This window comes from Cupressus sempervirens, chromosome 7 (assembly GCF_028749045.1).
Source record: "Cupressus sempervirens isolate cs-2001-9-10 chromosome 7, ASM2874904v1, whole genome shotgun sequence".
Taxonomy (NCBI): domain Eukaryota; kingdom Viridiplantae; phylum Streptophyta; class Pinopsida; order Cupressales; family Cupressaceae; genus Cupressus; species Cupressus sempervirens.
The window spans coordinates 329,740,891-329,812,979 of NC_143124.1; the positions used below are offsets into that span (position 1 = coordinate 329,740,891).

Here is a 72,089-nt window from a genome sequence, read left to right on the forward strand (position 1 = left end):
ATCAAGTTCTTGAGCCATATGTTTCTTCTCCTCCTACTAATATTCCATCTACTATTGTTCCTAATGATACTTGTATTCACATAGCTATGGATTCAAGTGATTTAGTGCAGCAGGATATTTATTGTCTTCCAAACTCAGTTCCATGGGATGACTACTTGACAGACATTTCTAGTTTGTTTGTGGAGTCCTACATTATAGATTTGGGAGACACTATTGATGACATATATCTTCTCTTTGGTGAAGATGATCCTTCTTTAGTTTTTGCGAGGGAACATTCTCATCTTCATTCTCTACTTGATCAATCTTTCAAGGTTGACATGATGGTAGATCCTTTGATACAATAGTTGGAGGAGGTCACTTTCTCTTTAGAGGAGATATTTGAGTCTTTGATACATGTTTTAAATTCATCCTCAGTTGATCCTAATTTGTCTTCTTTACCAGAGTGGTATAGTACACATGATTTGGAGGAGGCACCTTTTAGTATTGACATGGGGACACTTGAGAGTAGCTTTCAGAGATTCCATACTTTTTGAGGTTTCTTCCTTCACATGGGGGAGGCTTCATTGATACACCTTTGGTTCTTTTTCTTCCTAAAGGGAGGAATGTTGTTCTACACTAACAGAGAAGTTTCTACATTGAGCTCAGAGCATCTACCATTGGTGTATGTTCTACATTGAGGGGATGCTACTTGTTCTCTCTTATGGGAGGGATCTTTTCCTCACATGAGGTCTTCTTCTCTCTCATTTTCTCTTATTTTACTTATCTCTCTTTTTGGAGGGGGGTTTTTCCCATGTTGTTTTCCCTCTTTCTCCACTTTATGAGAGATTGCATTGTATTTTTTTTCACTTGCAGTTTGTACATGGGTTCCTAACATGGCCTAGTAGCTAGGACCCATCTTGCATTATTATTTAGCTTTTTTGAGCTTAAGTAAATTCTCCTAAGTTGCACTTAAGGTAGGGTGTTGGTGTAAATAATTATTTACTATTTAAACTTTACTTAACTTTACTTATGATAATGCATATTCATATTAGTTATCATGTAGACACCTAGGAGTATTTCATATTCATATGAGTTGTCATGTAGACAACACAGTAGTTTGCAATCCAATTTAGCACATGTTGTCTACTACATCTCTTTATGAGATGCACCTTTGCATTCTTATCCTCTCATTGTTGCACATACATTCATGCACAATGGAGGATAATCCACTCTTGGTGGACATGTGCTTAGTTGTTATGCTTATCTCTTGTATGACTCCTAGAAATATCAGTTGCCTTTATATACAAGGTACTTCTATGATGTATTCATCCAATCATCTGATATCCATTCTCATTTGATCATCACTTGTCTCTCTTGTTCTATCTACTAAGCTTCTTGATGTTGCTGTTGAATTATTGGCTTAGGAAAATTCTTACAAAATTATTTTTGAATCAAAGGTGGTACCTAAATGTAAAATAGTGAGGTTCACTAAAACTTTAATAGCTTTTTTATTTTATGATTTTTCTTAAACCAAATTATATGTCATCAATCTACATACAATTCTTTTGATGTTAAGAATTTTTTTTTGAAAAAGTGAAATTTTGATCAAATTATGGTGTCCATACACAATAGATTTTAAAAATTGCCTTTACAGCCAGTTAAAAATTAATTAAAAAAATTATTCAATGAAAAATTAAGGAAAAATATTATAATCAATCTTTAGTGTGTTAGGTAACTTTTTTTAAAAGGATTTACAAAAAATGATTTATTTGTGTCTAATTATGGTGTTTGTACACGAGTGTGGTATGGTCCTGAAATAGGCATTTTGTAAAAGTGATTTTTAGAGATCCATACTAAAAAATAAAAATCTATCATGTGGGTACACAAATATATTACATATTCAAAAAGTAGATTCTGAACACTACAATTTTTATTTCTGAAGTTTTTTTATATTCAATCTCTAAATGCATCAAATTTTGACATCAATTGACAAGAAATTTTTAAAAAGGGAAAAATTCTTCCACTTTTTACCCAAAAGTGAGACCCAACTTCTTGCACTTACCCTAAAATGTAGCTTACACAATTCAGAGAGTTGAAGAGAAAAAATGCAAAATAATGATAAAATGACAACCGAATGATAGTGAAGGTTGTGTATTTAAAAGTGTGCTAGTGTAGTGCAAAATAATGATCAAATGAATGTTGAATGACAACAATAAACACTGTCATGAAGGTAGGGATTAACTAGGAGGTCAAAAAAAAACTAATTTTCAAAGGTCAAAAACATTGATTTTAGGAAAGATGAAGTTAAGTCATAAGCTATGATCTAAAAACATTGAAAAGATTGTTGTTAGTTCCATCAAAGAAAAACATTACCATTACACAGAACAAAAGTCCTAAGATAGTACCAATGAAGTAATAAAAATGGTGATTAGAGATCAATTTGAAGAATACATCAATTACATGAAAGAAGGTTTTTATGCCAAACAAATCATTCCTATTTTGATGCTTATGAGAGTATATATTGAGTTGAAAAGATATAGTAAAAATTTGTTGCCACAATACATAGTGAAAGTATAAAGATAGTGGTAGAGAGGCATGAAGAAAACAATCAATAGAGGCTTGATAATGTTAATCAACCAACAGGAAACAATGAGTTTGAAGAGGAATATATCAGTTCAAGAATAACTCTGCCTTAAAAAATGGAATTTTTAAAGCCAGACCTCAGTTCAAGGACCTACATGAGATAAGCATAAGTCAGGGTAGTTTTGGGGCTACAAAAAGAATATTTACTTCAATTTGGAGATTTTTATGTGTGCCTTATCCAAAGAGACATCTCTAATTACAAACTCAAAATTTTGATTACATGTTCATTATAGGAATCACTATCTAGTACCATCTCTCACTATGAGACTCTACCTTATAGCCTACCGTAGGATGTGGTTAAGAACTTAAATTCTTTACAGAATTGCTTAAACTAAAAGAAGATCAAGATATCTTTTAATAATATTGGCATAATTCCAAGATTATAGATTCCCAATATTCCATTAGATATATAATATGCAGGCTTGAGTCTAAAAAATAAGCCTACTACACTTTGGGCTTTTGGGCTTCCAATAATTGGTAAATGGTAGAATTCCTAAACCATTGTGATAATGAGGGTTTCCTTGTTGAATATGGTGGATTCCTTGCAAACTTCAATATCTTAGCCAATCCACTATTTGTAAATTTTTCTTAACACTCCAAGTATGTATGCCACAAAGAATAACCACCTCTATCACGGTTTCTAGACTATTGTCTCATGGTTCTTACATGCAATAGAAAATTAGACTTCTGATTCATCGTCAACTCTGTGGTAAGGAGTAGGGTCTGTTGGGGACCAATATAATGGTACTATAAAATGTCATAGGAAGCCCTCTCACCCTTCCTAATTCCATACAATGGAATATGCAACCAAAAAGATAATATTGCTCTTTGACAACAGTTCAAAATCTGTTGTCTAAATAATGAACTAAGAAGATCTTGGTGATAACCCTAGGATACTAGACAAAAAATTCAATATCAACCTTCATTTCCATGTATATATGAATTTAAATGAATACCACAACCAAGAGATATGAAGAAGAAACAATGACTATCATTCGAACATTACTGCCTAACCGTGAGTAGTGAGCTTTTCTTTTCAATCACCAAATGATGCTATATCCATTTATAAAATCAACAATAGTTCTAGATATTCTTTTCTCTATATAAGAAACTTATTAACCACAATAACCATGAATTAAAGGAGAAGATAGAAGGACTATAATATAAATACCAGTATATCAACAATATTACACAAAAAATTGATTTCTACTTCAAAAACCATACACAAAATATTTCATTTAACTTATTCATATCTCCCTCTATATCAATAACATGAGATTACATTGTTTTATAGCATAACATGAATTTTGACCTCCCTAATGGCTCGAACAAGATGAATGATTGTTCACCTTCTACACTTTGCCAATTTTTGCAAAGAATTACTAATAACATTTCTTGGCAATTTTTACCCTTTTTTTCCACATTTTGCATTTTAAGTTATAATATACTTTCTTAGGCACCCTAAATAGGTTCAACATCACATTATGACATATTAACTCTATAATATATTCTAGTTATGCCCTTGCATGATATTTTCCTACTTTTGACACACTTTGACCGATAACATTTAAAACAAGAAATTGGTAAACATGACCTTAATTTGAACACCTAATAACCTGATATGAAACAACTAATATCCTAATATAACATGACTCAAAACATGATAATTATAACTTAAATTTCATTGGAGATGGTTAGGGTGCCCTGCACCACTACCTCAAATGGTGTGATATTAGAATGGAGTCCAACACCCCTACACCAAATATAACCATTGTCCTACTTGCATTGCTAAGATTCCTTGCCAGAGAATCATGTAAGGTGACCTAGAATATAGCAGTAGTCTCTATCTTGATCATGTACTTGAGGGTCAAATGTGTGATAAAATATGTGAGGCCCTTCCATAGGGATCTATTTCCCTCCATTTTAGTAATAGTTGTGCCACAATGAGAAACCCATTTGTATTATCCTACCCTATTAAGTTGAGCCCTTTTTTGTTGCAATAATAAATTAATATTTTGAAGAACAAAGTCCTCAACTAGTTTGAAACACAATTGAATTACTCACACTGGTCGTAGCAACTAGACAAGAGGATCCACAAAGCATAGAAACAACTCAATTTTTTTTTATTAATAGAGAGGATGCAAAGTCTTATGATATATTTTGATAACTATGTTTCTTGTATAGCTTCTAAACAAGGGATATCTCTATAACCTTACCTTATAAATATTGATTTATTTCAAGTGTTCCAAGTCTACCATATGCTCCCTCTACACCTATACCTACTTTGACAAGAACAAGATTCACTTGTTCTTCCCCATCACCTTCAAGAAGATCTTCACTTGCAAGTGAGTTTTCCTCAACACATGAACCTTCTTCTAAGAAATTACTTTCGAGTATAGAGCTTCCTAAAGAATCGGGGTCAAACAATATTAAGTCATGTACAGTGGAGGATGAATTTATAAATTGCAATACTATACAATCTTTTGACATCGTTGGATGACTATCGTTGGAACTCATATGTCATGCATATAAACTAATTTTCATTATGATTTTTAGATCACATATGTGGAGCACATGGTTGATTTAATCTATGGCATCATTTTCCCCCAACTATATTATGTATTATGGAAGCATATTCATATTCTTTTTTCTTTATCCAAGTATTTATCATTTGGTATGTAGTCCATTTCAAGATCACTATCATTTATGCTCTATATACAATTGATCTAATTTAGGGTCTCTTTCCCATAGTATTTATGCTTTAGAATAGAAAAATATATATGCCTTTTAATTTGCATCAACCTACTTCTAGTCATTTATGAACTTAAATACTCTCTTTCTTGGGCACTCCTTTGTTCATTTATAGAAATTAATTCTCTCTTTCTTACTTTCTTTATAGTGTGGCAATACATGTTATTTTAGTTCATAGCATATTAATCTGTATTTGATCCTAGCTTGGTCCCATTTTTGGCAAGGTTAGCATATTAGCTATATTTTGATTGCTTATTAGATATCTTTACTAGATATTTTAGGGGAAATGTCATTGTAAAATAATTGGTTTTTTTTTTCAAGTTTCATTTAACTCTAGTTATTATGTTACATTTTATCTTTTGTGTTTATATTAAACTTTGATGATGTAGGTTGAGGTCAATGGTAGTAATGCATCCCCTATTTACAAGTTCTTGAAATTAATCAAAGGTGGTTTTTTTGTTGATAGCATAAAATCAAACTTCACTAAGTTTTTGGTTGATAATGATGGAAATTTAGTTGATAGATATGCACCCACAACATCTCTATTGAAGATCAAGGTACTTGAAAATCATATTTTGTTATTTTGTCAATTTGTTCTATGGAAATTGCACTTACAATCTTTTCAAACTGGTTTTATTTTTTTGATGACACATCTTATAGGAATAATGGCTAATATATGTAACATTATGTTTGTAGGAAGTTGGACAAGGTGGGGGTGTACTAACTCTAGACTTATTTTTTGATAACTTCTTCATCAGCTTGTAGTCACTATACTCCAACTTCTCAATTCTTTTCCTTGTTCTGAAAATGAAATATTTTTATTTAAGATTCCAATTGTAGCAGTCTCGTATAATTATGTAGTATGATTAGTAATAGGAATCGCTATCCCTTCCTAGAACCTACTCAAGACTAGGGTAGAGGTGAAATGGTCTTTTGCACACAACCAACTTCACCCTCTCAAACTCACCCTATCATCCAAGTAGTTTAAAACCTTCCACAAAGCACAAATCCACACACACACCTCACTTCACCTACATCCTCCAAGATCTTAAGCTTTAGTACACCCTAATACATCATTCTCCACTATTCCACCAAGATTATTGGCCATTGATAGATCTAGGGCTTCTCACTACACCAAATCACAAGTTACACTAGGAAGCCTAAAAGGGGCTCAATCCTAGTAGCCTTGTTTTACCCAAAATAACTCTAAACTCCAAAAAGTTACAAAAAACCTTCCAAAAAAATTGTAGAATCTATTATTGCAAAGGTTTTTATATAACTTAGAACAACAACAGAAAACACTAGGTTCATCCTATAGATTTCTTAATTGAATATTCATTTGTCTTGCACTTTCTTGTTTCACCATATGACTATTTTTGGAGGTTTACTACAAGAGTTGTTGTAACTCAAAAATATAGGACTATTAGTGAATTATGACAAAAAATTACTCTATATGCTTTCATGGTGATGGTCTAGTTTCTGGTCTATTTAAAAGTATTACAATAGAAGATGCAAAAGGAGCATCCTTTATAAGCATCCCATATTTTGAAGTTTTTATGTTTGTACTATAGAAAATAAATTAAGATTAAATTCATGGAACTTCCCTCTTTTGAGTTTTTTAGACTAATTAGAGAAGTAAATTGTGTGGGGTTAGGAGTAGTCCAGTTGCCCTGAAGTATAATTTACATTTAATACAATGTTTACTTCATTTCCACTACCAAAAATATAAATAAAAATTCAATTTTGAATGTGTTTTTGTCTCTATGAGTATAAGAATATCTTTTCTTCTGAGTAGAACATGTCAGAATTCCCTTATGTGATTAGAACAACTTACCTTTCATAGTGATGAAGGATTGCTCCCACCCATTCAAGCTTAAAAAGACATAATTATGATCAATGACCACAACACTTTTCAATGTCAAGAGACCTAAAAATCTAAAATATCATACAAGAAGTGAATCCTCTATTAGTTTGGAGAAACTGGAAAAGATAGTCATAGGGATGCATTGGGTGAATCTTTTGTGTTGGAAGTAAAATGTAAATAGAATCATTTATTGTCATTTCCTTACATCATAGTAAAAAAAGCCTATTGATTCTTAATATGAACTATAATATTCCTATTAAATGATTTATGTTGCAGGACAAAAAGTCATAGCACAATAAAATCATAGTGTTTCTATAGAGTTGAGTTATGAACAAGAACCCTGCAATCTCAAATTGCTAATTTTCATGAAAGTATTATCATAAAACTAATTTATTGCATTTTTTTTAATGATGAGGAGGAATAAATATGTGAACCTCTATTGACTTTTTTATATATAGAAGGCATAGCTAATTTAAAATCAATAATTGCTTTCCATACCACATTCTTATATAGAAGGTGTATATTATCTATAAGTTCAATAAGTGTCCAATATTTTTGCAGATATACAAATTAGTTACACCAAATTTTTTTTTCAAAACCATGTGCAGATATAAACATTAAGTACAAAATGTCTAATAATTTTGTAGATACATTGTCCTATGAAGAAAGACCATGCCTAACAATATGAACACATAATAAAATAATGAGACAATGTCTACATTGTGGTCTCAGTTCCAAATTTTTTTTAATAAATATAATTGTCCTTGAAAAAAGTGTAAGGGATTAAAGAATTGAATAATTCTAATCACAACAAGCCAGAGTGATTGTAGGAAACATGGTCATGTTGAAGGGGGCCATGATTTTTGTCAATTGTTGGATGTGGATTTCCTACTAGAGGAACATGGAGGTGTGAATATCCAAGCTGAAGATAACACTCCCATGGAAGAAAATGATAATGTGCTAGATGACATGATTGAAGAAGATGGTATTGGTGCAGTTGATGAAGATGCTCATGATGATGGTACTAGCACATTTGATAATGATGATGAAGATTGTCTTGATATAACTATACTTGAGAAGGAACACAAGACCTTATACAAAGGCTCCCAAACAACTCTTCTCTCTCCTATAGTGTTGTTGGTGAACTTGAAGGTTATGAATGGTTTATCCAAAGTAGCAATGTCATGTATGCTAAGGTATGCCATTTTTGTCATCTTTGATGTTAGCATACCATTAATATTCATTATATTAACAATTCATATTTGTTGTTGTAGGTTGATAGGTGAGTTTTTGTTACCACCATCAAACATTCTGCTTTGTTCATACCAAGAATTATCTATCATTATGAATCAAATTGGAATGAAGTATCAGAAAATACATGTATGTTCCAATGATCACACTCTATATCATAAATAATATTAATTTGCAAAAGAATGCCCTGATTGTCATATTAGTATAACAAAAAAGGTGCCTCACAAGGTTCTTTGGTATATTCTCATTATTACACATCTTCAATGATTATTTAGGTGCACTAGCTTGGCACAATTTATGGATTACCATACACATAATAGAAGTCAAGATGAAATTTATGCAAATACTTGTAGATGGTTATGCATTTAAAGAGATAGAAGAAACATGGTTGCACTTCAAAGAAGAACCTCATAATCTCAATCTTTCATTGGCAATGGATGGTGTCAATCCATTTGGAGATATGAGATCTATTTACTCAGTGTGGCCTATTTTTGTTATTAACAATAACATTCCTCCTTGGATGTCCATAAAGAGGGAGCACATGATGTTGTAAATGATTGTACTAGGTTTTTTTAAAATTTAATAGTTATCTAAATTAATTTATAAATAGTGCATGAAAATGGTCATTATAATTGTATAATGTTTTTGTTCATTCAATTATTAGATAAGTACCAAGTTAGAGATATGAACATGTATATTGAGCCCCTTATTCATGAGTTTTTGAAGTTATGGAATGGGGTCACTATGTATGACATCTCTAGACCAATAGGACAAAGACAATTTTAATTCCATGTAAATCTTGTATGGACAATACATGATGCCCCTGGGCTAACTCATTTTTGCGGTATGTTATATTGTTAAGGTCACATATTTTTGGTCTATTATAATGCTTACACATTATTGTTGTATAGTTAAGTTGCACATGATTATTGTACATGATCTTTTTGTTCTTTAGATAAAGGAAAAAATTGCATGTCTAGTTTGTGGTCTGAAGATGAAATTTCGTCATTCAAGAAGTTTAGGAAAGAAGGCGTTTGATGAGTTTAGGCATTCCTCCACATTAATCATAACTATCAAATTATTGAAAAACATCTTTTAAATGGGAAGTAAGAGACAACACCAAGGCCATGAAGAATGACACCTCATCTATGGAAGTTGGAATACGATCAACTAAATTGCTGAGGTAATGTCCATTTTGTGGCTTGAAGTTTTAAATCTATATTTTGATATTGTATTTTATTTTGATGATGTAATTGATGCTCATGAAGGTCATGAAGGCATCAATGAACAACTTCCTAAAGGAATAAAAAATTATCCTACTCAATTTAGTAGGTTAACATACTACAATGATCTTCCAATTGTGCATTTCTTTGATGCTATGCATATTAGAAAGAATGTAATAGAGACACTATGGAAAATATTAGATGGAAGGCATGATAGAGAAAAAATTGCCAAAATTTATATTGAATTTGATGAATCCAATCATACACTGAAAGATTTCATTGAATCAAATATAAATGGAGACCACATAAATATGAGTGCACTACCTTGGTTATTAACAAAGAAACAAAGTGATGCATTAAAAGAAGTCATAAAAAAAAATATTTCTCATTGGATTTACTAAAAATATAAGCACTCTTGTATCAAAGAAAGGTGATTTGGGGCTAGGGTTGAAAACAAATGATTGACATATCTTTGTCAAAGTAATTCATGTTCTCTATTTATAATATATTTGTAAAATTGCATGTACTACCTATTGTATTATTTCATAATATATTGAAATGATAATTTTTTAATGATTGTAGTACACCCTACCTCTATCCCTCCACACCAGTTCGAAAACACTATTAAACAAGTTATATATGATCTTGGAAAATACATGAGATTAGAAGTGTTATTTCTTAGATTTGTTGCACATATATTATATTATATTTATGAAATCTTGTTTATCTATTGTTGTGTGTTGAATCTTTTTTTAGGTTGTTATCATCTAAAGAAATTGATAAAAAAGATATAAAATATTGGAAGATAAAAATTCTACATCTTATGTATGGAATGCAAGCGGGTCTACCTTTAACTTTTTTTAATTCTTAAGAACACTACCTCATACATCAAGATGAGGAGATTGAATTACGTGGACCTATACAAACTAGGTCAATGTGGATGGTTGAGAGGCGTTTGAAATTTATGAAGGGCTTGGTTCAACAAAGAGCACATCCTAAGAGTTCTATGGTAGAGGGATATATGGTATACGAAACCATGGTGTACATCAGTGAATATCTTCCAAAGTTTGTAGCAAATATCCATGTAGATCGCATTTGGGTTTCAACTCTATTAAAACATTTGAATGGGAGTACCTAATGGGAAAAGGTAGGTTGAGGAGAGTGAGATGTAATAATAAGTTGTTTTTTGTAGTTAATTAATTCTTATCCATCATTAGTATAAGCTGTTTCTAATTGGTCTAGTTGTTTTCTTTATAGTTGGTCATGAGTGGGATGTACTACATTCATATATTGCAAACAATCTTGATTGCATGATGGTAAAGGTTCAACAGTCTCAAGAAAATGGTCGCCCATTAACATGAGATGGTGTTGCATTGTTGGTTAAAGAAGTTCACTGCAATGGAGATCCCAATGTCATGCCAACGGTACTTGATCTAGTATATGGCTTAAGAGATATAAAGGTACATAGAAGATTAGTAATCATGACCCATAAGTTTAATATCAACTCATAGATCAATGAAAATAATTTTGACATGTTTGAATAATTGCAGATCAAACACCACTAAACTATGTCCTACCATGGCCATAGATTTTGCATAAAAACATCAGATGAAATGAAGAAAACATGCGATTATGAGATAAGTGCAATCTTTAAGGTCACCAATATTTCATCTAGAAATGACATACATCCTCAATAATTTGAAAATTGATACTATAGCTATTGGAATTGATTTAGAATAAGTGAGAGGGGAGAGTGAATCAATTATTCAAGGTCCAAATGTCCTATTCAAAATTTTTATTAAGTGTAGTGAACCCATTCAACCGTTCATTCATCCAAGCTTTAACTTATCTAATCAACAAGTTAGTGTAAACTAACATGCAAGCATAACACATAAGAAATCAACACATGATACAATGATTTACGTGAAAACCCAATTTGGAAAAAACCACCAGTAACATGCTACTCAATTTTCACCCTTTTGAAGTGATGCCCTATTAAAGGCTTACAACACACTGTTAAATGTGACCTTGTTAGAGGATTTAACCACCCTATTAGAAGTTGGCCTAGTTAGAGGACTTTAGAACATTCACTTGGAATGCCACCCTATTAAAGGATTTACAAATTACTGTTAGGCCAACCTAAGTCCATAGGATTTTTAGATCTAATACAATTGCTAGAGAGTATTAAAAAATCTTGACCTGACTACAACATACAACTTATCTTGTAGATCTTAGATCACTTCTTAGCTCATACCCTTGCCTAGCCTTCAATCTCTACAACTCTTGATAGCTTGCCCTTCTTTCAAGCTTTGTCTCCTTGAGTCTTCACACTCAATGTACCAGTGCAATCATCTCTTGATGACCACTCATAGAAGTAGAGCCTCTGTGCTCTTGTTTCTCCTAGATGTCTCCTCCTTGACACCCTTCTAACCACTTTGTAGATTTTGGCACTTTAGCAGCAATAGTATCAATAGCTCTTTGCTTCTTGGTCTATAACTTCTTAAATAGAAGTCTTGGAGTACCTTTTCTTGCTCGATTCTTCCATTTTTCAATTTCAATTTGCATGGATTAGGTAGGATTCATTGCATCTAACCCACATTCTATTTCCTCTAGAAACTTCTTGAATAATCCTTTAGAATTTTCCCAAAAATGGTTTACATAGGATTCTGTGCCACCAACTTGTCATCCTTATCTTCTAACTCATTCAAAAAATTCAATGTAATCACTATGTCAGCTTAGATTTGGCGAAATAATATAGCAACTTGACACTATTGAATTATTGGTGTTGGACACATATTGTGTTACTCGGCATCAACTGTATTTTTCTTGATGCTCGGTACTTGAAGATCACTCAGCACCAATTGAAATTTTTCTAATGCTCGGCACCTGATGTTCACTTGACACACACTAGAATTGTTTGTTACTTGGCTTCAACTAACTTGCTCGACACCCACTTATGATCTTAGTTTAAGCTTTGTAGTCAACCTTGTTACAACTTCTTCCTCCAATAATTCTAAGTGTGACCAACCTCTGTGTCCTTGAGTATGTCATCAATACATTACTTAACCATTGTCTTAACTAATCCTTGCACTTCATTACAACATCATAACTCAACCTTTCCCTTACGTGCTCTTGTTATATCTTGTTGATCAAATCCTCTTCATCAATCAACTAAGTGATAGTACTTGGATCTTATAAGAAAATATCATCCCTATAAATAGCAGGTTTGACATCAATGACAAAATAATTATTGAAAAAATTCTTTTACAAAAATCTCCCTCTTTGATCTTCAACAACAATGAGCTTTTCAATCAGATTTCCAACAATAGCATTTTTAATGATATACTTGAGTGTGACTTTAATTCATTAAAATTAGTTCTATTTGTCGTCAAATGGTATAGGCTATGACTAAATCAAGATAATCTTGATAGGACTGTTATTGAACATGATAGTGGATTTACAATGATTAATACAAGGTCATTTAAGGTAGTTGGAGATGAGCCCTATGTTCTTGCAAGCCAATTCAAGCAAGTGTTTTACTTTATCATTCCACACAAAGTGGGTTGGTCATTTTTTTGTTAGACATGATCCAAGAGGAAGGATGGTAAAGTATAATGTTATGGAAGAAGAAGATATTGAAGAATCAGAAGGCAAAGCAAATGATGATCAGGAATGACCATTACACAATGAAGAATAATATGATGATGACGATGATTCTACTAATGCTAACAATGATGGTGGTGATGATGATGATGACAATGATCATCATCATGTTGATGAAGATCGTGATGATCAAGGCGATGATGGTCATGACGATGATGGTCATGATAATGGTGATGAAGACGATGATGATGGCAATGAAGATGGTGGTGGTGGTGATGATGATGATGACATGGATGAAGATGATGATTAGTAACATGATCAATGAAATGTCTGTCAAGGTGCGATCAATGTCAAGTATGATGGGGTCATGATTTATTTATAGAAATTTGTTTGACTTGTATTTTTTTATAATTAAGTTATTATGTGTTGAACTCTATTGGCATGGAGTGGGTAAGAGCACAAAGTTGGGTTGCAATTCTATGGAAGTCCATAGATTGTGATTGTGCTCTTCTAGAAACAGGTACCTATTTTCGGTTCAGGTGCCCAATCTGAAATTTAAAAAATGGGTACCTATTTTTGAAAACATAAAACATTTGTATTTTTTAGAAATAGATACCTATTTTTTACTTCTAAAAAATGGGTACCCATTACTAAAAATTCAATTTTTTTTTTTGGGTGGGAATTTTATGTGTCGATTTGACATTTTCAAAATGGGTACCCATTTTTTGAATTTAAATAATAGGTGCCTATTTCTTAAAACATTGGGTGGTATTTTTTTTCTCCTACCTCAGATTTTGGTTTGGGATAGGCTTGGTGAGACCAAGCCTATGCCTTGACCTCTCAAGATTTGGCTAAGGCATTAAACTGACAAATTCATGCCTTGCCATAATTTTTAGAGGATCTTCCTAATCAATTTTTTTTATGAAATAAAAATCCATTAGGATCTCTCACCATCCTGATTTTATAAATATAATTTTTATAGTGCTATGATTTTATTTACTATTTTTGCATTATTTTTTAATGAAAGGTGGTACCTAAATGTAAAATAGTGAAGTTCACTAAAACTTTAATAACTTTTTTATTTTATAAATTTTCTTAAATTAATTTATATTTCATCAATTTACATACAATTCTTTTGAGTTAAAAAAAAAGAATTTTTGAAAAAAATGAAATTTTGATCAAATTATGGTGTCTATACAGGAGAGGTTTTAAAATTTACCTTTATAGCCAATTAGTAATTAATAAAAAAAAATCATTCAACAAAATATTAAAAAACAATATTGTCATCAATCTTAGGTGTATTAGGTAACTTACTTTAAAAGGATTTATAAAAATTCATTTATTTGTGTGAAATTACGGTGTTCGTACATGAGTGTGGTATGGTCCTGAAATAGGCATTTTGAAAAAGTGGTTTTTAAATATCCATACCAAAAAAAAAATCTATCATATGGGTACACAAATAAATTATATATTCAAAAAGTAGATTTGAAACACTAAAATTTTTATTTCTGAAGTTTTTTTATATTCAATATCTAAATGCATCAAATTTTGACATTAATTGACAAGAAATTTCAAAAATAGGAAAAACACTTCCACTTTTTGACCAAAAGTGAGACCTAACTTCTTGCACTGACCTGAGTATATACAATGATATTACATAGCTACCACACATAAAGTAGAGGTAAGGAATTATAAAATATACAATGATTTCAATGAATGCATTGTGTAACTTTTGTCTTCTACATAATTTTTAGTATATAGAGCATTATAAGCAGTCAAATTTTCATTAATTATACTATGGGTGAATTAATTTTTTTAAAGAGGGGTAAACACTTTAACCTAGAGCTATGAACCAGTGAGGCCACAAATGAGGGACCTCATCCCCATTAGATTTGAACCTTGATGGCAAGGATAACAATTCAACAACTTAACCATCACAACATGCCACTATTGGCAATATGGGTGAATTTGATGAGCAAGGTGACCAACTATTTCTTTCAAAACTATATGTGCAGATATAAACATTAAGTACAATATTTTTGTAGATATACAGATTAGTTAGACCAATCTTTTGGCTAACTTAAGATAAATGATTTACATATGTAGGCTATTTAATGCCTTTGGCCAGGATCTTTCACAATCACATGGATCGATAGATATAAGTCAATAGATCCAATAGATATAATTTTTTATTTTCATATCTTCTCTTTACCACCAACATCAACTTTAGTCGTAGTATGTCTCTCATTTTATGGATTGTAGGTTTCACCAAATAGGTATTTCTCTGATCTCGCTTCCTCGAGTGAGGAAAATACAAGAATATAAGACAAAAGTAAGACATCTAGTAGGTCTAAAATAGAGAGATCAATTAGAGGTAAAAAGACTAGAAGAAAATTCCATAAATGAATTCAATTTTTTCTTGCTGAGGGGGGTCATTTCTTATGATAATGAGAGCAAAGGTGATAGGAAGGTTCCCTTAAGGTACACACATTTTTAAAAAGAATGGGTACCCGAGGAAGTACCTCTAATTACCACTGATTTTTCTATTAATGAACGGATATATCACATAGCTCCATCTTTAGGCCTATTTTCCACAGATGGCATAAATGTCTATTACAATAAAGCTATTGAATTCATGAGTATGTAGGATCTTGTTACAATTACAAAAAATGGATACGGATTGTGCAATATAAAAAAAGTATGTGGTCACCAAATTATATACAATGCAAAGAAAATGATCAAAGAAAAATGTTCACTATGTATATTGATGGAAGGCCAAAAACAATAGAAAATATTGCACGATTTATAAATAGTTCTCAATAGGTATTAACTAGTAAGTTGTGAAATTGTATATTCGTGGAATGCGAGAGAAATCATATTTTTTTTATGTGTGATAAAATCAATAACTACAGGGGAAGAGATTCTGATAGATTACAATTTGAATCGTATAGATACAAATTTTTTTCCCTATCATGGGACTGGCAAATATAACATTTAAACCAATTGCCTCCGAGTAATATTGACTCCAATATACAAGCTACTATTTTATTAATATTTTTTTTGGTAAGTCTATTACTTTCATTTCACTACTAATTGCTAAGAATTACTATTTTTTTTTCATAGGGAAACATGGATAGACCACCACCCATAGGCAAGGATGCACCATCTCACACACCTTCTTTAACGAAGTAATGTTAATTATTGTAATTGTTCAAATTTTATAGAAATAAATGTAGTCTAATTATGTTCTTTCTTTATGGATTTGGAGTTATTTTGATGGAATTTTATTGATATTGATGTCACACATTGGTACTTATTGATAGGGAAAAGCTAAATGACAACAGATTAAATGTGATCTAAAATATGAACATCATTTCTAGATGAAATCACCCTTAGTGCTGACCCTATGTTCATGGCCCTAAAACTCATACAAAGATACGATGATGAAATTGTTAAGATTATCATCGAGGGTGACACAAGTGAGGAGATAGAGGAAATGAAAGAAGAAATGGTCTGTAGAGTCAAATATTTGAATTTAAGCAGTAATTAATCTCAAGCAATAATAAAAGTTCAATAGATGTTTATATTGTACAGTATCTTAGGGATCATGATCTAGAATATTATGTGTTCTTCTACAACAATTTGTGACATCTCTAACACTGCGTGGTGAACATGATGACGGTTGTAGTGCACAACCTTTGTGTAATTAACACTTTCTCTTTACAACTAATGGATGGATTGATGGTGATAACTATTGTTTCATCTTACCAACTCTACAACTAAGGCTTCTTCCAACCCACTAGCATATCATATGCTATCCCTTAGAATTCTCCAAGGTTAGAGACCCAGTGATTGGCCTATTCCTTGTGCCACTCTCACCTATTCCAAATGTCTCTAGCTAACCTTTCACAATACCCAAACAACCTCACAACACCTCCATCACCTTACACCTGTAGGATCTTTATCAAAACCATAGTTCAAATTACTTCCACAAGGCTTGATTCATTACCACTAAAGAGATTTTAACAAACAAATGTTCTACACATCTTAGTGGACTTCAAAACACCAATACAAACTACTCTATGTTATAGCTTACCTTGGAATGTAGGTTAAGAACTCAAATTCTTTAAAACATATCTCAAACTAAAAGAAAATTGAGATATCTCTTATTGATATTAACATAATTCCAAGATTATAGATTCTCACTATTTAATCAGATATATAATCTACAGGCCCAAGTCTAAACAAATAAGTCTACAACAAATAAATTCACTCAAAACTCACCTACTCTCCAAATAAAAATAACCAATAAACTTCCATACAACATTACCTTGTCAAAGCCAATATCATACTTCTAACTTTCAGGCTTCCAATCATTGGTAAATGGCAGAATCTCCAAACCCTTGTGATAATGCAAGTTTCTTTGTTGAATATGGTGGCTGCCTCCCAACCTTCAATATCTTAGTCACTTCATTCTTTGGAAATATTTCTTAACACCCCAAGCATGTATGCCAACCTTTAAAAATCTATGCAACATTATTCGCATTTGCTACAGGATTATAGGCTGTCGATTCACTATCTTTTTGTTTGTAAACAACAGTCAATATGTTGATTCTTGGTCCATGCTGATATGGGAGGATAGAGTTCTAATATAGATCAAGAGGGGAAAATATTAATAATAAAAAATCTTATAAACCACCTTCCCTATCTCCACGAATGAAAACGTGCATTTTTTATCACCCCATATTCTAAAAATATACCTAATTTACTGTCCAAACAACAAGTAATGTATTCTTGGTAATAATATAATGCTAACATACAAATGTTTAGTCAATGGTAGAAGTACTATTCCTTTCACCATAAATAAGAAACTTTAAAGATCATCATAACCATGAATTCAAAGAGAAGATAGAAGGACTGTAATCTAAATGCCAGTATAACAAAAATATTACACCAAAATACTGATTTTCGTTTCACAACTATATACAAAACACTTCGTTTCTCTTCTCCACACATTCTCCCCTATCTCTTAACATGAGGTTGCAATATTTTATACGCAAACCTGATTTTTCACCTCCCTAAGAGGTTCAAACAATATGAATGACTGTTCACCTTCTACACTTTGTCAAATTTTGCAAAGAAATTGCTGACAACATTCTTTTGGTATTTTTTACACTTTTTTGCATATTTTGCATTTTATGATTTCTCATGCTTCCTAGACACCCTAAATAGGTTTAAAAACTTATTGAGGACTTTTAATATGATATTACACTTCATTCATGCCCTTGCATAGAATTTTTCAACTTTTTTAATCACTTTGACCCATATTGCTTAAAATAAAAAATGGTCAACATGACCTTAATTTTAACACCTAATAATATGAGATGAAACAACTAACTCCCTAATCTATCAAGACTCAAAACATACTAAATGAGACTCAAGATTCCATGGGATATGATCAAGCTACTCCTACACCAACAAGATTACTGAAAATTACAGTATTATTACACTGTTGAGTTTATTTAAGGCAATTACTCAGTGTTGAAATAAGACATGTAATGTTGAAAGTGAAACTGGTGCAGCATTGGTTGTTTTCATCAACATTATAACACTTAACTTTTATTTTTAGATGCTTTTAGCTAACAATATTGTATTCTTTAGCTCATGATGAAGTGCAGACACCTCTTTTGCTCATCACTCTAATATTGTTGAGTGCATTGTTGACAACAAGGAGCATGCAAACATCCTCAATTATGCCAAGTACAACTGGTAAAACCTTGTTTTTCTATATTTTTTAATGTGCTAATCATTCATTTTTTTGTGTGCATTTTATACTCATGGACCTATTTTGTACACTAATAAATATACCTTCAATTGATAGAGCGACAATAGAGACTAGTACTACTGAAGTTGAACCATTTCCTGGAGTAGTCTGTGTGACTAGTACTGGTTCATTTTTTAGAACATTGTTGCTGAACAAGAAAAATATGTTTCCATTAAAATGATGAAAGCTTTCGAGTGCTTTAAAATTGTTATTATTTCTAGTGTAATTGTAGTTTACTTATACATAACTCATTATGGACTAATAATCCCATGATGTTTTTGTATGAAATAATGTTTTCTTTGATCATCTTTTTGACATGACATTGAGGCTATTTGGACCCACCATACATAAAAGGTACGTAGTTTCATATCATTGCTATAATATTTTTCTTTTCTTCTATTTATTTTACTATATTAAAGTTATTGATCTAACAATTTTAATTTTTTTTTAAAGGTGGAATGACAAGGTCCTGAATTAAAATTAAATCATCTTATTACATCTTTTGAGGATATTTTTGGAGAAAATATTTTTGACACTACCCTAATTCTCTAAAGAACATCAAAACATATAAAGACTATGAGGGACCAATATAGAAGGGGTCTAAAGGAGAACCCAAAGTATGACCATCCTCCTTTTATTTCACCAATGGAGTGGAATAAAATAATAGAAGATGCAAAAGAGAAAAGGCTATGTGATAATAAAGGAAATGAACTAGAAGAAGGAAAAAGAAGGTATGTCATGATAATATTAAGTAGAATGTAATCATGCACTAATTAGTGATCTTTGTAAATATATAATCTAACATGTATCAAATTGTTCATAAACTATATGGTACATCAGTGGCTACAAAAGTGAGACTAGAAAAGGTTGACCCACATAAACTTGGCTCTAGTGGCTAGTTGAATCTTTAGTCTTGACTTGTAAGCAGAAGCAACGAAATTTCATATAATTTTTTTATATAATGTTGCAAACATTTTTTTTTAATCAAATCATACATGCAAAAATATTGATATTAAGCACAAAATAAAAGGCAAAGAGTTCAATGTAGAGCTCACAAATGAAGATAAAAAAATTGCCTTAAAGGAAGGCTATAAAGTCATGGTTGTACCATAGACCAAGAATCTAGAAGCCATACCCAAGAATCTAGTGTACCAAATGACACAACTAAATTGGTCAAATAAAAATAAAATCAAATTGAATAGTTGAGAAATTACTTTTTTGGTATTATCTTTTAATATAAATTGAGTGCATAACATTTCACTGTAGGCTTCATATCCTATCACCAAATTTGTGTGTGATGAAGGCCATGATGTACATTATAGTGGTGGAGGTATTAATTTTCTATTGGAAATAATTTAGACAATTATGAATACAATGTAACATCTTCAATTGCAATTTGATGTGTAACCTTTTTTTGAATATTTTAGAGCATTTTGAAGATCATGGTGAAGGAATGAAGCATGTTCCAAGTGTTCAACATGTTGACATGGTGGTGGATCAAAATGTTAATGTACATGACATGGCATTTCTAGGTAAGAAAATTGCATATTATGCTGTACTAGTTAATTAAATACTTGTAATAATTTAAAAAAGAAAAAGTGTATGCCAATTTAACATATTTACTTGTTCTTGCAATAGAGCCCCCTTTAGTGTAGCAACCTCCTACTCCTTGAAATAGGAGGAGGAATCATAATTTGACATTACATGTGCCACAAGAGGAGGAGAATTGCAAGAATCTGCCTTAGGGAAAAATCATCTAAGATCAAGAAGCTCAAGCACAAGCACAAAATGGACCAATAAAGTATGATCAAAATAAAAATATCAAAATGAATTGATGTGATATGTGTTGTGTTGTTATATGTACATAAACACTAGGAGTGCTTGTATATAAAGGCCTCTAGAATGCTTCTAGAATGTCTAGGAGTTAGTGAAGAGATAAGCTCAACAACTAAGCACACATCCACTAGAAGTGGATTATCCTTAGTTTTGCATGAATGCATGTGCATCAATGAGAGGATAAGTATGACAAGGTGTATCATGTATAGAGATTTTGTAGACACCATTTTCTTAAATTAGATGCTAACTCATGTGTTGTACACACCATGTGCATAAAAGAATTGCTAACTCCTGTATTGTCAACAAGACAACTCATATGAGTACACATACTCCTAGGTGTCCAATCTAATAAATAATAAAATAATGCATTAACCTAAATAAACTTAAGTAAAGCGTAAATAGTAAATAATTATTTACACCAACACATCCCCTTAATTTCAACTTAGGGGAATGCACTTAAGCTCACAAAAGCTAGGATGAAAATGCATGATAGGTAAGCTCACAAAATCTAGGATGAAAATGCATTATAGGTCCTGGCTACTAGGCCATGTTAGGTACCCATGTAAAAAAGACAATGAAATCTCTCATAAAGTGGATAAGGAGGGAAAACCTCATGGGAAAAACCCTCCTCTAAAAAGAGAGATGAAAAAACAAGATACATGGATGGATGGAGTAATCAAGACCCCCCCATTATGACATACATCATGTATATACAATAGAGAAGTATGAGAAGGAAAAAACCACATAAGAGGAAAAGGTCCCCACCATAAGAGAGAAGAAGAATAAAGGAGACAAGGTAGTCCCCCCCCCAAACCAAATGTAGAATGCCAATCAATGATACCTACTCTAATGTAGAAGTTGATCCATGACTGCTGAATAATGTTCTTCCCTTTGGGAAGAAACAATGTCATAGGTACATATGAGATGCTTCCCCAATGTGTAGAAAAAATCTTGAAGATGAATGGTGTCTCTAAAATTTTCTCAACCATCTCTCTATTGATACTGATGGTTACCCCTTCCAACACTATAAAGAGATCTCCTGCAATTGCTGTACATAAGGATCCACAATCATATCAACCTAGAAAGACTAATCATGTAGAGAATGGACAAGAGGTTCAAAATATTCCCTTGTAAAAATTGAAGGAGGATATTCTTCATCAAAGAGAAGATGTATATCATCAATGATGTCTCCTAAATATTCTATGTATGACTCCACAAACAAACTTGCAATGTCTGTCAAGAAGTCATCCTTGATGCTGAAACTGGAAGACAAGGTGTGCCCAACTATACTGAATTACATGGACCTATCACTATAGCAATGTATGCATGTGGAATGTGTTGATTTTGTGACCTCTTCCTACATCTGTCAATAGGATTCCACATATCTAAATCTATTGAATAACTATCACTATTGTCACTATCAGTTTCCACAATGTATGAAGTATAGAGAGGATTAGAGGATAAGTTAGGTGAACTTTCCTCAAAGTGCATATTCCTCTCTATGAATATCTCATGAGTCTCAGTATCCATAAGTCTATATGCCTTAAAATTTTCTTCATATCCAATGAAAGTACAAGGCCTTGGTGGTGGTGCTTTGCATTCCCTTGAAGATATGTTTTCCCATGCTGGACAACCAAAAACTCTAAAGTGTTTCACAACTAGTTTTCTTTCGCACCATGCCTTAAAAGGAGTCATTCCATCTAAGAAATTATGAGGAGATCTATTAAGTATGTGATTGACATTGCTTATATCTTTGACTTGAAGTGATGGATCAAGAGACTTAGCTTGAATAATGCAACTTGCCATTGACTTAAGTGTTCTAATCCTCAATGCTGCAACATCTATTTTTTGTGGACTAAATGCTACTAGATTCTGAAGATGAATACCCCCAAGTTCATAAAAGTCTTTAAGTCTTGAGTTCACATATCTACTTTTGTTGTCCATATGAAGAACCTTGATGTATTTACCTGATTATTTTTCAACATGACTCTTGAAGGCTAGAAACTTATCAAACACTTCATTCTTGTGATTAAGAAAGTAGACTCATGTGTAGCGTGAAAAGTCATCAATGAAAGTGAGAACATAGAGAGCCTTGCTAACTGATGTCACTAAAAAAGGACCTACTAGAACTATGTGAACCAACTCAAGAACAACTGATGCTCTAGAAGACTTCCCTTTTTCATACTTTTCTTCTAGATGCATATCCATTGAACAAGTTGAACATTCACCTAGAAAAGTTAATTGTAAGTAGACCTTTGACCATATTTTTTTAGCTAAGTTGATGAAGATAGCAAAAGGAAAGATTTCCATATTGCTCATGCCATAATTTTCTTTGTGATTGGGATTCTGTCAAGAAGGCATGTGAAGGAGACTTAGGCACAAAGTGGGAGAAAGAATACAACCTTGTGTCATGATTAACTTTACCCACTGCAACCAATGAATCATCCTTAAGATTTTACACCATTACTAAATCAAGAAGGAACTCAACTTTATTGCCACCTCCATAGTGAGTGATTTGGTAAATTGAAAGGAGATTATAGCTAAGGTTAGGAATGTAGAGAATTTCTTTGAACTCTCCATTTTCCATCTCAACTTTTCCTTTCCCTTTAACTTTCATTTTTGTATCATCCCCTACAATGATGCGAGGTACCTTAGATTGCTTCAATGAAGGAAAGTGTCCTTTTGAAGAACCCATATGATATGAGGCACCTGAGTCAATAATCCATTCCCATGAAGAAATTGAACTTGCCATAAATGCTTGTCCTTTTTTCTTTGAAGTGGATGGATTTGAATCCTTGGAAGCATTTGGCACATTGATTTTTTTCTTGTGAAGTAAGTTTTCCAACTCATCTATTCTCTTAGTCTTGAAATGATGCTCATCATGATTCAGTTTCTTGCAATATACACAAAATAATTTATCCTTCTTGTCGTTGTTTCCCTTCTTGTTGGAAGAAGAATTGCCTTGTTGTGAGGAGGAAGATTGATGTGTCTCTGATTGTGATTTTGGCTTCCACTACTTTTTCTTGCCATCGGTAGAAATTTTTCCACCTTGATTTGATTGGTTCTCATTACTAGCCATTAATGCCTTGGTATTTGATGATGTGATAATTCCCATATCTATCAAACTTGGATTGTTCCAACATCAAAATTTTTGCAAATACATCAAATGTAGGCTTAGTGAAGGCACTTCCCATGGTGAACCCTATAAGTGTTGTAACTCAAAACAAAAGATGCATACTCTGAAGGTAGCCTCTTCAAGATGTGATGAATCAATCTATCATCCTTCATGGGATTACTACAATCTTTAAGTAGTGCTTTCAATTCATTGGCTTTGTTGACATAGTCTTGAATTGTGTCAAAATTCTTAGGATCTAGTAGAAGTAGATCATCCCCAATTTGGAATCCCTTTTTCTCATCCACCTTACCATACAACCCTTCAAGTTTTTCCCAAGTACCCTTGGCATCCTTAAAGCTAGAAATGTGGAAGAAGATATCTATATGAGCACAACTCCAAATAATTCCTAAAGCTTGGTTGTCTTTAATTTTCCAATCAACTTGTGCAGTAGCATCATTGGGTTTTGTAATTGTACCATCAACATATAGATATAAACCTTTTTCCATTAGTCTACTCCATACAATATCTTTCCATGTAGTATAATTGTGTGAAGTTAGAAGTGGAGTTTTAGGTGAACCCATGATGTAGAAGAAAGAGCACAAGAGAGAAGGAGAGACACAAGAACACAAGACACCCCCTCCCCCCCCCCCCCCCCAAATTCACTCAATCAAAGAACCCCCTCCAAAAATGATGCTTTTGGTACTTTATATGTAGTACGTTTACAATATGCAACTTGTCAAAATGGACAAATGAGGGTTTCTAATTTTTCTATTTGCAACCTCCTTTTGGAGTTCAAATCTGGTACTAAGCATTGTAGCTCAGATGTATAACAATTTTGAAGTTTTATCAAAGCAATACAATGCAAAAAAGGACCTAATTCTGAAAGTTTTAATTTTGTCCACACAACCCCATAATTTAAATGTAGATATGGAAAGTAGACAAAAAATTATGCACTTTCAAAAAGAATGAAACCTAAAAATGTGTCCAGATGAGCCAATATGGAGCATTTGAAGTTGCAAAATGCAGGATTGGATAGGTAAGTTACCAAAAAATGCAATTTCTGATAAATCTCTGCACCAAAACTAGAAAATAACACATCATTAAAAAGTTTAGGAAATGTCATCCAAAATAAAAAAAAAGTTGCACCTAATTTGGAGTCTGAATGACTGAGATATGGCCTCCCAAAGTTAGATTGTCAAATCAAAACTGAATATGGATAGAGGTCTAATTAGAAAACTACGAGGTTAAATTTGACATTCAAATAGCCATGGCAGTAGTGTAATTTGGCCTGTTTATGGTAGTCAAACAACCATCAATTTTAAACCCATGGTTGGTTGATGTTAGCAAAAAATGGGGCTCTAGGTGACGTGGTAGGGCCATACTATATGATTGATGATGTCACACAGTATGGTTACTGATGTGTTTTCTTCATTAGCACTAATGTGGTGTGTTTATGTGTCCATTTGTATGCATGGTAGGCTAGGTTGAGTTGGAAGACTATTTTGTGGAGAGGACACATGGCCAACAACAGAAAAACATGTAGTGAGTGCTTAGAGTGTTGTGTGGTAGCATCAGGAGTCTGCAACGCTGTCAAAATTTGGTCAGCTGGTGGTTAACAATGCCAATGGATAACATTGTAGTGGGGGCCAAAAAAGAAAAATTTAGCTTGGAGAACAAATTTGGTGGTAGGAAGTCAGGCATCTGGTTACCACGGGAGTCTTGAGAAGCAGCAGTGTCAAAATCTAAATTAGTTGGCAGGAAGCTTTAAAGCCGGTGGTCGAGAGTTTGGAAGACTAGTTGGGGGGCATGGTGGACTGTAGTCCCACATGTACCCTGCATTTGATATATGAAGATTTTAAAAACCACTAGATTGAAAGGTAATTTGGCTTGAAAGTCACTTGTATTTGATTCAATGAGTTGTAAGGTGCCTGTCAAAATATGTGTGAAGGCCGTCATGAATGTGTAATCTGATGCCAGTTGGTTGATAGAAGATTTTGGGTTGTTGGATAGATGCCAAATCAATAAACAATATTCCACCAAATATCTTGTAGGCACTGGGATTTCACAACCCGATTCCTACAAAAAAAATTCTCTACAGGCCGATTTTTTTTTGAAAATACAAATCCAAAAATTTGAGAATATTGCAAAGAAAATTATAGATCCGAGAATAAATTCCATAGATATAAAAAAAGATCATACCAAATACTGCAAATCAGGCCTTCAAGTGCTGATTTGCAAGAAATATTTTCCTAAAATTTGATAATGGCCTAGGGTAGGTAAATTTATAGTCAAATTTCATCAAATCAACACTCTAGATGCAATGGCAAGGTTCACTGTGGCTCTAGATGCTCCCAATGATTGCGATACTCTAGATCTGTGTCAAGGTCCTTTTAGAGGTGAAGCAAGAATGGTCTCCAATGGCTATGTAAAGAGAAATTCCCTCAGCTCTAATACCATGTAAGAATTTTCCTTAGGGAAAAATCATTCAAGATCAAGGAACTCAAGCACAAGCACAAAATAGATCAATAAAGTATGATCAGAATAAAAATATCAAAATGAATTGATGTGATATGTGTTGTGTTGTTATATGTACATACACACTAGGAGTGCCTATATATAAAGGCCTCTAGAATGCTTCTAGAATGTTTAGGAGTTAGTGAAGAGATAAGCTCAACAACTAAGAACACATCCACTAGAAGTGGATTATCTTTCATTGTGCATGAATGTACATAGATCAATAAGAGGATAAGTATGACAAGGTGTATCTAGTAAAGAGATGTTGTAGACACAATGTGTTTAAATTAGATGCTAAATCCTATGTTGTAGAGACCATGTGCATAAAAGAGTTGATAACTCCTATGTTGTCAACAAGACAACTCATATGAGTACGCATACTCCTAGGTGCCTAATCTAATAAATAATAAAATAATGAATTAACCTTAGTAAACTTAAGTAAAGTGTAAATAGTAAATACTTATTTACACCAACAAGAATGAGAAAGAAATTGATGTTCCTATCAACCTTTTTATTAAGAGAGTTAAGAAAACAAAAACAAGATATGATTTTTAAAAAATGCTCTTTGATAAACCTTGTTTGATAAACTTTGTTGGATGATGAAAAATTGTTTTTTCAAGTAAGTATCTATGAATGTTGCATATTAATATTGATTTTTATTTCAATTTAATGAATATTGTTATGTATTAATGAAGTGTTGATTAGTATTGTCTATTAATGAATTTTATATCATATTAATGAATGTTATCTGATTGTATTGATAGAATGTTATAGTTCATAAATGGATGAATGAATGAATGAAGTATGTAATTAGATGATAATGGGGAATTTAGATTAATTTTAGGGGGAGGGATGATGAGGCGAAATGAGCTTCCACCTTCACATGCTTGGCCTTGTTAAGTAGAGAATATTAAAGTATTCTCCAAACCAAGTAAAGCTCAAACTAACATACCAAGGATATCTTCTTAATATTTTCTTTTCTTTGAGATAGAGTTTTGTGTCCATTCTTTTAACAATCACTAACCTTTTAGGCTCCTCAATTTCCTACTCTATTATTTCTTTTTCTTCAAAACTATTACCAAAGTATCAATTTATTCTTGACCATCTTTAGCTTATTACCAAGAAATATAATTTTTACCTCCATACCTTTGCTTCCTTCAACTATTGTTCTATTGTATTCATTTGGTTTTCATCCCTCACCCACATTTTTTCAAACTTGAAAGGACAATTTTTTGGGGAGTGAATCCTCAATGGTCCTGTGAGCACAAGAAAAGAACCATACAAGGTATTTATTCCTATAATGAATTTAAACCACATTCTTTGTTTATAAGTATGCCAAATTTTTATTTTCATTCATGTTGTAAGATTGTATCTATTTATGTATTCTAGATGTACGATGTGAAGATTGACATCTAATGTATAATATTAGACAATTATGTATCATGATGTATGGATATTATTGAATTTTGACAATTGGGTTGGCTTCTTGTTGTATCAAGAACATGTTAATTATGGTGTACATGCTTATAGTGGCAAGGTGTTGAAAGAATAAGGTCAGTCAATAAAAAGTGGTAATTTTTTTTTGATTGAAGATTAGATAGTGGTATGGTCTAGAATTTAATTTTATGGTTATAAGGGAGTAACAACTTAATTCATTTCATAGAACTTTGCAATTATTATTTTGATAGGTAATTCCTCTCAAGCCCTAGTTTCTAGGCTTTATGGTTTGAAATTGTTTTTTAGCCTTGTAGGCTCACAACTCGAAACCCATGATGGATTTTTCTCTCACATCACCATTGGAATCATAATTTATTGTTTTCCACTGAAGCTCCATTCTCCATAGCTCATAAAATGACCTCTTTGCTATGTTCTTGGTCAATTAGCACGTCAAAAAAAGATAATAGTCCCTTCATGTGGCTATTGTATCTCAGCCTGACAAAAAGCATCAAGAAATTCACCATTCATGTCACTTAAACATACAAGCCTTCCTTTTCACCAAGTACTAGGAAGTTTCACTGTAGTTATTAAGAGAAAAAAAATGTACATACAAACCCTTATCACAATCTAAGGTAAACAATAGGTAAAGAATAAGCCAAAACTAACTATTACCTTATCATATTCAAACAACACAATAATTTAATACATTTAAGAACAAATATAAAACTTTCTAAGAATGGATTTTGTCACTTACTATCACCTTACAATCAAATATGATGCTTGCTGACTATGCATAAATTCACTTCAAAAGTCTATATTAGCCACTCCAAATCTGTACATAGCATGTAAACCCCCTCTAGGTGGAAAATAAAAAATATATATACCTTACATTGACCTTACAAATTAAACTACCCATTTTAAATCCAAATAGAGCTTTGACTATTGAGCTTCGATAATTTTGCAAGAAAAGTTGCAAAAAAGTTGCATGACAACTTTTATTGCAATTTTCACAAATTTCACATTTTTTTCAAAACCTTAACACAAAAAAATTCACAAGGACTACCCAACTATAGAAAAACATGAAAAAAGTTTATTAAACTTAAAAATGATGATTTTTGGTCAACTCCCAATGTTTGAACAATCGTTGACCACCCTTTGAGTTTGCTTGTAACCTTAGCATAACATGAAATCAAATTGCCTAAATGCATAATAAGAATGCCTCAACTAACTTGCATCATCTTGGACACTTATTGACCTTAAATATTCTCCTCCTTGATGTTTAACCACATTATTCAGAACCTAGGGCCCTTGCACCATTTGTGCATGTAATTTGTCCAAGCTGATTATTTATGGGTCACTAGAACTCTAGGTATTTTTGTTCATTTCTTGTATTTTTTATGATGGTAACTAAACATCATGCATTACTCATAGTCTTAAATATTCTTTTAATGAAAATCATATTTCTTGTTGCAAATTTCTGAATACTATATGTCACAAGTCTCTAACTCTTCTACTAATACCTTGCCTTTCTTGGGTGCATGTAAGATATTTCAAGACTTCCAAAATCTATTTTATACCTACTTAAAGCTCCAATTATGGTAATGCTTTTGTCTATAGCTTGTCTAGTCCTAGTGAATATGGGTGGTGTTTTTAGTAATTCAAAATATGTAGCAGCTACCATTTCTATTATTTGTACCCAATTGAAGTTCCATTCTAATTGGTGCAGGGGGTGAGTGATCCAATGCTTTACATTGGAATGCTTTTTAGCATGTTTGCATGACATTTGAAGATCAATACTTATACAGGTAAGTCTAATATAAAATATGTACTAGTTTTTATTCTTTGAGGATCATCATATTTGACATGATGACAAACACTATTGTGAATTTAAAATTACACTATTTTTGGAAATTTATTTATTTAACTATTCTCTTTTCATGGCTGAATTAACTATCACCATTTTGGTGCATCCAAGACATGGTATGGTATTCTTGGACATACAACTAATGATTTTTAAAATGTAGTTGTGGAATATGTGTATGGCACAAAAATGACCATGCAAGAAGAAGAAGATGCAACTTTTAGTTTGTTGATAGGAAAAACAACAATGTTTCTGCCAAAAATATTGTGTGACCATGGAATTCTTGTTTATAAGGCTATACAAGAACCTGGGGAGTTTTTAATTACATTTCCTCAGGCATACCATGTAGGCTTTAGTCATGATATAGACATAGGAAAGATCATTTTTTTGAGTGTATTTTGTTAACTGTGTCTAATTGATTTCTTAAATCTTTTGATTGTATTAGTCAAGTGAAGTCAAATTTAATGACATATTAAAACATCTTTGTAGGTTTTAATTGTGGTGAGACATTAAAATTTGCATTAAGTGATTAGTTTCCATTTGGGGCAACATCCTACAAATGATATGAAAATCTAAATAGAGTACACGTACTTCCTCATGAGAAATTATGGTGTAAAGAGGCAATGCTTCATGCAAACAATAGACCAGGTTCTAGAGGAGTGCAACACTTGATGAAGGTTGCATTTTTTCACCATATAAGACATCAAAATTAGTCCTGTTTGTTATTGAAGAAGCAAGAAGCACATATATTTTACTCTCTAGGTTATGATATAAATTTACTATGTAGTGTCTTCAATCACTAGTGCTATGTTGCATTTGGCATATGCCAATCCAACATGTACACTATGTATTTAAATCATGGTATGGATTTCTTTTCATTGTTAGTTTTGATCATTTATCCTTTATGTTTCATTGGACATCAAAGATGATCTTGAGAAAAATTTTACTCGTAATTGTTGGTTTACATCAAAATGGATTTTATTTCATGAAGTGGCAATTTGGCTAGTAGTTACAAATGCATTCTCTATGTGGCTATTTGGTGTATAAACAATTATCATGAAAATTGGTATTAACTATATATTGGACTCTTTTAGTGATTTTCTACATGCCTTGGTATTTTTTAATTTGAACCAATAAAATGTGGATGTGGCTGCATACCAACCATCTACAGATGATATATTCACAATGGAAGTAGTGGCCTAGGAATTTGAACAAGAAGAGGGGGTGTTGGAAGAATCTTTGAAAGAGCTACCTATCTTTCTTGATGAACAAAATGATTATGTTCCATACTCTACTGTCATTTCAAAGCAAAATCAAAATTATGTTCTTTCTTCTTTAGTGTGCGACAACCAAAATAATGGAATGTCCTCTGGTTCTGACAAGGAATCTTCCAATGAGGTTGGTTTTGTATTTTTACTATTGAAATTGCTTACTTAAAATTTTCCATTTTGCTTTTCATTATAGATTATGAATGTCAGTGCTAAGAAACCTCTTGATTGCAATTCAACTTTCTGATAATTATTGCTTCTTGTCTATACAAAGCTTATTATTGAGCCACTGAATGGCCACAATAGAGTTCTTAAGTAGTAACTTGCATTTTTTGTTCTATGTGTAGAAAAAGTGTAGTAAAAAGATTCCTTATAGGCTAGATGATATAAAGGGAGCTCAAGACATCATAATTGTACTAATCCAATTTTAATTTGATTCTTTGAAATTCATGTTGATGATCTCTTTAGTAAATAAGCTTGATGTTGTGTAGGTTGAAGTGGAAATAGATAAACGTTCCATGGAAGAAGTTGGGTATAAAAATTGCATTAGTGTACCTGATGATGCTCCATCCAAGGTTTCATTAGAAGATTTACCGCCTCTAGGATAGGTTTTTCCTACCATGTAATACCCTTGAATACTGAATATTGATAACATATATTTATATTTATCTACTGATAGGTCACCGTAGGAAGTATTTTCATAATTAGTTCTAGCTAAGATTGTATTTTTTTAAGGAAAATAGGTTTTAATAGGGCCCTGAAACCCATACAATACATAGATCTGACAAAAAAAAGAATTCTTAAAGTATCAAAAGAAACTAAAAGCAACTAGCAGGAATAGCTCCCCATACTAAAGTAAAAAACTAGTAAAAAGCTAGAGAGTCAAGACAAAAAACCAAGACTAGCCAAGAAAAGCCAAGGTGCTCAAGAGATATCTCTTAGTATTTTTGCTACATTGATTTCCAGCTCCAACAATCTACCTACCACCTCTTTCATGTCTGAGAGTTTCTAGTCAGGTTCCAGGGTGTCCTTATTCCTCAAGCTAGATCTAGTATGCTTCCTCAAGCTATCAGCAGGGGTCTTGTCCTTTTCATTATGGGGGACAAGGTCATCCTCCTTATTGATTCTTTGCTCCTCCATTTTGTTAATGAGTAGCTTAATATTCTCATTGGCCTCTTTTAGAATATTATATCTTTGTTCCACTATAATATGCATTGATCTCTCCATCATTTAAACCCTATTCTTGACCTCCTCAACTTTGTTGTCCATGCTATTTTCTTCCTCTGATATCATATCCTTCAAGCTATAGTTCTCCCTCTCTAAGATGCTCAACTTATATTTGAGCTCTTGGATTTCATGAAAAATCCACTTGGTGGTGGGGAAACTATCTACCACACTATTTTTGGCATTGTTGAGGACATCTATTTCTGGGTTTTCCTTACTGGTGTTGCTAAAAATAACCAAGGCATGGTCAATCAACTCTTCCATTTGGATTTTATCCTCTTCACTCTCTTTGACCAAATTTTTGATCAACTCTCTATTGATCCCCATTTTAGCAAAAGATTTGTCAAAATTCTACCACACCACATTCCTATCCTTTCCCATGATCAAGCATTTATATTTGTTGGTTCTAAATTCCTTGTAGCCCTACTCTTGTTTCTCCCTTTCACTCTAATTGAGGTCCCCTTCCAACCCCTCCTTCTCCATCCCCTATTTATCCTCCTTGACCTTGGAGAGTTTTCTTTTCTAGCCCCAGGAAGTCTGGACATCATCCTCTTTGTTTGTTAGCATTTTGATGGTGATGATTCTCTTTCCTTTCTTCCTCTCCAAACCCTCCCCTTCTCTAAGTTCCTCCTCTCCTTCCACACTTTATTCCCCCGTATTCATGCCAACAACCCTTTCATTATAGTCCCTATTTGAGGAGGTGTCAAGGCCCTTCTTGGGTTTGGGGAAAGAATTTTGGTCCTTCCTTTCCATTTTGATGATTTTTTTACCAGTGCTGCTCTATGGGGAATCATCCCTCTCTGAGTTAGTATGCATCTCAGGCTGTCCTCTATATCAGAAGGCAAATAGTCCTCTTCTAACTCTTCAGAGTCCCCTCTACTCTTCTTTCTCTTCTTCCTACTCTTAATTTATTTTCCCATTATCCTAGCCTTGAATTCATAGATTAACAATAACAACCCCTCATAGAGTGTCGAATACCTAGTATGCTTCTCTTGATAATCATTAATATTCTCATTCATAGAAGAGTAGAGGTAGAAGGGGATAGAAATCTTCACCCCATACCTAAAATGATTGAGTAACATGAAGTGGTAGGTTCAAAGGTGGTCAAATCTGGTGTTGAGGGTGATATATTTGATGCTAACCTACAACAAAAACCTCCACAGCGGCTTGATGGAGCTTGAAAGATAATGAGTTCCTCTTCACCAATGCCTTTTTTCCTTTTGATCCTTTGTGAATTCCACCACCACTTTCTCTGACATTTTTTTCTCTATAGGATTTCTTTCCCAAGATGGGAATACCAATAATAGTGGATATGACATCTTCCATCATCATAAAATCCACCCCATCTATTTTAAATATTCCTTCATTTCAACTCTTAACCATAGTCTTGGTAACAAAGGGTTTGCAACCATGGAGCCGTTCAATGAAATTCATGATTTCCCTCTTTTTTAGAATGTTTCATACCTTGGAACATCTATGCCATTTTTGGGCTTTGTCCTCTGGTTCTGGCTAAGATTATTAAGATAAAAATTTTTTTTTGAATAAATTTAATTACAACTAGGTATTATATACAATTTATTTAGTATTAAATTTCAAGTTTTTAACTAATTAGTGTTTATGGTTCTTTATATTCATCCCTCAACATGGGCTTTAATTTTGTTGTGCCATATCATAGTCATTATCTTATCAAAACATTTAGAATAAATTTTCAAGGAAAAAAATAAGGATGTAAGAATTGGGATATGTAGGACCATGATTAGCCTGTAGCCTATAAAAAATGTGATTGCATTTCTTTTGATTAGGCTTTCAATAGTTTTTGACATTGTTTTCTTGTTCATTGGACTGAGTTCATTCTTTTGAAGCTACCTCTAGACTAATTCCATCTAACCATATCCTTTTTATCTTCTACTACCATTATTATGCATTATCTCCAAAAGTTGTTAACAACCATAGGATTATCTCTTTATTCTTCACTTATCCACTATGACTATTGCACACATAGATACTAATTAAGTTTTTCATGCTTTATGACTTTCATTGTTAGTATGCTCTAGGTGCTTTATGGATTCTTTTGATTAGGTTTAGTAGTACTAGATTAAGATGAAAATTCTCATGATATTAACTATTTTAGTCAATAGGTCATTTGACTATTTGTGCTCCCATGCTACTACTTAAGATCTGCTAAGAAGCTCCATTAATACTTAACTATATTTTGGCAGTCTTCTTGTTCATTGGAATAGGTAATATTTTTCTAAGTTCCCTTGTTGCCTAATATGTGCTAAGAAATAACTGTAATGAGGAATGATTGATTTGTTTCTATCTTGGGACTTTTACACTTATTGGAATCTAAACCTAGAGCACGTGGCATTTTGCAGAGCAGGAAGAGACATATACCAACTTCTCTTGTAGGAAAACAATGAAGCACTTCCATAAGGATTAACAATCCCCAAATTGTTCCCCAATCCCATTACTGATATGAAGGAGAATCCATATGATGCCAAGACATTTTCTTTGAAGATGAAAGCAATGGTATTTTTTAAATTATTCTGTGTTATTTTTGGAGGTTTCCACATGTGCTTTATCTGCTAGGTTTTTGTCTCTAATACATTCTAATCTTACATTAATGACTTGGATATATTCTATATTATATTTAAGGAGATAGATTCCCTTTATTTGGAGTGCCATTCTTCTCCACCAATTTAGTTGATACTTACAATTTGAAAAGAAATTGTAGACAATTCATTACCAAACAAGTTTTAGGAGGTCACTAAAATGTCCATCATGTATACTCATGTTGTCATTTTTGCACAAAATTTATTACCAAATAAGCTTTACTATATCACCACAATACCCACAATATGAACAAGAAGAATCTCATTCCCAAATCCACAACCATTTTCATCTCTATCTTTTACCACCAACACAATTGGGCATTGTGCAGATTAACAACTTGGCAATCAATTTCATTTGACCTTTCATCAAAAAAATATATTCAACATTCATCATTATCACTCTCTCCTAACACAATTCCCCAACATTCTTCATCCCAATTGGGCTTTTTTCACGTCCTTTCACCTTTGCTGTATATTTTTTTAAACAAATAAGATTGGTCAACATTTTCACCTATTTTTGGTCAAAATTTTGACCAATTCTTTGGTCATGAGTATGGAATCATGGTCATTGGTAGACCATAATTGGTCAAACTTTTGACCATAGTTTGATGACCATTTCAATGAAATTTGGTCAAATTTTTGACCTATTACCACCAATAATGCTCATACAAAATGTAGACTATTTCAACCAAGTGTTTGGTCAAAATTCTGACCAATCAGAGGGTTCATCAAAATTTTGACAAAAAAATTATGACACATCATTTGGTTGCAAATTTGACCAATATGGGTTGAAATTTTGACCAAGATTCATCAAAAAATGGGTCAAAATTTACTAGTGTAATCATAAAGAACGCTACTGAAGTATAAAAAAGTTCCAAATTACTATCAAAAAATAGTTTTTAGTTTTGAGAACCTCAACTAAAATAGAACATGACCAAGTAGAGAAGACTATAATTTGCAAGAGTTTGACCTCAAATGACACTACTCAAATAAGGAGGCAAACAAAGACAAATGATTGAACTCGAGTATACAAATGGCTAAAAAACACCAAACTTTAAAGAGTTGATCAGTCAAATAGGGAAGGTTTCTTCCAAAATAAGAATGAAAGGGTGTACTTATGGTAATTGATCTATCTCACCTAAATGCAAAGGTACCCAACCACTACACCCATCTAGTACATATTAATGAAAGATTAGCCATATGGTAAATGATTCATGTCACCAAAATTTATAGGTAACCAGCTACTACATCCATCTAGTACATAGGAAAAAATATTGTATAGATACCTCACTTTGATGAACTAATGAAGCATTAGAACCACTAGAAGAAACCCCCCACAATGTGGAAAAGGGAGAGGTGAAAGGAAACTAAAAAGGATAGCCAATAAGAACTACATGTCAATGAATTGTAGTGTACTAAATAAAGATAATAACTAAGGATTAGACATCTCAACTAGAAGTCATATCATAACCTAAGACATCATTTAATTATCAACGTAGGGATGTTATACTCAATATGAGTCAACATAGTATATCCACTTAACTCCTCTTTCAGACATGGAGTCTAGTCTAAAGACTATCATGTTGTCTTGAGTTGCCAAAGATCACTACAAATGTAATATCAGTATCATTATGTTTGGTATGTATTTTCCAATTTGTAAAGATGACTTATATTGAGATTATATCGAGAGGAGACATGTACCTTTATGTGACATGTGTTCATTAAAATAATAACATCACACACACACACACACACACACACACACACCAAACACCAAAACTCCCTCTTAGCTAGGGAGGATAAGTTACACAAGATAGATATTACACCATTGGAAACAATAGGAATGAAAATTTTTAAGGATATCTTTGATCAAAAGATATCTACCATTTTAATTTTGCATTTGATATTATGAGCATTGGTCTTTTAGAATGTCAACACATGATAGTCACCAAATAGTCTTATAAGGTTTGATATTGTATCTGATATCATGAGGATTGGTCTTCAGAATATCAACACATGATATTCACCAAGTACTCAAAATGTTTTGATATCACATCTAATATAATGAGTATTGGTCTCCTAGAATATTAACATTCGATATTCACCAAGCTTTGATTAAGTGCTCATTATAGTTTCTTATTTCTTAACCTTTCCTCTTGGTCATTTTTTTAATCTCCTCAAAGTCCTCTTCTCAAATCCTCTTCATCAATCATCTTGATATGACACCTTACTTAGTTAACAACTATCTTACTAATAAGGTTTGACATCAATGACAACATAACAATTATTCCAATTGTAGCTCCAACAAATCATAAAGTACCTTTCACCATAGAATGTGTTGTTTATTATAGGACCACACAAGTATGTATTCATAATCTCCAACTTTAATAATGTAGTAAAATATTTATTTAGAAATGAACTCTTCTTCTATTTTTCCATCACACATTCTTTGCAAACCATGTCAGATAGCTTCATAATCTTAGGTAAATCTCTAATTGCATGTGTGGCACTGATCTTTACAATGTTACCAAAGTTAATGTGACAAAATCTATTAGTCCATAACCAACAATCATCAACTTTTTTCTATCAAACATGTCATCTCAATAGGATTTAATTGAAATTTTTTGCCTCTAGTCCTTGCACTCGTGCCATTAATAAACTTACCATCTTTTTCCTTGATTATACAAGTCTCCTTTATCAATTTGAAACATATATCCCTTATCCACAAGTTGTCCAACACTCAAATGATTATGTATCAATCCATCAACAAAATAGACATTTTCAATGCTATTTTTCCCATCAAGAGTTTAATAGATCCTTTTCCTTTAATATGACAATTTTCTATTTTCAACTCTAAGTACTTCTCGATTATATTTTTTAAAACTTACAAATTTATTCATATCTCTTGTCATATTATGAGAGCATCCACTATTTATAATCCAACTAGACTTTTTCTTCTCTACATGTGATAATAAAGATTTCTCTTCTTTTATTTATTTTTCTTATTTTTCAAGACTTTCTTCTTTAATAAAAAAATTCCATTTTGATCATCCTCATCATCACTTTATAAGAAATTTATCATCTTAAATTTTTCTTTTATTTTCTCTTTTAGGGTATTGAGATGAAAAATGACCAATTTATTTTCAAGTCTAACAAAGAAAATATCTACTACCTTTTGGTTTCCTTTTCACAAGTAATTCAAGTACTTTATCAATATTATTATCTTCTTCTTTTTAGCTATCTATTCTCTAGCATAATCTCCACTTGTGCTTGTACTCCCAGTTAATATAGCTTTATCTCTTTTCACACTAAAAGTAGTCTCTATTCTAGTTACTCCTTAATTCAAATTTAGTCTTATTTCAAATGGTGACAATTTCCCAAGAAATGTTTCTTTTGTAAAAATGGGTGTAATAGGAATAATTTCTTATATAGTTTGTATCTTGATCTAATAAGCATGTGGAAAAGATTTCATAATGTTCCATACAACATCAACTTCAGTGAAACTCCATCACAACTCTTAATTCTTACAACAATATAAGGTATCCTAACAAAATATCCCTTAACTAATTCATTTTCCTATATATTAGCACTATCAAACATAAATTTCCAATTCCAAAGTTTAGATTTCTTTTCAAATTAATCACCTTCAAAAAGAATTAGTAACTTAATCCAAATATCATGTGCAAGTTATAAGTTTTTAATCTTAACATATATATTATGATTTAGGAATAGTTCATAGTGATGCTTCTTTAGCATACATATTGTACGTGATATTATTTTCCTCTTGTGTACATGATCCCAATTTTTATTTTTTTTATTACTACCTCATTTTCTCTAGTAACCATCCACTAGTCAACTCCCATGCATAGAAAATGAATCTTTATTTTGTCCTTCTAACTAGCATAGTTCTTTCCATCAAATATTGGACTTTCCTTCCTAAATATAACCATTGATCTCCTTAAGCTATTCAAATTTTCCTTCAAGGACCAAATGCTTTGATATCAATTGTTAGAAAGTAAAGTTTGTATAATTGAATCAATTATGTAATTCAAACAACTTATATTAACTATATAAAATCTAGAACATCAAATCAGAAGGAAAATTTTGGTAGGAATGATGCCCACAAGATGATGTACTAATATAGGAAGTTCCTTGTGAAAGGATAGCACTATATTAGGATACAACCAATACATATAAGTCATTGTGAGGAAACTTGAATCCTATCAGAAGATTCCAACCCATTTGGGAGTTGTTTCTACCCTATTAGGAGCTAATAACAAGTCAACTAAAAATATTGTCCAAATTTTTTTAGAACTATTCTCAGTAAACAGTTCTAGGATAAAATATTAAAGGGTGAACTGACTAATAGGGTAAGCGCACCAAGTTGTGGTGCCAAAAGGGGGGTATAAGTGGCCACTTTTTTGTTTTGTTTTGAAATCAACAATTTCTAAACTTCAACAAGAATTTGAAGATAGTTACACTCAAAAGTTTATGATGTGACAAAAAAAAGTACCAGTCCTTTGGAGCTAGTTTCTAAACTACAAATTTTTTTTTTCAAAATGGTTTAGTTTTAGGTCCTCAAAAAAGGGGACCATAGAAAGTGGTACTATTTTTCAAAAAAATAAATAACATAGTGCAAAGTGTGCCCCCCAAAAATTTTAACTTTAAAAATAAAATAAAATATTTTTTAATTGCTCTAGTCAAAAGTTACCTAACACCATGTAGTCTATCCCACATTTTTAAGTTAATTTTATAATGTGTATTTTTTTAAATGAATTTTGCAATTGGACACATTCCAAAAATGTGAAATATCTAGATGCTCCCCCTAGAAATGATTGAAAACTAATCTAAAATCAAATCTTCTTTTTTTTCAAAGTGTGTAGAATGGAGTCTAGTTTCTAAAAAATTAAGTTGTTGCAAAATTTGATGAATGAGATAAAATCTACACCTTAATTAGTACATGTTGTTTTGCAAGAGAAAATAAACATACTTTAAAAGGAAATTATAGTTGAAAGGCTTGAAATAGTATGAATTCAAAATAAATTATATGATTGGATAGCTAACACAAATATCTACAATATCATGTAACTTGACTTTATCGATACTCAACCATGAGGAAACTTGAAGGAGAGAACACAATAAAAATCAATCACATTTTGTATGCTTGCTAGAAAACATGTCTTAGGCCAGTTTAGAGACTCAAAACCTTTGGGTTGGATCCCCAAGGAAAATCCAAGCCTTAGGCTTGGTATAATCCAAAGCTTTAAATAACATATGCATGCTATAATGTGTATGTAGTATTTCAAGCATTTTTAAGTATAAGATTTACATAGTACACACACACTATAGCACATATGCGCTATAGTGTGCACACACATTATAAACCTTGTATTTCAATAAAAAGGGAAGGGGAGAGGGAGAGATGGTAGTGAGTGAGAGAGAGAGAGAGAGAGTAGAGGATGAGGAGAGAGTAGGAGATGGGAGAGGGTGAGATAGGGAGAGAGGGAGGGAGAAATAGAGAGAGTAGGGGATAGGGGAGGGAGAGAGAGAGAGAGAGAGAGAGAGAGAGAGAGAGAGAGAGAGAGAGAGAGAGAGAGAGAGAGAGAAGAGTAGGAGAGAGATTTAGCTAGAGAAATATGGAAATGAAGATCAAGATAGACACATGAATATATATATATATATATATATATATATATATATATATATATATATATATATATATATATATATATATATATATATATATATATACAGAGAGAGAGAGAGGGAGGGGGGGAAGAGAGGGTAGGATAGAGAGGGAGGGAGAGAGAGAATAGGGGATGGAGAGGGTGGGGGAGAGAGATAGAGAGAGTAGGGGATGGGGGAGAGAGAGAGAGAGAGAGAGAGAGAGAGAGAGAGAGAGAGAGAGTAGGGGATGGGAGAGGGTGGGAGAGAGAGAGTAGGTGATGGGAGAGTGTGGGAGGGAGATAGAGAGAGGGAGAGAAAGGGGGAGGGGGAGGGGGAGAGAGAGAGAGAGAGTAAGGGATAGGAGAGGGAGAGATAGGGTGAGATAGAGAATAAGGGATGTGATAGGGTGGGATAGGGAGATAGAGAGACATGGAGGAAGAGAGATTTTTCACATAGTGCATGTGCACTTTATAGTGTGCATGCACCTTATAGTCTGTGCGTGCTTTAAAGTGCATACACACTATAGTGCATATGCACTATATGAAAATACCAAAAAAATGTTAGAAGGAAAGTTTGGGTCCCTACTGACCCATATTCTCTTTTTTGTGTATTGTCTATTATTTTGTTCTGATAGAAAACATAGATTTCATGGTATTGGAAGCTGGTGAACAAGAAATTCAATCATTGGATAGATTATTTGAAGGGTTTTTGAACATTCTTTCTATAGAAAATGTTAGTGCAGTCATTTTTAAATATTCTTTGTTACTATTGAGAAGAATTTCATTATAATTGGATAAGTTGTTTAATATATAGTGAATTCATTAAAAATTTTGTCTTTGAATGAATTATTATTTGGAAATGGTTAGAAATTTTAATGTATGAATAATTCATTATAATTTTAAAAGTTGTTTAATACATATTGTGTATTCATTGAAATAATTGTAATTTTTATATGTATTTGAATGATTTATTATTTACAAATTGTAATTAATTCAAATGATTGAATAATTTGACATTTAGAAATCATCATGCCAAGGAAGAAACCAAAAACTCAAACAAAGAAGAGAGGGAGAGAGATTTGGAAATTAAAAGAGATAAAATGAAACTACTACATGAACAAAGAAAATTGAAATGCAATAAGGAAGAATTGTCTTTTGTAGAGGAACACGAACCACCAATACAAAGAAAAAAAGAGGAAGAATTGGAAAGCCAAAGAGAATGAACGAGACTATTACACTCAAGAAGACAATTGAATGATGAAGCTACACCATCTTACAATGTTGGAGTCATATCTGACGATGTACACACCCCATCATATCATGTTGAAGGAAAAACATCAACATATCAAGTAGGTGGTATTCCATCTTTTGCATCTTATTGCCAAGGCACATCATCTTCATTTAAAGTTACACAAAAAACTCAACTTAATGTTACTACTCAAAATGTTGAGGGAATGGAAGAGATTATAACACCTTATAGAATTTGTTTTAGAAGACCAAAATATTTGATTGATATTGATACTAACACTTTGAAATCAATGCCTGACAAGATTAGCAAGTGCACTTGTCAAAGAAAAGATAATCATATGTGGAAATTATTCTTTAAAGAATTGAATATGATAGGTCAATGCCAATTATTTGTTGAAATGATGAGCAATTTGAAATTTAGGTCCATCGTGAAGATTCTTGGGCTAAGAATGATGGATGATTCAAATGAAAAAAATATTGTAAAAAATCTAATGAGTGCATATGACAAAGTGGGCTCTAAATCAAACACCAAAGATAGTAATATCACCAGACACATACTTACATAAAAAATAGTAAGTACCCAAATGAAGAAATCTTGACTCATAAGAAAGACAAGAAAAACATTGAAAATTAGTAGAGGTACTCTAAGGAGAGCCATGGTAAGGCATGAGAGAGTGGATGATCCAACAAAAAATGGATTATGGACATTTAGTGGTAGATTACCATGAAAGGATATAGATATTAGCGAAGCTTTGAAATTATTGATTGATTATTTTTGGAAAATAACACAGATATTTCCCCTAATCAAAGAGATGTTGTAGGAAGGAGGATTGATAGACAAAAATCATGATCCACATGTGAAATTGATGTAGGAGCATCTAGTATGTAAGGGTAATCCTGTATCACCCAAAAGAATGCTTATTTTTGGTTTATGTTTAATGTGTTTGTATTTTTGGATACCCATTTGGGTCAAATAGAGATTCCAACTTTCATAGTTCCATGATTGTTTTCTAGGTTAGTGTTTTTGAGCACCTTGGGATATGTGCTAATGTAGAAAATAAGTTATTTTGTAACTGAGCCATAATTATGATGAGTTATTGGAGGGATGATTGTAATTATAATTTAAAGCATTCTAGAAAAATAATTAGGTCAAAAGGCTTTACAGTTTGGAAGTTATTGCATGTTTAAGTTACCTAGAGACCCCTTAGAGTGCTTCAAAGTTAGATTTGAGGCACTTAAAAACCTTGTACAGGACCAAAAAATTGGGGATGTTCTAAGATTGTAGGTCTATAGAGCACTTGGAGAGCTTTCTAAAAATGTAAACGGTTCATGAATCGAAGTCCCAGATCAAAGGTTATGCCTCCCAAAAGTTGGACTACCATTTCTCTTGGTAAAGCTCTTGGTGTGAAGACTCTTCTTATGGAAGCTCTTATTAGGGAGTTCTCTTATGTTGAATAATTGTAAACTTCTTTTGGAAGATGTCATATGCATGACATAATATTATTGATTTTGAAATAATTTTCAAGTATAATAAAAGTGTTCTTTGTGAAGCATTTTGTCATCTCTTTGTCTCCATATTATTGTGTTTCTAATTACAAGTTGGTAAGGGTGGTCTGGCCTTTCATCAAATACATAGATGCTACCCATGAGATCTAATATTTTTTCTCAAGGAATCCCTCCTCTCATTATCATATTGTCTAAAATGAGCTTTTAATGCATCTAGCTCACCTTCTAGTTTTGTAATGTCCTCCTCCAACTACAATGTTTCCACCTCACAAATCTTTTTTTTTTGCTCAGTTGTATTCAATTGAAAACTCACAAAATTAGAATTGAAGAACAAATCCTTGATCATGAAATGAATAGCAACCCCCCATGTAAATATTAAATTTTTAGACACTAAATAGCCTCATAAGGGCCCAAAAAATGGGGAATGAGTAAAGCTTGTCCATAGGGATATAGAGTGCTTGGGGAGCTTTCTGAAAATGTAAATGGTTTGTCAATCCTAGTCCCAGATCAAAATTTATGCCTCCTAGAAGTTAGACTACCATTTCTAGGTTCTTCTAATTTTACACTAACTTCTAACATGTTTTCTAGAACCTTTTTCTTTGGTAGTGGATGTTGAATGGTATATTTCTAAAATATATTCCTAACCCTAAACCTAATTCAAGCTACTTAAGGTCATTTCTTGCATTGTAAACATAATTGTTGTGGAGTTTGGGAGAATGTATTGTGAGAAGGGTTCAAAATGAACTCAATAGGAAAAGGAGAATATTATTAGCAGAAATGATATGCTATTAGATTTAGTATAGTGAAAACAAACTCAATGACATGCCCTATGGGATTACAATGTTATTAGATTTTGGAGAAAAACCCTTGTCATAGTACCTTTTTCCAAACTCCACAAAGAATGAATTTATAATGAAAGAAATGACCTTAAGTAGCCCAAATTAGGTTTAGGGTTAGGTATATATTTTAGAGCATGTGATTTTGCATCCACCACCAAAGTAGAAGGTTCTAGAAAACATGTTAGAAGTTGGTGTAAAATTAGAAGAACCCAAAAATGGTAGTCCAACTTTCGGGAGGCATAACTTTTGATCTGGGACTCTAATTGATGAACCATTTACATTTTCAGAAATCTATCCAAGTGCTCTATAGACCTATGGACCAGATTTTCTCATTCCCCATTTTTTGGGCCTGTAGAAGGCCATATAGTGACTTAGATATTAATTTGAACTTCTCTTAGGGGGTCTCCAAGAAACTTAAAATTGCAATACCTTTCAAACTATAAAGCCTTTTGCCCCAATACTTTTTCTTGAATGCTTTAAATTACAAGTAAAATCATCTCTCCAACTCACACCATCTAACTCATCATAATTATGATTCAATTACAAAATAACATATTTTTTATATTGACACATATCTTAAGGTAATAAAAACACTAACCCAGAAAATCAATAGTGGAATCTCTATTTGACCCAAATGGATTTCCAAAAGTACAAAAACATTAAATAGAAACTAACAATAAGCATATTATTTTTGGATTTCCCTTACACCACTGGATGCTCCTGCATCAGACACCCAAGGTAAATTGAAAAGTGAACCTATCACTTCATAGCTTGTAGAGGAAAACCCAAACGAACAATCTCCACCATGGATATCCATGTCAAATCTTCCACTGGTCATGCTTTCCAGTTTACCAGGTATTCCTCATACTCGATGTTTCTAGTATTTGACCCACATGACTATCTAGAATTTCTTCAATCTATTCCTTCTTATAAGTAGGAATTGGATGTGGCTCCAACATCAACTCCTCCTGTAGACCATCATCATGACATTCTATTAAGTCTACAATATTGAAAATAAGAGAAATGTGAATATCATCTAGCAACTCCACTTTATATGCACTTCCTATATCATGTTTCTTCAAAATTTTGTAGGGATAAAATTTCTTCATCTTTAGCTTTTTGTAGGTGCCCACTCAAAATCATAACTTCCTCAAGTATAACATAACCAGATCCCCAACTTGGAACTCTTGATGTCTCCTCTTTTGATCTTCTCTAGACTTATACCGTAGGTTCATCTTGGAAATATGTGTTGGTATCTCCTCATGTGGATTCTTGACATGTTCAAAAAAGTCTTTTTCCTCAACACTTGTCCTCTCTCCTTGTTCCATCTTCCTTAGCTTTGGTACAATCCTTGGACTACTCCCATACACAATTTGTAATGGTGATCTACCAATACTCCTAATTTACAAAATTGTTGTAAGAAATTTTTTGCTTGTGGTAGAATCAGATCACATCCCTTGGGATTATTTCCTACTAAGCACCTCAACAAATTACTCAGACTTTAGTTCACTACTTCTATTTTCCTATCAGTCTGTGGATGATGTGTTGAATTGAACTTCAATTCTGTCTTCAACTTCTTCTACAAAGTCCTCTAGAAATTTAGTATCTCTATCAGAAATAATACTTTTTGGGAGACCATATAGCCTCACCACCACTCTGATTTTTTTTTTGCAATATGCACTGCATCATGAGTCTTGTGGCATGGAATGAAATGTGCCATAAGAGCATTTCAAAGTCAAATTTGAGGCACTAAATGGCCTGGTACGAGCCTAAAAAATGGGGGACAAGTGAAGCTATCCAGAGGGCTATAAAGCACTTGGATAGCTTTCTAAAAAATGTAAACAATTCATCAACCAGAGTCTTGGATCAAAAGTTATGCCTCTCGAAAGTTGGACTACCATTTCTCTTAGTGAAGCTCTAGGTGTGAAGACTCTTCTTATGGAAACTCTTATTTGGGAGTTCTCTTATGTTGAAGCATTTGTACAAATTTCTTTTGGAAGAAGCCATATCTATGATGTCATATTGTTGATGTTGAAAGAGTTTCCAAGTATAATAAAAGTGTGCTTTGTGAAGTATTTTGTCATCTCTTTGTCTTTGTGTTGTTGTGTTTCTAATTATGAGTTGGTAAGGGTGGTATGAACACTAAGCATATTCTAGGGCAATACAAAATTCCCCTTACACCACTAAATGCTCCTGCATTAGACACCTAGGGTAACTTGAAAAGTGATCCTGTCACTTTATAGCTAGTAGAGGAAAACCCAAATGGGCAACCTCTATCATGGATATCCAAGTCAAATATTCCACTAGTCATCCTTTCCACTTAACCAAGTATTCCTCATACAACATGTTTCTAGTACTTTGGCTCACATGACTATCTAGAATTTCTTCAATCTCTTCCTTCTCAAAAGTAGGAATTGGATATTTGTTGTATTAGTTGAAGGTCTAAAAATGGACTTAGAGAAGGTTAAGGTCATCCTGGAATGGCCTACTCTAAGCTAGTTTTTATATGAAGTTCATTAGGAATTTTAGTAGTATATGTGCACCCCTAACTAAAACAATTAGAGTGGATATAAAAGAGTTCAAGTAGACTACAAGATCTACAAGGAGTTTTGAATTACTGAAGAAGAAGGTGATAGAGTAACTAGTGTTGACACTTCTTGATTAGAGAGAGAAAGTGATGAAAATTAGGGGAAAATAAGGGAAAAAAAAGAAAGAAAAATTAGGAATTTCCATTTTCAAGGTGCATAGGTGAAGTAAATAGAAAAATAAGAAAGATAATTGTCATTTCATTTATTGAGGTGTGTAGGTGGCATCTTAGAAGTTTGTGGAAAGTTCCTTAAATCATGCATTTAATATTTGTTGTGAGCCACAAAGGAAATGTGATTTTCTAATTGGGCCACATGGTGATGTGTAGTTGAATTTGGGTGGGAATTAAATATTTGTTGAAAGGTAGTTTCATTTACCTTTTCTCCCACATTGGTTGTGTTTGTAATATCTTGGGTGATAAGTGTGTTGGAAATAATCAAGACTAGCTAGGTTATTGAGAGGGGAGGGGTAAATCAGTAACCTCAATTTTTTTAACAAATCTAGCACTCATTTACCATTAATAGATCTAATCTACTACATGCATGAGAAACTAAAAGCACAAAACACTTTGAACACAATATTTGGTGACCCAAAAACCTTCAAAATAGAAAGTAAAATTAGGGTGGGGATGATACCCACAAAACTTCAATACTAAAGTATAAAGTTGGCCTGTTAAGGCTTACAATGATCACTTATGATGATCTATCCTATTAGGATCAATTAAGACTACTAGATCCACCTTGTTAGAGGTTTTACAAACATACAATGAAGTATGCACTCAGTAAAGAGATTTAAAGAAAAGACTGTTAAGTCTACCCTGTTAAAGGATTTGAAGTTGATTCACCTATTAGGATGAAATAGTAAATATGACTTACAACTAAATTTCTGATTAATATCCTTGAAGTATAGATCACCTCTTTTTGATAGATGTAACTTGACTGCTCCTGATTTGACCTTGCACAACACTTTGCTCAGCTATTGATTCACATTCACATTCTCATGCATCAAAAACATTACTTCATCTTTCTATTTGGGTATGATACAATACATTACATATATACCAACCCAATTTTCACAATTACAAGGTCATCCAAAACATAATTTAACACCAATATTATGAAGTCGGCCCAAATGTAAAAACTCAGGTTCTAAAAGCTGACTTGGTGAATTTTTGATACTCGGTGTCCACTGCATTACTTGACATTGTCATGCACTCGGTAGAAGTAGAGGCATGGTCCATACTAATCATTCAATGTAGTTTCAAACTTGGTATACATTGGAGACTCGATAGATATTGTGTCACTCAGTAGAAACTAAATTCCATGTTTATCATGCTTGCACTCGGTAAACATTACTCATCCCATCACTCAGTTAACACTATCTTCACATCACAAGAACTGATGACTTAGTAGACACTACAAAGCTTGGTAAGCACTAACTACTCAATAAGAACTGAATGACTTGGTCTAAATTGTTGGACTTCACATTGCCTGAATTCACTTGGTAACCACTAGAATACTCGATATGAACTGTGAAACTTGGTAACCACTGAATTGCTCGACAAACACTGGAGACTGATCGAAGAGCTCAATAACCATACAAAATCTGAATAATTTTTGTCACTAATAGAAAACATGACTTAATGCCAACAATCTCCCCCTTTGGCATTAGTGACAAAAATATTTATTAGCCAAAACTTATGTACAATGACATGCTAATTTTGATTTTTGATTTTTCAAAATGTGTCTTTGTAATTTTGCTATATATACATTGCATATATCTCTCGCATACAATGTACATTTATCAGGCATAATAATATATTGAGTATATATACAAATATCTTTTCCTTCTTAAATATATACATGTCTCTCTCTCCCACTTTTTGACAATAATGCCAAAGATTTATACACAATCTACTTATATAGAGAACACCAAAATGTGACAGAAACTCAAAATGTACCTTAAGAATAAGAGTTAAGTTCTTGTCCCAGTTTTCTTACAAAATTTTGTAGGTTTGAAGTGAAAATTGAACTTTTGTAGAGAGTTCAATCATATGATCTACAATTGAAAAATTATTGTGATAGATCAATGTTTTAGAATAAGCAATGTGCTTTTGCATTAGATCCATGATAGGAAGGATCATGCTCTAGATGTCTATAAGATGTAGACTGAATCCTTGCTTCCTCTCTCAATAACTCTGCCTACATATCTGATAGGAATTTGATCTTCATATGGTATGCAAAGCTTGAACTGGGGTCAAGCTACAACTTCTCTACACTAGCCTTTAGATCCTCATCAATCTTATTTAATTTACCCTTTATTTCTTTGGTATACTTCGTAACATCACATAATTTAGCAAAAACAGATGTTACAGTTGTGTAGGAATTTTTAAGATTTGTCAAAATTGTAGAAAGTTCTACATAATAGATAGCTATCTGCTTAGCAATGTGCTCAAGCACTTTATTGTCAAACTTCTTCTCTACTTTCTCTATTAGCTTTTCCTAGCCAGTGGAATCCTCATTGAATTTATTAATTGCTTCTTCTAGTTGTAACAAAATGGGTTGAGAAGAATCAACATCAACACCTATAGCTTATATCAAAATATTCATAGCACTCTCAATGATTCTGAATTCCTTATCTCTCTCTTCTCTTAGTTGCTTCTACTTGGCTTTCTATTCAAGAAGCTGACTAAATAATCTCATCTGCTCTACAGTAGCATTGTCAAAATCTAACTTGGGTATCTCAATCTCCTTGTCCAAATCTATATCTGCCTCAATTTCTTTTCCACTAATCAGAAGTTTTAGTGGTGTCTTTGGTTCAACTTCTGACATTAATGCTTTAGATTTTGAAATAGACACAATAGTGGAAATAGTAGGGCTTGCAGTAAAAAGTTGTATAGTGCCTACTAATGGAATACTTACTAGAGCACTAAAAGAATCCAAAACTGATGTGCTAGAAAAATTTCCCAAAATTGATGTATTTACAAGTGGAATACTGACAAAAGTATGCACAATTGAAGAACTTACTAGAATATGTACACTTGAAGTAGCCAAAATTGTAGAACATGAAACTATACTTATTGCTAATGATCCAGACTTAGGCATTGAAGAAGTAGAAGGTTGCAACTTAGTAGATGAAGTGGTAGACACTTCCATTAGAGATACTTGGAGCTGAGAGGGGGAAAAGAGTGATTGAATATTTGATGTGTATGTTTTGGTCACAATCACACTTGCTGAAGTTTTCTCCATGCTTGATGATGTTGTTGTTTCTATTGGAGAGTGAAGAAGGGAGGCTATGACTTCCGTAGCTATCCTAACTAGATCACTTTCTTCTTCTTCTTTCTAATCTTCCTCTTTAGATTCTTCCTCTTTATCTTCTTCACCATCCTTCATCAATTCTTGATAATCTTCAGCATCAATGGTGACACAAGGAGTATTGTCTTCTTCATTATCTTCATCCTTGTCACTGTCATCATCATCATCATTGATCTCAACTAGATTCTCACTTGGTTTATGTAGGAAATAAATATTCTTCCACATATTTGTAGTATCCTTGACTACATGCTCTATGTCTTTTACCAAAATTAAACAAGTATGAAATTTGATGGTCATCTTGTCTTCATTTTTCTTCACAACTTCCTTTACCTTAGCATTGGTAATGCTCGGTAACAACTGTCTCAAAGATTGTTCAAATATGTCCTTTGCTATTTGCATGGCTGATTCCCATCTTGGCTTTAATCTTATTAATAGCTCATTAGAAATTTGAGGTGCAATTTGATTAGGGGAATATTTCCATTTTCCCATATTTGTTAGTACCAACTCCTCAATCGGCATCTTTTCAGCATTTGTTCTGGTTTCATATTTTAATGCTTTGAAATTTGTTATACTAGCACCTTCTTCCAATTGCTTCAGTCTTTCCTAGAAGGTGAGAGGGGGTTTAGTAAACACAACTTTGCTGCCACCTTTCTTCTTGGACCTCCTGGTGAATATAACCATGGAGGGCTTGGGTGGCTTGGTGATAATCATCTTGCCTTTCTTTCTTATAGGCTCTTCTTCCTTCTTAGATTCCTCTTCTTCATTCTCAAATTTCTCCTCATCTTCACCTTTTCCCTCTATAAGCATAAGAGGGGTATTTGTTGTTTTTAGTTTGGATATCCTCCTCTTACCTTTATTCATTACATGTAGAAGCCTGATCTCAAGATCTATTCTTGCTTTAGCTTCATCATATGTTCCAAAGATAGGTGTCTTTGGATCTATAGGCTCATTTACTAAGGCTTCAATTATTTATTTTGTCTCATCAATATTAACTTCATAAGGAAGAGGTTTTACCCACAATATTGTAAGCCTTACTACCTAGATGTATACTTTGTCACTATCAACCATAAAATATACATCATCCTTGTAGTCTTCAACCAATTTTTGCGGTATCTTGAACCTGTTATTCATCTTTTTCTTGAAAACTTCAAAGTAATTGTCCATGATGCTATCAAAATTTTCACCCATTTCAACAATAAACTCATTAATTTGGTATAACACGGGTGTGCCTTTTCTCCATACCACTGATCCTTTAGAGGGGGAAAACTTTTGAACATAAAAGAATAAACATGTTAATAAAGAACCAAACTTGCATGGGTTATTATTCGAGGTTCTGATGCTTTCCATATTCTTATTCAATTGTTTCAACATTAAGTCTACTAAGTCATATTCCAAATTCTTCTTAACAACCTTATAGGCTATGTCAACAGCTTCACATGGCACACTATTGAGTTGACTAGAGCTGTAAATCTTATGAGCTATGATATGAATGCCAAATTTGAGTTCCACATCAAATACATTGCTAATTTTCATTCCTCTACCATCCCACTTGGCTAGGGTTTTCTTCTATAGCTCATCTCGACCTAGGGTTTTTGTGACTTTAACCTTGATAAGAATAGGGAGATCAGTAATGTGATGAATCATTTGCTTCATAATCAAAATTGGTTGCTCTAACCACAATTGACCATTATGGACTCAGCTCAAGATATACCTAATCCATTTAATCTAAAAGTTGGTGGCTGGTGAGGAATATGGGTTAAGCCTTTCTCCTCTAGGTGTTTATGCTCAGGCTTAAGAGTTCCATCCATATAGAGTTCACCTAGGGCACTATCCATTTCTAGGGTTCCTATATCTTGAACTACACATTTAAAATGAGTTTGAATATCATTGATAAGAAGTACCTTTGTTGGAATCTACGACTGAGCTCCATTCGGATCAAGGGATTCTGCAATCGTTGGCACCAATTTGAAATTCAAAGATTTCCACTCAACACCTCGCACCAACATTTCAAACCATTTCTTCACCTTGCTGCTGCTATTGCTAGATGTCATAATCACTCAGTAAACTAAGAATTCTTTGAAAAGCTTTGGTTGCAGATATTGCTCAAGATAATTGGAATGCTCTACAAATCACTCTATTCTCAATATGCTAAATTCATAATGGAAATGAAGTTGAATTCCTGCTTTTTGATAAAAATTTCCCATTAATGCTCAGTATGATGAGAGCCATAATGACATAGTGCATGAAAAACTCTCATCCACTATCTACATAGATTGCTCGGTAGAAGCTTGTAACTCAATAGCCAAATAAAATATTGTTACTCCCAACTTCACTCAGTATGACCTTACTTTATGACCTTACTTTACTCAGTGATTACTGATGTTGAACTCTTGTGATCACACTATATCTAGAATACTGATTTGGATCTTTTTCTTCCTTCCAATTGGAACTATTTAAGATGTGACCTTGAGAATATAGTTCCAATACTTTCTTAAGAACTTAATTCGAAATGGTGGAGTTACCCACTTCTTGAGTGACTTGACTGCCATCACATGAATTGGTTTGCTTGGTAGATTTAGGAATTCACTGGTGTCTCATCTGCTTTTTGATGTTATCTACTTTTTCTTTCTTTTCATCTTCAACTCTACCTATATTCATGCAATTCTTAGCTATATGACCAAGTTTAGTGACATCTACACCAAGTATTGTAGTCCCAACCAAATATTTCCTTTACAAATTGTTCAACTGATTGAATGATTTAGATATGCATTTAGATGCCTTGTGACCTTGTTTCTTGCATTTGTGACACTTGCCTTCAAATTTTGGTTTCTCCTTGCATTCATTAGCTTTATGACCATGCTGACTACAATTGTAGCATTTTCCAATGAATTTTTCCTTTCCATTACTCCAACATTTGTTTGATGTATGACCTATCTTACCACAATAATTGCAAGTAGGTCTTTGATTCCTTTGAGCACCTTGTTTGGAAGATTCACCTTCTTCTTTGCATCCAAGTCTTGCTTTGCCCTTTTGCCTATAACGATTTTTCTCATTTTTATGATTCAATTGATCCATGTCTTCTTGGGATTTCATTATTATTTCATTGAGTTGATTCTTAGAATTTAGATCAACTTTCATCCTTTCAATGATTTTCTTTTTAGTGTTTAAGTCATTCCTTAACCTTTCATTTCAGATCTCAAACTCATGATAATTTGTTCATTTGCATTGGAGAGCTCATTGATAAGACTTTCTTGCTGAAGGGATTGATTTTTAATTTCATTGTTCCTTACCTCCAAGTCTTCTTTTGCCTTATTTCTCTATTCCAAAATTTCACACAATCTTGTTGTCTAAACTTCTTGTTCTCTTTTCAATTTTCTTACTTCTTCTTGTAAGGAGCCATTCTTTTCTAGGAGTTCTTTGATTGCATCATTTGCTTCATCTAAACTGCTTGAGGGGAAAAAGTCTTCAATCTTCTCTTCAACATACTAGTGGTCATTCATCTGATTTGCAAGCTCCTTCCTTCTTTTTAGGGATTGGGAAAGATGCTCTTTTGCTTCTTTGAGTTGAGCTATGGCCATCTCTAGATCTAGCTTTTCATTATCAATAGCTTTGTGAAGTCTGAATATCTCCATTGTCCTTGAACTTTGCTCAAGCTGTCAAACTTTATCATGAGAACCACAATGCTCTGATACCAATTATTGGAAATAATCAAGACTAGCTAGGTTATTGAGAGGGGAGAGGTGAATCAGTAACCTAAAAACTTTTGACAAATCCAACACTCATTTACCATTAATAGATCTAATCTACTATATGCATGAGAAACTAAAAGCACAAAACATTTTGAACACAATATTTGGTGACCCAAAAACTTTTGAAATAGAAAGTAAAATTTCTATGGGTATGATACCCACAAAACTTCAATACTACCATATAAAGTTGGCCTATTAAGGCTTGCAATGATCACTTATGATGATCTACCTTGTTAGGAGCAATTAGGACTGCTAGATCCACCTTGTTAGAAGTTTTACAAACATACAATGAAGTATGCACTTAGTAAAGAGTTTTAAAGAAAAGATTGTTAAGTCTACCCTATTAAAGGATTTTAAGCTAATTCACTATTAGGATGAAATAAAAGATCTGACTTAGAATTGAATTGCTAATTAAGATCCTTGAAGTATAGATCACCTCTTTGTGATAGATGCAACTTGACTACTCCTAATTTGACCTTGCACAACACTTTACTCTATTGTTGATTCACATTAGCATTCTCATGCACCAAAAACATTACTTAAACTTGCTATTTGGGTATGATACAATACATTACATATATACCAACCCTATTTTTACAATTACAAGGTCAGAAAAAACACAACTTAATATCAATATTACTGAGTCGATCCAAATGTAGAAACTTAGGTTCTGAAAGCTGACTTGGTAAATTTTTGATACTCGATGTCCACTGCATTACTCAACATCATCATGTACTCAATAGAAGTAGAGGCATGGTCTATACTAATCACATAACATAGTTTCAAACTTAGTATAGATTGGAGACTTGGTAGATATTGTGTCACTTGGTAGAAACTAAATTCCATGTTTATCATGCTTGCACTCAGTAAACATTACCCATCCCATCACTCGATTAACACTAGCTTCACATCACAAGAAATGATGACTTGGTAGACACTACGAAGCTCAATAACCACTAACTTCTCAGTAAGAACTGAATTGCTTGGTCTCAACTACTGGACTTCACATTGCCTGAATTCACTTGGTAACCACTGGAATGCTCGGTATGAACTGTGAAACTTGGTAACCACTGAATTGCTCGACAAACACTGGAGACTGATCGAAGAGCTTAGTAACCATACAGAATCTAAATAAGTGTTGTCACTAATAAAAAACATGACTTAATGCCAAAAAATTCCCTATATAAGCAAGGCTTATGAGCATTTTTAATCAAGCTCTTCAAGTGTAAGTTCTTTTACTGAAGAGCTCATCGTGTAATCTCTTGTAAGAAAGCTTAGAGGTGAAAGATCTTAGTTTGTAAGGTCTTGAGAGGAAGTTTCTTATTGGTGAAGCTCTTCTCTTTGGAATTTCTTTTGGTGCAAGCTCTTGGTGAAGCTCTTGGCATGAAGATTCTTCTTATGAGAGCTCTTATTTGGGATTTCTCTTATGTTGAAGCATTTGTAAACTTCTTTTGGAAGAAGTCATATCTATTATGTCATATTATTGATGTTTAAAGAATTTTCAAGTATAATAAAAGTGTGCTTTGTGAAGCATTTTGTCATCTATTTGTCTCCATATTTTTATGTTTCTGACTATGAGTTGGTAAGGGTAGTGTGGCCCTTCATCAAATAGTATTAGAGCCCTCTAGAGAAAATTTCAAGCATTACAAGAGGAGATCCATAGAGAGATGATATTGTCCTAAGGGATTAAAGTGAGGAGGAAAATGAAGAAGAAGAAGAAAATGTTGTGTAGGAAGGGGAAGAAGATAGAGAATTCCTAAACTGGGTGGAGGAGAAGCTTTTTAGGGCCATTGCAAAGCTGGAAAAAATACCTAAACTTAAGGTCAACATGTTTTTGTGAAATCTAAACTTGGCTGAGTTGATTGACTAGATTAATGAGCTGGAGGAATACTTTGGGTATGAGGATAAAGGGGACCCTAATAGGGTCATGTTTTTAAAGGTCAGACTAAAAGGCCACACCAAAATCTAGTGGCAAGATATTCAATTAGAAAGAAATAGAAGAGGGAAGGAGCAAATTAAAAAGATGTGATCGCATGATGGACAAACTAAAGAAGAAGTTCATTCCTGTTGACTACGAGCTTGATTTGTTCAAGAAGATGCAAGGATTAAATCAAGTGAGAAAATTTGTCCAGTAATATAAAGAGGAGTTTTATCGAGTCCTTATTAGGATGGGGCATGCAAAAGAAAACAAGGAGAAGGTTTCCCATTACATTAATGGGTTAAGACCTAGCATTCATTAGGAGTTAAGTCTTGTTAGAATGACCAACATTGAAGAGGTATACCAATTTTCCTTGTGAGTTAAGGAGAAGCTAAAAAAAATTTTTGATGGAAGGCAAAGAGGGCATGGTCAAGAATGAAGGGGTGGTGGTAGGTCATTTGGAGGCCAAAATAAGGATCAGAAGAAAAATGAAGATGTGGGTACCGATCGAAACTAGAGGAATGAGGGTTTCAGCTGCTCTTATGATAAAGAATTTGGAGACCAAAGAGGAAGAGGTAGAGGACATGGAAAAGGTTCAAGAAGAGGAGGCTTCAGTGGTACCTATTTTTATTACAGTGAAACGCCTAAAAATACCCTCAAAGCCAAAAAAGGACATGGTGTTGTTTTCACTTCAAGTTTGTCTTAATGTGTCTCTATGTGTGTGTTCCAGGTTCCTTTTACAAAATTTAGGGTTTCATGTTTTTATTGTTGTTAAGCCTTGGAGAACCCTAATTTTTATTTTACCAAGAGTTGCCCTTGAAAACCTTTGATTTATGTTTCCATAGCATGCCCTTTCAAAATAAGAGGGAGTGTAGGAAGTTCTCTTAGAATACTCCTTTTATTACTTCTTGGGTACCTCTTAATTTTTTGTTACAATGTTCAAAAGTTATCCTAAGTATTCAAAAATAACATTAACCTAAGGTTTCATTTCATCTTTTTATGGGTTTGTGTTTTCTATTTGAAAAATTAGTTAAGTAATGACAACCCTTGATCTTCATTAAGATCAAGGGTTGTCACTTTATCGCTAAAGGAAAATGTAGGTTCTTTACCAATGGAAACATAGCGACAGGGAGACACATGTTCACAGGATGCAACCAAAAGCATGAGTAATCAAATGAAAGATCTTGTACCATTGATCAGATCAAAATCAATGAGCCTTTCTTTGTCACCATAAAAAGTTGATTGTTCTTTATCCATAGTGACATAGAGAGAATGCAACATGTGCCAACATGGGTCATTTATCCCTTGAAGCTAGTGGGTGTGTTAGAATGATGAAATAGGTGTCTATGCCCCATTCATCCTATGTAACAAAGGTACCAATCTTTCAATTCAACTTGTCCATCATTGATCTCAGTTTGGTCCATGGCTATCACTATATCGTTAATCATAAAAGAATGTCTTTTATTCATCATGACATAGCAAGAGTTTGACATGTGGAAAGTTGTAGGACCAGCCTCTTTAAATAAGTAGCCATCATTTCCATGTCATTAGAAGGGTGTCCAACTATTGGATTTCTACTAGCCAAGATTCATGTACTTTAAATAGAAATGATCATAAGATCTACACCATTAGATCTTCTCTCAATTTATGGTGGTCATTTTATCAGCAAAGGAAACAATAAGGGTTTTACCATTGGTGACATAGCAATAGCTCACCATGTGGATATATGGTAGAGCCAATCTTGAAGATGACACCATAAAATTATGTGTCATTAAAAGCATTATCAGTGTGTTAGGATGTTAGGTGCCATAGGGACTAGCATTGAAGAAAGTGGAAAGTTGATCGACACCATTAGATCTTTTCAAGATCAACGGTGGTCACTTTGTCACCCATGGGAATAGCTCATTTTTTACCTTGAAACATAGCAAGAACGTGACACATGTCTAGAGGCATAAATGGGTCCAATGAAAATTTACAACAATGAAGGACAAGGCTCATGTGGATGGATTCAATTGGATTGACTACCAACTAGGAGGGTTGAAGATGAGTCATTACAAGTTTTACTCCTAGATCATTGGATTTTTCAAAAATTAATGAGCTATTTTCAAATTTGAAGGTGATGCCACTCTGTTTCTCTACGATCCATTTATGAAAGTTTAAGCTCCTCATGCAAAATAAAGCCAAGAATATAGTGCAAATAGTCAAATGTGTTTCTGATATTATGAGAGCTAGGACCTGTTGAAGAGTTATTTTATCGCCTGTCAAAATTGTGAAGAACTTTCTACACTAGTGATTCATTGCAAAATTCAAAGATAAGAAACAAGACAACCAAGTAAGTACTTTAGTCTGAATCTCAATCAAGGAATTATATTTTTCACTTAATTGTTGTAAAAAATGCCTCTAAAGAAGGGTTTTTTGGGGAAAGTAGAGTATGCCAGTAGGAATATCCATGATGATTTTCTTGAACAATTGAATGAATCTACGAATGAATAAGCCTAGATTAAAAAGATAGTTCTTTTAAACCCTAGGGTCCTTATTGTAGATGGTTTTTATGATAAAGGGAGTTGGACTAGTGATGGCGTAACCTCCAAAATAGGGATCCAATTATTCAAGAAATGGTTTTCAAAAAGGAATTTGTTTGCCTCCCATAGGAATATATGGAATTTTGATTTAGGTAAGTTGGCAGTCCCTAGAGTTTTCATGGATTCAAACCTTCTCATAGTCGTAGCCCTAAATTATGATCCTATAATTAGGGTGGTGAGAAGAATAGATGGAGAGGGTTTTCTAAAAATTTCTTTTAAGAAAATATGAGAAACTTCTAGAATGGACACACCCACAAATTATCATGAGTCTATTTATTTTCAAGGTTTGGAGAAAGAATATCTCTCTCGCAAAGACCAAATTAGGCAAGGGGCATTAAGAGGACATTTAGCCACAATTGGCAATTTGACTTTTGTTACAACATCAACCAAGGAACCTTTTAAGAAGAAAATTTTTAATACTAGGGCCTTGGATATTTACATGATTTTGTGTAGGGTTTTTGTTAAAGACAAACAAGATTTTATGCCAATAAAGTTCATGATATGATGACATAGATCTCTTCTTTTGGTGTGAATATCATTTTTTATTTTGCTTCCTATTTAGCAGAGGAAATTCACATAGGCCTAGTTGGAATTGCAAAGGGAAAATTTAACAAAACATTTGGCCACTATTCCTTATTGATGCATATGTTCTTATATAAAGGTATCACTTTCTTTGAAAAAGAAGTGGTTTTAAATAGAGAATATGAGGGAGAGGTTCTACCAGTCTAATTATGGAGCATAGACATGACTTGGGATGCAAAAGAAGCTACTTTTGTGAGATTTGATAGATACTTTGCATCTAGGTTGAGGAGCCTTTTATTAAGGGACAATCCCAGAATGCCTAAGGCACTATTGGATTTCATCGGGCCCATATATAGCCCTACTAGTTTAAAGATTTCCCACAACTTGGAAGATATCATATCATACCCTGTATCTATAGTTTTTAAGGTGTATGGATTCCAAGGGAATCCCCATGTACTTCCCTACCAAGAACCTCTGAATGTGGGGATGGCTGAAATGCTATAACAGATAAGTGGGCTGGAGGAAGCAAAACTAATGGGTCGGTCTAGGGGCCCAATTTTCCCATCTTGCATAGTTTCTCACCAATTCATAATCACAAAGGGTGGTTGGTTGTTTTTGTACAAATTATTAAACCCATATAAAATGGCTACCTCCCATGCTCATATTATTGATAGTGAAGATTTTTCCAATCTTTCAGATAGAGGGCTAAGACTGGTGCCAAGGAACATCAACCCTACTTCCTTGAAGACATCATAAGAAATGGATTCTCTCTTTAGGAATAAGAGATCAAGAAGTAGAAGTAGAGGGTTTATTCTAGGGTTTTAGCATTCATTAATTATTTTGATAAATATTAAAAACCTCTAGAGTATGCCAAGACAGAGGCAGATAAAATAAATAAATTAATGATTACTTTTCCAAAAATCATGGAGACTATGAATAAAAAGAAAATATTTTTTATTAACTCTTATCTAGATAATGCTAGAGAGGTCATGAATTTTTTTGTTTACTCCTATAGTAGGATCAGGGCAGCTAGTTATTTAGAGGAAATTTGGCTATAATTTCATTAAGAGTAAAGCACTTGCAACTGACAAGGGTAAACAAATAATTGAATACTCTAGTGTTGTTATGGAGGAAAGACCTAAAGATCCAAAGCCCAGGAGGCAAAGGATTGAAGAGAAATAGGCATCTTGAGTAGAAGAATATACACCCACCCAATCCCCACTACATATAGAAGATGAACGATTTACCAAGGAGAAAATGGAGCAATGGGGATCTATCCCAAGGGGGAGTTTTTGTTAATGATTTAGAACTAGAGGAAGGAAATCCTCAGGAATCTTCTATACCTAGCCTTGAATTGATTGTTTCTAACTATAGAGGAAGGGATTTAGACCCTATTGTGGAACAAGATAGTCATGAATTTATTTCTGATGACAACTTTGTTGAATCAAGATCTTTCTATCAATTTGCATGGAGAGAAAATATTGAAGTATTTGAACAGAGATGCAATAAGAAAAGGGAAGAGCACCTTGAGATGGAAGAGGCTTCCATACAAGACCAAATAAACGAGGAAATGATGCAAGAATTTAGAAGTTTGACCCCTAAAGAGGGAAGAAAAATGATAAAATCATCTAGGATCTTGCTTCTACCAAATTGGGACATTGTAGATGCAATGGTTTTTTATTTTGTGACCAAGAAGTTGAGTGCAGATGAAAAGGCAAAAAAGGAAATGAAAGTTTCCAAATTTAGTATAGATAATGTTTCCTTAGTCATCTTTTCTATGAGACAAGGATCAAGAGCTAGTTCCTCCCAGATTGATGTTATTGGTATAGTAGGAAACTTGATTCTAAAAAGGGTGGAGAATACTTCCAATAATGAGGCTATTGAGTTTAATGCTGATACATCTAATCTCACTCTAGCTATAGCTAGGAAGGAGAAGCAACAAAAAATAGAGTTCCAAGAGAAATATTAAAGAGTTCTAATGGCTTATAATAAAGAAGTCCAAAAGAGAATAGAGCTTGAGAATAAGGTAATGGGACACCAAGGGTAGTCTAGCAAGCCTAGAACTACTTATCCTCATCTACCAATGGAGCCTTTTAAATCCACTCCTCTATTAGAAATGCTAGACACACCACAGAGGCCTCAACATTATACTACAGAGGATTTTGAAGAAGAAGAAAGCAAATTGTGGGCACTACATATAGAACTAGATATCCAATATGAGGATAAATTAAGGAAAGCAATCATGTACTTAGTTGATAAGATTGATTGGCCTACTTTCTATGAAAAATTGGAAAAGGTGATAAATATGGAGAATGAAATAAAAGAAAGTGAGAAGGCACTAAAGCCAATTGTTAATAAATGAAATAATAGGGATAAGGATGTTACTTTCCTATGCTTTTTAGTTATCAGTCTATCCTGTGAACAAATGGAGAAGACTTTTGAATTGATAAGTGATCGAGCTCTAAATTTAATGATAGAATAATTACATTACATAGGATAATCACAAATTATATTTCCAAGTATAAGAGAAGAAGGTTTGAACTATTTCCCCATGCCACAGATAAAAAGGATAAGCTAAAAAATAAAGAGGAATGGACCCAAGAGTTAGATGACCTATTATGCCTTAGGATGAATAGGGTCATAAATGAGAAAGGAAATGCATGGTGGGACAATACAACTGAAGAAGTTATAAAAGTGAAAATATTTTATGATTCTTTGGGAGAGGATTTTTCTGAAATAGATAAATTGGGAGAATATGTCACGAAGAAATAGTATGAGATTCTAAATTTTAATTGGCCAGTTGACACACTTTTTGACAAGTGGATGACATATTTTGTATGTGCAAAGAAATTGGATCTTGGTGAAACTAATGATGATGAAATGGAACAAGATGATTTACAAATAATTGGCACATCAAAAAAAGTAGAAGAAGATAGGCGCAAGCACAAAGGCCCAAACAAATGACTTGGCAATAGGACAATCAAATATGACTATCAATTTGTCAGAACAAGATGATGTGGATGGAGATCCCTGGGTTCATCTCAATTCTCAAATATCAAAATAGGGCTCATCATATGCAAGTCCAATGGCCACATGCTCCAAGGAATGATGATTATGATAGAACCAATCACAAACTCCCCAACAAAGAATGCAACAAAAATGGTCCCACAAGAGAAAATTCATGATGCAAATTTTTTGTTGCACCATTTTTTTCTTATATGATAGTAATTTTTTTAAAATATCTTTTTGTCTTCAAGATAGTTGTCAGTACTCTCTAATCCTTAAGCTTGTTGCATCTCACACTATATAAGTGAGATTCCAAGGCTAGAAAAGGGGGTCCCAACTGTTGTGTAACTTTTAGTTTTGTTGGTTTCATTTGGTCCAATTTCCTTGATGCCAATTTTGTGATGTATCTTCTCTACAAATATGAGAATACATTAATTTTCTAGGATCATGGTGTCTTGTCTTGAGTTGTTTTGAGTATTATTCCAATGTTATATAATTTTCAAAGATAATTAATATAAAGATGAATCACCATCATATCTATTTTCTCTGAATCTTGTCTCCATTTTTTATTGATTGGTTATTTCTAAAGTTGTATAAGAAAAGCCTGTTTCAATTGCATGCAACTAGGAAGGGTTGTATATCAATTCACTAACTCAAAAGATTAAGTAAATGCTTCAGTGGTATGATAGAATTTCTAGGTAGTAAGAAGAATATGCATAAGAATGAGTTTTAGGGAAGATTTTTGATAATATTGATTGTAATGCAATCAATTAGGTCAAATAGTTGGATAAACTCAGTATCCCAATGGATGAGGCACTGATCAATTAGTTTAGTTTTCATATGAAGAAATAATAGATAAGAAGTGAGTAAAATCTCAAAATCAAAATCAATTTTACTTTGAATGTATAAAAAATATCATAGCTGGTCAAAACTTGTTTGCATTTAATCTATGTGTTTCAATTAGCTATTGTTACCCATAATTACTTGTAAATCTGAGAAGAATTATGTCCAATCTATTGTAAGGGATGAATATTGTAATAGAATATAATTAAATGAATGAAATAAGAAGATAGTATTAGGCTTTAAAAAATTTATCCCTTAGGTGCACCTACCTTGGTTTTGGAGAGCTAGAAGAGTAGAAAGTCTTCATGATTTTGTTGAAGTTGGGTCCAGATCTAAAGACCATCTAGCTGATCATAGGAAGTAGCCAATCCTTAGGTTATTTTTGATCCTCACCATCTTGGTATCAATTAGTTTGCATACTCGATAGTTCAAAAACACCAACAAGATAGATAGGAGATTTTATGGTCAAGCAAGGGTTGATCATGTGAATGATGATGCAATGTCATTGCATTCAGAGGATTTAGAAAGAGGAGAGGTTCTGGTTAATGAAAGGGTCTTGCTAGGTGGTGAGACTAGACCTAGACAAAGGAGCAGTTCATTTTGTACCAAGTTCAAGTGTGAGGGTAAATGTTGCAATGTGATTATTGATGGTGGGAGCACTAGAAACTTGGTGTTAAAGGAGACAGTCTCAAAAATAAAGCTTAAGAGGGAGATACACCCCAATCCCTATCAGATTTCATGGGTACAGTATGATCATAAGGTCTTGGTCAGTGAGTAATGTTTGGTAAAGTTCAAGATTGGGATTTACCATGACAAGATGTCTACCATTTATTGTTGTGAAGGCCATGGCAGTTTGATGGGCATTCTATACATGATGGTCTTGTAAATACATACTCTCTGATGAAGGATGGAGTTCACGACAAGTTGAAGCCCTTGATAAAGGAGGTGAACATGTATGTAGTAGTGCTAGGGTATGTCATGTTGATGGAAGAAATTTTTTGTATAGCATGGAACATCAGCATATGTGTTATGGTTTAATTCCTAGAAAGGATAAGGAAGGTAGTAGTGAAGTTCTAGTTGAAGTTTCTAATCTATTAAGTGAGTATGGAGATGTCATCTTTGGTAATGTTCTAGAAGGATTTCCACCACTAAGGAAAATTAGTCATGAAATGTATTTAGTCCCTAGAGCTAGTTTTCCTAACAAGGTTGGTCATAGGATGATCCCTACTAAGACTAAAGAGCTAAACAAACAAGTTCAGGAGCTATTGGGGAAAGATTTGATTCGAGAGAGCCTGAGTCCATGTGTAGTACCTGTAGTATTGATGCCAAAGAAGGATGGAGAGTGGAGAATATGTACAAAATTTTAGGTTATAAATAAAATAACCATCAAGTACCAGTTTCCTTTACCAAGGATAGATGATCTTATGGACTGCTTGAGTTGAGCTTAGTGCTTCACAAAGATAGATCTCAAGAGTGGCTATCACCAAATATAGATACAAGAGGGAGATGAGTGGAATACTACATTCAAAGCCAAGGAGGGTCTATATGAGTGGTTAATCATGCCTTTAGATGAACCAATATGCCAAGCACCTTTATGTGGCTTATAAATGAGGTACTAAAGATTTTTTTGGGAAAAAAATTTATTGTCTATTTGGATGATATTTATATTTTTAGTAAGTCTTTGGATGAAAATTTTTTGCACATTTGTAGTGTCCTTGAAAGGTTTAGGGAAGAGAATCTTTTGATTAATTTAAAGAAGTGTAGCTTTTTCAAAAGGGCGTTAGTCTATTTGGGGTTTGTTGTATTAGTTGCAGGTCTCAAAATGGACCTAGAGAAGGTGAAGGTCATCCTAGAGTGGCCTACTCCAAAGTCTTTCGCTAAGGTGAGGTCATTCCATGGTCTACTAGTTTTTACAAGAATTTCATTAAGAATTTCAATAGTATATGTGCACCCCTAATTGAAACAATGAGAGGGGATAGAAAAGAGTTCAAGTAAACTACATGAACTGTACGTAATTTTGAATTACTAAAGAAGATAGTAATAGAACAAACTATGTTGACACTTCTTGATTTTAATAAAGTGTTCCAAGTAGATTATGAGGCTAGTGGTAGTACAATTGGGCCTGATTTGCACCAAGAAGGTAAGCCTATTTCCCGTTTTAGTGAAAATTTGAATGATGCAAACAAGAAATATTCTATTTATGATCAGGTGTTCTATGTAGTAGTTTAGGCCTTAAAGAAATGGAGGCATTATTTGTTGCCAAAAGAATTTTTCTTGTATATTGATCATAAGGCATTGCAGTACCTAAATAACCAAGGGAATCAAGGACATTTGAAATGGGTACAATTCATGCAAAGGTATAAATTTGTATTGAATCATAGAAGTGGGAGGTATAATAGGGTTGTAGATGTATTAAGTAGGAGACAATTGTTGCTTATAGAAATGTAGGTTGAAGTGGTTGGGTTTGATGAACTAAAGAATCTATACCCTAAGGATCCTAACATTGTAGAGGCTTAAAAGGCTTGTAAAGAACCTATTACTCTAGATAGGACCAGGTGGCTAGATTAAATGATCCAGGATGGTATGGTGTTCAAGGGCAGTCAATTGTGTAATCTAAGGAGTTCCATGAAGGAGAACTTGATCAAGGAGAAACATAGTGGAGGGATGACATGACACTTTGGTTGAGATAAGACCATTGCCATTATTAGTGAATATTATTTTTGGCCTCAATTGTCACAAGGTGTGAAGAATTTTGTGCAAAGTTGTCAAGTATGTCAGACAACCAAATGATTCAATCAAAATGCTGGACTTTATCAACCATTTCCTATTCCATCAAAGCCTTGGGAGGACATAAGCATGGATTTTTCTCTTGTATTTCTGAGGACACAAAGAGGTAATGACTCAATATTTTTTGTAGTTGATAGGTTCTCCAAGATGGCACATTTCATTCCATTTCACAAGACTCATGATGCAGTGTATATTGCAAATTTATTTTAGAGAGGTGGTGAGGCTACATGGTCTCCCAAAAAGTATTGTTTCTGAAAGAGATACTAAACTTGTTGGGTATTTTTGGAGGACTTTGTGGAAGAAGTTGAAGACAAAATTAAAGTTCAATTCTACACATCATCCACAGACTAATGGACAAACAAAAGTAGTGAATAGAAGTCTAAGAAATTTGTTGTGGTGTTTAGTAGGAGATAAGCCCAAGGGATGAGATTTGATTCTACCACAAGTAGAATTTTCTTACAAAATTTATGTGAATAGGAGTACTGGTAGATCACATTATGTATGGAAGTAGTCCAAGAACTGCACCAAAGCTGAGGAAGATGGAACAAGGAGAGAGGACAAGTGCTGAGGTAGAAAACTTTGCTAAACATGTCAAGAACCTACATGAGGAGGTATGTGCACATATTACCAAGATGGACCTACAATATAAGGCTAGAGTAGATCAAAAGAGGACATATAAGGGGTTCCATGTTGGGGATCTAGTTATGGTATACTTGAGGAACAAATAATTTCCAGTGGGCACCTACAACAAGCTAAAGATGAAGAAATTTGGTCCCTGTAATATTTTGAAGAAATGTGATTGAGGAAATGCATATGAAGTGGAGTTGATGGATGAGATTCACATTTCTCCTATTTTTAATATTACAAACTTAACATAATATTATGATGATCATGTAGAGGAGGAGTTGATGCTGGAGCCATGCCCAATTCCTACTTCTGAGAAGGAAGATATTAAAGAAATTCTAGATTGTTGTGTGGGTTGGAGTACCATAAACATGTAGTATGAGGAATATTTGGTGAAGTGGAAAGGACTATCTATGGAAGATTCTACTTGGATATCCACGGTATGGGATGCCCATTTGGGTTTTCCTCTACCAGCTACAAAGATAGGGTCACTTTTTGATTTACCCTTGGTGTCTGATGCAAGAGCATACAATGGTGTAAGGGCAATCTTGTATCACCCAAAAATATACCTAGTGTTAGTTTCTATTTAATTTTTTTGTATTTTGGATACCCATTTGGGTCAAATACAGATTCCAACTCTCATAATTCCACTATTCTTTTTCTAGGTTAATGTTTTTGAGCACCTTGGGATATGTGTCAATGTAGAAATTAGGTTATTTTGTAATTGAACTATAATAATGATTAGTTATAGGGTTTAATTTAGAGGTATGATTGTACTTGTAATTTAAATGATTCCAATAAAAGAATCAGGTAAAAAGACTTTATGGTTTGAAAGTTACTACAGTTTTAAGTTGCCAAGAGACCCCATAAGAGCATTTAAAAATTAGATTTGAGGCACTGAGTGGCCTCATACTGATTCAAAAAATGGGGGACAAGAGACTCTTGTCTATAGGGCTAAATATCACTCAAAGAGCTTTCCAAAAATGTAAACATTTCATCAATCAGAGTCCCAGATCAAAAGTTATGCCTACTAAAAATTGGACTACCATTTCTGGATTCTTCTAATTTTACACTAAATTCTGACTTTTTTTCTAGAACCTTCTTCTTTGGTGGTGGATGCCAAATGACATATTCTAAAATTTATTCCTAATCCTAAACCTAATTCAAGCTACTTTAGGTTATTTATTGCATTGTAAACATAGTTTTTGTGGAGTTTGGGATAAGGTGTTGTGAGAATGGTTTTTCTCTAGAATTTGATAACATTGTAAGCCCATAGGGCATGTCATTGAGTCTTTTTTTCATTGTACTAAATTTAATGGAATATCATTTCTTATAATAATATTCTCCTTTTCCTATTGAGTTCATTTTGTCTTGGGTTGTGCCCTCATCAAAAATATTTTTTGGACTCAACTTAGACACAATTTTTTGCAAAATTTATTGGTATGCATCCTCAAATTTGAATAAGGAAAAGTTATTTTTGAGATGGGTAAACCTTTTTATGTGAAGATAAATCACACGTGCACAAAATTTTTTTGTAGGATACATTATTGAATTTTCTAGCTATTTTTATATTTTTAGGCATATATGTGTGTTTTGGCATTCTATGTTTATTTTGTAGGATTGTAACATGAATTAGCCACCTAGATCTTCAAGGTAATACATACTCAACATTTAATGTAAAATAGGGGATGGTCAATTTTTTACAAGATGTCATTCTTGGATGCTACATGCTTATTTTGTGGTTCTTTGTAGCTTTTATCAACTTGTGAACATATAGATAGTACACATGCAATTGGAAATGAAATAGTACATTATGAAAAATATAAGATAGTGAAATATGCTCTAAAAGATGGAAAACAAGGTAAAAATTTGATTTATTCATTGAAATGATTCCAATGTATGAGTTTATGAATTTTTTTTTGTGAAAAAATTGTTTATGAGTATGCAAGACATACACATAGAGCTTGATGGCTAGATTTTCAATTCAAGTTGTACAAGGATACATTTCCACTAGATACCATTATTTTGGTTGTAGACTTCATAGAGAAATACACACTAAAACCACAAAATGAGGTGCAAGAAAAGTATTATAATTCTCAAAAGGTTTCCGTATTGGTTTACATAACATTCATGCATGCACCTACAAGTACATAGGATGATAGGAAGATATTTAGGCAGTACCCTTTTTACATCAGTGATGCTCGATCATATTCTATGCAGTTTGTACATGATTGTTTTCAACTATTTAATAGAAATTTGGTTAACAGGGGCATACCATATTGCCAACACATCATTTGATTAAAAAATTGTGCATCTCAATTAAAGAATGCATAGATGTTCTATTGGTTGAGCAGGATGAACAGGTTGTTTAGAATTCAATATATGTGGAATTTCATAGAGGTTGGTCATGGAAAGGGAGAATATGATGGTGTAGGTGCATGCATCAAAAGAGCCTTAGCTTGTGAAGAATTAAAGTACAAAGATGGAGCTACATTGATAAATGAAAAATCAATAATCTAGTGGTGTAATGCTACAATGGGTCTAGGTAAGGAACGTGAGTCTACGGTTCGTATATATTTTTGGTTGATAAATAATACTAACATTACACCATATGAGGATTGTTGCATACTAATAGGATCAAGTGAGTTGCACTCTTTTAGAAGCTCTAATGTAGGTTCATGGAGTATCCACACAAAAAAATGACATGCTTTTATCCATCACATGCAAAGGAAAATTGGGATGAGTGTGAGTCGACTAAATGGGTGGAAAAATGGGATATACGATTTTTGGACCCAATTAACACTTATCCTCCCCCAAAAGCACTAGAAATGGTAGAGATGGATTCATCCATTGAGTTTGACCACTTTATGATCTAGTACAACTTGGTTATATATATATATATATATATATATATATATATATATATATATATATATATATATATATATATATATATATATATATATATATATATATATATATATATATATATATATATATATATATATATATATATATATATATATATATATATATATATATATATATATATAAGTTCAATATGTAACTTTATAACTTTTACCTAAGTATTTTCCAAAGTAAAGATCGTATTATGTACATTTATCACTGTAGGCCATATTTTTGTTATTATTGCACTTGAAGATAATGAAGAAGGGATAGATTATTATTTGTGTCATTATATCTAGGCCAAAAAAATTTGGATCACTTGGTTACAAATGGTAAAGGTTTAGAGTACCATATAGGTGTGGTGGTTCTAACTAGTACATTGCTTGGACAATATTCTATGAAGAAACCTTAGCTGTGGTTATTTGAGGATTGACAAACATATAGGAAGATTCTTCATTATTCAAAATTTTTTGTCATATGTCTACTTGATAAAATAGGGAGGAAAACCACATAATATAAAGATTTTTTGTAAGATTTGTGAGTTAGACCACGAGGAAATACTTGAGACATTAAAATGTAGAGAAGATCTAGCTAGTTCATTGTATTGAATATAATTACAAAAACATGGACCTCTCTCACTTTTTGTGATGCAAAGTACACAACTAGGTAGCTTCAAATGGACTTTCCCACTCTTTAACCCAACCAGAAAACTACCAAATCTCCAACCTTCTTACAAGGTTTTTGATGTAGTGGACAAGTGTGATGGGCCCCAACCAAGTTCACAATGTAAAAATGTGTAAGGGAAAGGCAATGTTCCCCAAACCCACAAAATAACAACTATCCTTTCTACAAATAAAACACCCTTCCAAAGGCTATGGTACATATATTTCACCAATATAAGATGGATTCAAGAGATTTCACTCAAATTCCTCAAAATTGTCTAGTAGGCCTAATTGCCCCCAACTAGGACTCTAGCGAGAAAGATGTTAAGTTTTCTCTTGAACTCTCCAAAGGACTTCTCAAATAAAATAGGTTTTCCAATACTCATTTTAGACTTATTTAATATATCTCAACCTTAGTATAGGTTGTTTTTTACCAACAAACAAATCCTCCAACTAGACACCCTTTTAAAGCATAACATAGGGTGGTTTTCCAAATAAGCTACCTTTTACCCTTGCTTCCAATGCTCCAAACTATTAAAAGTCTCCTTAAATGGACCCAATTGAAGGAATATCAGGTCAATTTGATGCTCCAACATCTACAAGTAAGAAGCCCCCAAATTGGTCTCTTACAGACCCTCAAACCTAGGTCTTTCTCAATGTATGACTTCCCAAGCCAATTTAAATCAATTGAAGGTTGATTTTCCATCTCCAAGGAATATGTAAACATAATCTACCATAAAATACTCCTTTAGTGGATAGGTATCCTGCTTCTTCTCCTTAGGCATGCATTTCATGCACCTATAGCCACCTAAACTCCATTAGAGGCCTCCAACCATGCAAAATCTTGTCCAAACATTGTTGGAAGGATTATTTCATAGTAATATATGGAATGACCAGTTGCTCCCTAAGTTCCCAAAACATGCAAAAATTGATGAAAATTTGCTTGCAATCAACACTATTGGAAAAATAAATTCCTACTTGTCTTAATGCACTAGAAATGGATTATATATCATGCCAACAGATTTAAAACACTATTACAACACTAAGAAATCAATGCAATTTAGAGAATACACAAAAAATTGCTCAATAATGGAGTTTTATTACATTCTTCACCAACGGGTCATACAATTACTAATGGAATCCATGAAAATGGTTGAAATCCATTAACAAGGTTAAAAGATTCAAATACTTATTTTCCCTCCTAATTCAGGATACGATTGTTATGATCCAAAATTTGAATTTAAAACCTTATTTACTTGTTTTATTTCTTACTTTATTTCTTCCTACCACTTAGGAATTGTTCTGAGACCCCCCTGGGACCTATTTGATTTCTCTAACCAATCCATATCCTTTATTGGCACTATTTTCCACCCTTACATCATTGTTTTGCCTAAATCCCTTATTAGGACCTTAAGGACTTTTCAAGTTTCCATTAAATTATTCATTACACTTTGCCATTATAGGCTTCAATACATTCCAATCCACCTTTAGGGATGTCCCAAACAAGACCCAAAAAAAATTAGGGTTTTGGATACCCCTTTTAGAGTTGTAGAAAATCCCAAAGCACCAAGTTCCAGTTCCACTCCAACACTCCCTTTCCTTCACTAGGAAATGCATACCTAATTGATCAAGTTAGGCTTGGTTTACAAAGAAACATAGAGGAAATGGGTTCATGGAAACACAACCAACACTCAAGAATGACTAATAACCTTATTTCAACTTGTTCCCAAATGCTCAATGCTCCAATAATTCTCTAACTCCTATCATATGTCTCCAAACAACACGTCCAAAAGGTCAAATTCTCTTAGGTACTTGACCTAGGGATGGTTAGGAAAACTAGAAGAAATTCTTCTCTAGTATTGAAACCCTGGAATCATTGAAAGGACCCTACTAAATACCATTCCCCATGAGGCCATAAAATTCCAACTGTTGAGATTGTAGTTAGGGGCCCATTTATGGAATATGCACAAAATTGTTGTCCTACAAACCCTGTTGCACTAAATCTTGAATAACTTGAGAAAAAAAACACTTAGAAGGATGAAACAAAAAGAAAAAGAAAGTTAATTTAAATATCCTTCTTAGACACTAATTAGATTAGACCTTCCAATCCATACAATGTGAAAAACATATAGAAAATAGTAAAAATGGCTTCAAAACTCAAAATCCTTTATTGTGATTTCTCCCAATCCATACAATATGCCCCTTCAGAGCTCACAAATGTAGTATTTATCCATCCTAGGCCTATTATAGTGGTTAAAACTATTATTTGAGAATTTATAACTCCTTTCCAACTAGGTTGCATCTTTGAGCAACTTTTACAACTTT

At 33.1% G+C, this 72,089-nt stretch overlaps 1 pseudogene; it reads left to right on the top strand.

Annotated features, from left to right (window-relative positions):
• Positions 1 to 13,755: 13,755 nt before the first annotated feature.
• On the top strand, positions 13,756 to 31,777 carry LOC149546767 (lysine-specific demethylase JMJ13-like; annotated as a pseudogene).
• Positions 31,778 to 72,089: the final 40,312 nt, after the last annotated feature.